At 40.3% G+C, this 72,089-nt stretch overlaps 1 protein-coding gene across 1 annotated transcript; it reads right to left on the reverse strand.

Annotated features, from left to right (window-relative positions):
• Window positions 1–384: 384 nt before the first annotated feature.
• Window positions 385–40,103, reverse strand: apcdd1 (APC down-regulated 1). Its single transcript, XM_008118189.3, has 5 exons — window positions 39,567–40,103; window positions 24,741–24,924; window positions 20,200–20,731; window positions 5,427–5,748; window positions 385–1,285 (listed from the first exon to the last, which is right to left on the reverse strand). The coding sequence occupies exons 1-5, from the start codon at window positions 39,619–39,621 to the stop codon at window positions 855–857; spliced, it is 1,524 nt and encodes a 507-aa protein (XP_008116396.1). The 5' UTR covers window positions 39,622–40,103; the 3' UTR covers window positions 385–854.
• Window positions 40,104–72,089: the final 31,986 nt, after the last annotated feature.

Below are 72,089 nucleotides of genomic sequence, written 5' to 3' on the forward strand. Positions count from 1 at the left end.
TAAGAGTCTCCCCCACCCATTGGGATCTTGTGTACCACTGGAGGTGGGGAGGGTGACAGGGCGCCCACCTGCCCTCTGTTCTCCCTCTCAGGGAGTTCCTATGTAGCTTGTGGGAAAGACTCCACAGCCTACCTGGCTGAAGTGGGAGGAACAAACCCAACCTGAAAACTCAACTGCAAACTTCACTACTGGGAGATGTTGAATTACAATGACTTCAGAAATAATATAAGAATGTTAGTCTAAATTGTTGATTACTCTTATGGTCAAAAAATCTACATAAAATGATTTAAATTATTCTTGAAATTTTGATTTTTCATTCATTCCTGACACTAAAAACATTTCATTTTATGTAAAATCTATAAAAGTATTTGAGATAATCCTTAGTTGAGTTTTCATGTATATATATATACACACACACCTATATACACTGTAGCTGAAGAACAATGTCATTTACCAGTATTGACACAATACAATAAATGCATAGTTATATCCAAAGCAGAAGCTGATTTTGTAGGTAAGAAAGACTGCAACAGCAACACTGACAAGTGAGGTGTATAAGATGGTTTAACCACGTAATTTTTAAAGAAAGAAATTGCAGTCTTAAAGTGCAATTACTGTTGTGCAGTCATGTCAGGCCATGGATAAGATTTGATGAAGTTCAAAGCAGAAACAAATGAATACTGTGTTCATGATTCAAAGAGGGGAATTGAGCAACAGTTCTCAGGCATTCAAGTGCATCAAGAAAATAAATGTCTTTTTTGTTTTGTCTCAAAATATGCCCTTCCCTCCGTCATTCCCCTGTATCAAAAAAATCCTGTACAGCCCTGATTGTAAAGTAATTTAACTTTACACTTCTAGCTCATGCTCATGTGTGGCAAAGTACAAACAGGTAATATAATGGTCAAAGCAAACACCCAGGAAATCCTTGCTCGTGCTCTGTTTTCCAATGATCCTTGTTTATTTTCTCCTAAAGCTCTTGGTGTACATTGAATTAAGGGCATTTGGTAGGAGGTGGCTCTTTTTTCTGGTCTGTCTGGACTGGATCCATCACTAGGCCTCTGCCCATTATACAGCAAGTATCTCTCCTTGGCATCTTGTTCCATTTTAAAGAGCTCATACTCTGTATGAGGGAGCCGGATCCCCAGAGCAATGCAGCCGTTGGTGTGAGTTACATCTTGCTGCACCCCTACTTGCCAGGATCCTTCTGCCCCGCACTCATTTCCATTAAACACATTCAGTAAGGAGGCAGTAGCTATGTCCATGGGAGTAACCTTCATATGATTGACTGTAAAAAAGAAGAAAAACAAAAAGCAAATTAATCATGCTCTGGCTCAGGCTTGTCTTTATGGTAGGCTGAACTATTTTGGTTAGGGCATCTTCAACAAATTAACATTTCTTTCAGCACAGTTTTAGTTATTTTCTATATTAATTGTTTAGCCAGCCTCCCAGATCAAGGATCCAAGGCTGCTTTATCAAAAGGTGAAAACATACAGAATGTTACGAGGATAAAATATAACATTAAAACACTAGTCAATTAAAAATTGTGAAATAACACCCCATGGAATCCAAATGATTAAGGGCCTTTCTTTCAACAGCCTGTCAATTGATGATGATATGTCAGAATAAACATGCCTATGCTTATTAGCAGATGGACAATAGAGAAGGGGCACATTTTGCCTCATTTGGAAGAGGAATGCCACATTTAGTAGCAGTCTGAAATGAAGCCCTCTTGTGCACATACATCAAAATGTCTGCAGAAGAAGAACTGAGAGAAGACCTCAAAGTTTTGGTGAGCTTGTATGGGAGCATATACTCTTAGATGCCTGAACCCAGGTCAATATAAATCAAAACATATACCTTGAAATGAATTTAGAAACAACCAATATCCAATGAAGAAACTGCAGCAGGGTTATCTCGCATGGCTATAGCTGGCTGCTATAAAAACATACACAAGTAGCAGTTTCCAATAACTTTTTTCAGTTACCTTCGAATACAGTCAATCACAGGAACCAGGATGCTATCCAACCAAGACATACCTTACAATGAAGACCAAAATGGTGCAGTGTTGAACTAGACTCTAGGAAGTGGTTCTCAACCTATGGGTCCCCAGATGTTTTGGCCTTCAACTCCCAGAAATCCTAACAGCTGTTAAACTGGCTGGGATTTCTGGGAGTTATAGGTCAAAACACATGGGGACCTACGGGTTGGGAAGCAATGCTCTAGGCGTCTGTTAATAACTGTCGTCAAGTTTTCTTCAACTTACAGCAACGCCATTAATGAGAGATTTCCAAGTCACCCTGTTATCAACAGACCTGCTCAGGTTTTGCAGACTCAGGGCTGTGGCTTCCTTGACTGAATCTATCCACCAGTAGGTAAAACAATGTTCCCCTACTAATGTCTTCTACCTTTTCAAACATTATTATTTCATCTAACAAGTCACGTCTTCTCATGATAAGCACAAAACACAATAGTCTCTGTTTGGTCATCTTGCATTACCCAGGACTCCAGGAGACCAGAGTTCAAAAACCTGCTGAGCCATGGAAACCCATAGGATAACTTTGGACAAGTCACACTCTCTCATCCTAAAATGAAGCCAATAATCTCTGCAACATAAATCTTTTCAAGAAACTCTAGGTCACTATAAAGCAAAGTAAATGAGGAGATGCAGAGTTCCGGTTATCTGTCTTCTACTTATCCAACACTCCATATTATCTGAGGCGTTGCCAGCGCTCATGGCTGCCTCTACCGCTTGCTACTACTTCGGCAAACATTTCTGACTACTGCTGAAACCAAGGCATGTAGATTTAAGCCTGAAGCCTACCATACACTAAAATTGCAAACCTAAATATTTCTAACAGACTCTATAATATATCCAGCATTGTCTGAGTCTTTATTCCCCGATTTATTTATTTTTACCTATTAGAAACATCACTGTATTAAGTTTCAATTTTTTAAATCTTTACTTAGTCTATTATCTCAGACATGGGTTTAAAATGAAAATAGCTGTGTTGAAGTTCAACAGAAAGGAAAAGCAGAACTGTGTCTTTTCAACATACTGGTGGCATTAGATCTTCAAAATCTAGGCCACCTCTCCCAGGTATTTCATGTGGAGGAAAAGTCAGAAATCTGAGCGATCCCATTGGACAACTGTGTCTCCCAGCACTACTTCCTGACTTCACTTGTGCAGGAATGACCAAAACCATCACAAAATGATGCTTCAATATCCCATTCCAGAGCGGCAGTCCAGAAAGATATTGTATGACTTTGTTTTCTGCAATTATGCTACAGTGTGAAAGAAAAGCTAGAAATTATTTCAAGTGTAATTATTGTGTATTAAATATGGGCATCTGTTCAACACCAACATTACATTTTGGGACTACTCTCCAAATTGCTCAGTCATTGATCATGCTGGCTGGGGGATTCTTAAAGGTTCAGTCAAAAATAGAAAAGCCTTGACTAGTCCACTGAACACTTATTGTCTGACCACGAACAACTATTTTGGAAAGCCAAAAGCATCCTCACCCCTCACCCTCACATTAGTCTTTGTGAACTTATAATTTTTGCATTTTGTTAAGAACATCAGAGGTGCACACATGGCTCTCTGCTACATGTGGTTTTCTAGCATGCATTTCAGGAGAGTTTGAATCAAACACATGAATGGGTTGGCTTTTATGAGGCAGAGAGCTCTGTGCAAAATTGAAAATCCTTCATCTGTAAGCAATCAGTGGAATGGAGGGATGAGCCTCATTTCTCATGCATATGGTTTAGGAAGTGGCATCAAAGGTGAGGCCATACTGCAATGTGCTTTAATTTAGGGACAAGCACCAGTGCCCTCAATACTGGTTTGCTTTCTCAAGCCACTCTACTATTTGCCCCAAATGAGAGCATTTAATGAAATAGAATTTCAAGGAGGAGGCAAGAATAGCCATGGGGGGCATAATTTTTCAGAAAGAAACTGGGCCAGATCAAATATATGGCTTTCTAACAAAGTGCCAAATCAAAGATATCCGCAACTACTGTTTCTTCAAAAAGAAAGTGATAGCATTAAGCAAGCTCTGTAAAAATTGTGATTAAGGTAATAAGCTATTTAGCTCTCATTGAGCAGATATAACTGCTGGAGCTATTGTTGCTCTACACATAGAACTCTGGCACTTATATATAGGAGAGAAACCCAGTGCAGCATTAGTTTTTGTGCAATTAGAGATGTATGTGTAGAAATCTAGAATGAGGCATTTGGGTCTAGGTGTTTGGCTTTTGTATCATTAAGGTAAATTGCCAGTTAACAACATTTCATTTTCCTTTTTTAAAACTTTCCGTTCTTTAAAAACCAAACTTGCATCTAACTGTCATCAAAATTTATTTTTTTTAAATTAGATATGTTTAAGAAATCTTATTGAGTATAAACTTCTTGGGACCAATGCTCTGGGAATGTTCAGCTTAATTGATTTACTATTCTTGGATCAGTAGCGCTTAGTCCTAGCACATATTTTGAAAGAATGTTAATTTGTGTTATGAATGTTCTCATCAAAAAGACAGTAATTCAGGTTTAATACAATTAGTTTTCAAGAAGGCACAGGAAAGAATATTCCATCAATACACAAAAAAAATGGATTACTAGATAGTAAAGTCAGAGACTAAATTTTTTTTTTCAACTTCCCAGTCTCAGGCAAGACTGCAAATAAAACCAAGTTGGTTTTCGTGATAATATTAAAATACATAGGATGCTATATTTCATTTTAAAATTGTCCTATATCCAGGATATAAAGCTATGTTTCTTAACATATACTTGCTCGCTAAGCGAATGAAATAACCAGTTCCAAATGGAAACCAAAACCCCCAGAAAATGTCAATTCCATTGCCATTGTATATTATAGTTACTTTTAAGGATCCATGTGTACAACATCTTGAACAACAAGTAATCTATAAACTTCAGGACTTGGATAAAACAATCCTGTTTTATATCAATCAAGTTCTGATTTTTAGAAGACTGATTAGATTTAATGTAAAAGTTGTTTAAATCATTTTAGCGTTGACTCTCATCTGAACCGGATAGGCCTCCACATAAGGTATTTCACAGAAACGAAGGGCTGGCTCTATTTTAGGTTTAGGTGGCATAACTTAATGAATTTGCATGAAAATGTTTAACAGACTCCAGCAAATAGACTCCCTAATAAGTCATGAGCAATATTTATTTGTTTATTCATTTCATTTTGTTTGCCACCTTTCTCTCAGAGTGGGACCCAACACAACTTTCAGAGGAAGTCCATTGATTCTTTTTAGGAATGTGTTTTGTTAGATTTTATTCTATTTCACAGTAGTAAACATAGTTTCATGATCTGTGATTGGAACTAAAGTGCCAGTCAACTGATCATGAAGGCAGGTAATGTTCGCCCTATTGAAATATGTCTACAGCATATAAACATTACCTTTAAAAACAAATTCTGTTCCTCCCATAACTCGCGATGAATGAACTCCTCTGCTGTAACGGCCTTTGGCATAGATAGTAAAAGTGGGGTGCTTGCAGATTGGGTCAGAGTAGTGATAATAGTGACCTTCCCAAGTGTTGTTGTTGTCATGGAAGATGAAGTGCCTGGTAAGAAACAGCACTTCGGGGCGCACTTCACAGCGTTGGCTCACCCATTCACCATGTAATCCAATAGTCAAATCGCCCTTTGGAGGTAAAATTGGAGGGTGGTGTTCATCTGACCGATAGATGATTCTGCATGCTATACATGAGCGGTCATGGTTCTGAAATACAACCAACAGAAATATTGTAGAATCCTGGTAAGATATACAATCTTTTCACAATACTAACAAATCATATTTCCTTATTATAGAGTCTACATTGAGATATGACAAGAATCCAAAGAACACAAATAGTTTTGCATATCTAATGGGTGGATAAACCTTTTCTGAACATAGCCCTTCAATATACTTTACACCCTGGCATGAAAATAAGAGAATGCTTTTTTTAATGCTCAAATATGTATATAGATTTTTTAAAAACTAATACAAGTGAAGTGACATTTGGGTTCCCAGAGCTCTTGAAAGTGACTGAAAGGGAACTATTTTCTCCTTATGGGTCAACAGCAAAGGAGTTGTCTTGTCTTGTTTCAACATAGCTATTGAATGTAAAAATGCCAAATTTTGATTGTCTTGCATGAGTTCTTCCAAGCCCTTCACAAAATAGCATAGCTGGCTTTTCTGCTTTTTCAGTGTTATGTAGGCCATTTCCTATTTCAATATTGCTTTAATTGCAAAGAGACTTATGGGGGCACTAAATTTTTTAGCAGGAAGTAATTGTCACATCCTAGCTACTAAATCCAAGAAATTAAATAATGTTGTGAAATGAGCAAACAAGAGACATTCAGTACAGTAAAAACCCTGGATCCATGGAAAAGCATACCATGCATGTATACCATAGAATTGTCTGGAGGATGTGTTGTCGAAGGCTTTCATGGCCGGGATCACAGGGTTGTTGTATGTCTTTCGGGCTGTGTGGCCATGTTCCAGAAGCATTCTCTCCTGACGTTTCGCCCACATCTATGGCAGGCATCCTCAGAGGTTGTGAGGTCCATACCTCACAACCTCTGAGGATGCCTGCCATAGATGTGGGCGAAACGTCAGGAGAGAATGCTTCTGGAACATGGCCACACAGCCCGAAAGACATACAACAACCCTGTCTGAAGGATGTAGCAAATTGCTAGAAAGACCACTCCCCTACCCCATGGGTAAACAAAACTATGGATAGGGATTCTGTAGTTACATGGGTCTTAAATATAATTTGTTGAGAATGGGTGCTTCTTGTTTCTGATGTGTTTTGTAAGATGTTCTCAAAAGAAAATTGTTTTAAAAAAGTGTAAATACAACTTTATACTCTGGTATTTTCTATGTATCTTCCTTTATTGGCATTTTTTATGTCTTGTTAGTAAAAGACTCTAGTAGCTGTGAATTTGAGTTATATGTTCAGCAAGCTGTAACATGCAAGTTGTGTTACATGTCTATTTTTAGAAAAATTAACAACTTTCTGAAATGCAGGATTTAAAGAATTATAATTGTTGGAGCGTGTCTACTCTGTATCTGGCACAAAACTTCAGGGATTCTATTTACATATTACTTCATGGGTTTCCTTAAGGTGGCTTTCAGTAGAAAGGGAAATTACTCATTCAACAATAAAAATAGCGCAAAATTGCCTGAAAAGCTTTGTACTTGGCTCAATTAAATGTCACTGTGTAGTTGAAACACAGCACTCAGTTTCTCCAGAAACTTCTATTGTGATATCTGGTTTGTCCTCTCACCTGAGTCAACTTTTGTGATTATTTTTTACAGGTATTTTGTGGCAATAATGGTCACATTGACCCTGGATTGCAAATTAACTGAGAAGTGTGCTAACAGTTGGGAAGTCTTCTCTTTCAAGCAGGAGCAGGCATGCCTGCTGACACTTTTGGCTACTCCTATTCTGTTCTATCAACTTGCTCCAGAATACAAGTTCTTCCAGACAAGACCTTTTTTTGCAGAGTGGGAGTGGTAAAAGTGTTCTGTTTCATGATTAGGTTTTCACAGGAGAATCAAGGCTTACATTAATAATTACAGACCAGTATCTAACCTCCCTTTTTGGGCAAGGTGCTTGAGAAGGCAGTTGCCCTCCTACTCCAGGCAGTCTCGTGCCCCTTCCACACAGCTATATAAAATCCCACATTATCTGCTTTGAACTGGATTATATGGCAGTGTGGACTCAGATAACCCAATTCAAAGCAGAAATTGTGGGTTATCTGCCTTAATAATCTGACTGTGTTGCAGTGGTTCCGGTTGTATCTCTCAGGCAGGTTCCAGATGATGGTGCTTGGGGATAGCTGCTCCTCCAAAAAAGAGCTGTTACGTGGCATTCCACAAAGGGCCATTCTATCCCCAATTTTCTAATATTTACATGAAGCCACTGGGAGAGATTATTCGTAGGCATGGGGCAGGGTGTTTTCAGTATGCTGACGACACCCAAATATATTTCTCCATGCCTTCAAAAACAGCTACAGCTAAGGATAGTGTGTCTCCTCTGAATGAATGCCTGGAGGAGGCAATGGGCTGGATGAGGAAAAACAAATGAAAACTGAATCCAGAGAAAACAAGTGCTTGCCATCAATGGGCCTAATCTGGGGATGAAGGTGAGTCAACCACTTCTGGATGGGGATACACTCCCCCTGAAAGACTGTGTTCGCAGCTTGGGAGTGCTCCTGGGAGTCTCTCCAAATGTCAGCCCAGGTAGATGTGACAGTCAGGAGTGATTACTATCAGCTTCAGCTGATCCACCAGCTGCGCCCCTTCCTAGATCTGGAGGACTTTAAGATGCTAGTGCATGTGCTGCACTACCTCAAGGTTGGACTTCTTCAATGCACTTTACATTGGGCTAAATTGTACCAAGTACTCCCGCTGGTTCAAAATACAGCAGCCAGATTGGTTACAGGAACATCCAAGAGTGAACATATTATACCTATCCTAAAGTCATTCCACTAGCTACCAATTAGTTTCAGGGCAAAGTACAAAGTGTTGGTTTTGACTTTTAAAGTCCTACATGGTTTGGGTCCAGGTTACCTACAGGATCACCTTCTCCCATACAATCCGCCCCGAATACTGAGGTCCTTTGGGGGGCAGTTACTCCAACCAGCCAGAACCCGACTGACAACTGTCACTCAAAAGACCGTTTCATTGGCTGACCCAGAACTGTGAAATGACCTGCCAGAGCCTTGACAGCTACATGAGCTGTCGCAATTTAAGACACAAGTGAAGACCTATCTCTTCTGGCAGGCTTACCCAGACAGTTTAAATGATGAATTTTAAACCTGCATATTATGTTTAATCTCTGTTTTGTGTATTTTAATGTATATCTTGTGGAAATATGTTTTAATATGTTTATTTTAAAGAATGTTTTTAGATGAATACATGTTTTACAATGTTGTAACCCACCTTGAGCCATGAGGAGAGATGGGCAAGAAATAATAATAATAATAATAATAATAATAATAATAATAATAATAATATTTGTAACTCCCATGTTTTCCCATTGCTTCCTCTGCTTTCTTTATCTTACCACAGAAAGATAGCAATGTTTCAATGTATTTTGATTGCTAGAAGCAACCCAGCCAGAGGCACTCTCTGTGGCTTGAGAATGGCTGCTGAGCTGACCACACACCACAACCAAAGCCTTTGCTGTGGGTGGAAATGTCAACAGACTTGCAGCAAAGACTCAAAAGTGATGCCTCAGTGTCTTTTGCAGTATTTTTTTTTCGTTTTCATGTACTACCTAGGAGCAACTAAAATGTGTGCCAATACCAAATGGTAGGCCATATACAGTATTAGTTCTTGCACACAGAATCTATATAAAGTATTCATGCACATGTCTTTTCTACAGTGTTTTTCATTTAGAAAAAGAAAGTGAAGCAGCTCTAATTATATGTCACCATGTATTACTGCATACCATATCCACACATGCAGAAAGAAAGGGATGTTTTATCCCTCTAAAGGAGCACTATATGACAAATTTAATTTAAAAATAATATTTGTAACCATCTTCTATGCTGTCATAAACGCACATTTTATGCAGTTCCTTTTTGAATGTAAAATTAATTCCCTTTCCTGAGTGGCACTACAATCAAAAACAGATTGAGATACAGTATTCAATTATCACTAATGAAAGAAAACTTAGATGGAAATGAAAACTATTTGCCTTCCAAATGGCTATAAAAACACTATCCTCTAATTTTCTACTCTGTGATTGAAATGAAAGGATAGGAGTTAGGAATCCATTTTTCATACTGAAGAATTTCCAAAATGTACAGAACTGGAGTTTATAACCTAGTCATTTCTATAAATTCATGTGGTTGTCATAAGTTGTCAGGCAATTTGAAGGCACTTACATACATACACACACACACACACACACACACACACAGCTTGTACCAGAAAGAGCTGATTACAACAGAATACCAAATAAAAAAGAAAATACTAAATGGAAAGGAAAAGAACTTCCATTTCTGTGTTATAGTATTAATAGTAACTGACTTCCTTTATGTAAATGGAAATGAAACACAGGGATGCATGGGACAATCTTGCATGCTTCAAAATACTATTCTCAAGTGTTATTGTTATTATTGTTATAATTTCATTAATTCATTTATATCTCCTTTTCTCCAGTACTAGGGCTAAATGCAACTTTTGTTCAATTTAATTTTTAAACAATACAGCTATATACATTTGCAAATGTCAATTCAATATGTTAAACATGTCTATTAAACTAGAGGATATATAATATAGTCTATTTCTAGGTTCTTCCAAATGTTGCAAGTGTTATTTGGTCTTCTATTTATTTCAAGTTCCCAGTTTATTTGATGCTTAGACCATAGGTCTTTCACATACAAAGCAAACAAACAAATACATGAAAACCAGATTATTAAATACAATATAAAATACACCATTAAAATCCTATATAAATCATTAAAATGCTACATATATCAATGGTGAGATATGCCCTTAGAATACTACAAAAGGTACTGCATGGACTAGCACCTTCATAATTAAAAACCAGGTAAAACCAAGTAAATACAGCATTATTAAAATGTAAGCAGGGAACACCCTGCATATAAACAGCCACTATTAGTTAAAAGCATCCCCAGCACAGTCAACTGCACTATCTTGCCCGGATTTTCTGTGCTGCCTGGGCAAAAAGAAGCACCTTGTGAGTAACTACAGGGTTAGTTCTTGGATTTTAGTTCTTGGCCCCGAATACAGAGGGCAGGAAAACAAATAGGCAAATCCTCAATTTCCAGGCCCCCACAAACACATAAACCAAGAGCCATAGGGGTGCCCGTGTATCTACCATCAATCACCGCTGTGGACATACTTTGAAAACAAAAGGATGTGAAAGCCTGACCATGAAAGGGCTATCTACCTGACTAGGCTCACATTTCTAAAACTTAGGCATGCCTTCACAGCCCAATATAATATATATATTCTTGGGTAAATATAAAATTTAACTTGATGCGTCTTGGAATACTCTGCTGTATTATCCTGGTATTATTATTGATCATCTTCGTGTTCCCTGAGACAGAAAGAAAAATCTATCTTTGGCCCAATTCAAATGGTTGATCTTCATTTCTTTCTACTTAATCAAGAGGTATGCTTAAAAAAAAAGAAACAATACATTCAACTTCAGAATCTCCTTTTGAAACCAGGAAGAAAGTATAAAATATAAATACAAAAATGCTCTGTATACAGTTTTCAGTGAATTAATATATAGCTGTAATAAACATAGGAATGTATCTTTCAACATAAAAATAGCAGTCTTTGAAAAAATGTTCCTCTCTGATGTCAACTTTATCTTAACCTACATGCTGTTTTGCCCTGATGATAAAATACTACAATCATGCTTTCTTATGTTGAGTTCTTCTTATCCAACTCTTTCATCTTTTAGAGATGTTAGAAAGAAACAAAAGTTCAAACCAAGCTCGGCAGACTGAATGACCACATATCCTGGAATATTGCTCTTGGGGCCTAGTAGTTTTGATTTTCACTTCAGAATCAGCACTTTGTAGGCAGATGGCGAGACACTTATTTTTCCATTTCTCTCCCTGAACTTAATTGTGATAGTGCTCTTTTCTTTGTACTACTGTCCTGATTAATGACAATAATTTCAGTTTTATTGAAACTGCTTGTTTTACCATTCTTTTGTTTTAAAGCACTTTATACATTTAAAAGCAAAAAAAAATTGCATTAATTTAATTTTGCCTGCCTGTGCTTTTGGTTGAAGCCTAGCATACTTTAGTCTAAAAATCCAGATTCTCATCTGGTATAAATCATCTTCAGTTCAATAACTTTAATTTGTTAGCTGTGCTGATTTATGCCAGGTGACGTTTTTAGACCAAGAACTGGAACTTGTTTTGATTAAAAGGCCGGGAGGTTGCAAAGACTTACGAAAAAGCATTTCTAGACTATTAGACAGAGTGACTGAGAGAACTGTTTCATTTTTAACTGACTTTGGTTAGCCTTAAAAGATGTACTTAGCACTGAACCCTTAAACCTATAAAACTGCTGAGTTACAGACACAGCCAACTAATGGTAGAGAAGGGCATGTCAGGTCAGGATTATTAAGAACAGAATCTTAAAAGCCCCATCAGATAGCTCTTGAATCTGTGTCCTGGCTTTTGAGGAAAGGTTCGCCATTATGAACCAAAAGGAAGTCTCTGAAGCATTTGGTTCAAATAGTATCTTAAAGCGAAATGGAAAATCCTGCATATCTTTATCTTGTGTTTCTGTAGATATGACACCATATAGAAAACAGCACAATGCATATTTAGTAGAATTTCCCAAAGCATTGACCTAATGCCCAGATAACTGAAGCCCAAAATATTATTTCTACAAAATCTCCTCCCTACCAAAGTGGCAACTAAAAGGTTTTCTATAATCTCACACATGACATTAGCATGGATAAAGCAAACTCACTGAAGCAGCAAGCCTTAAAATTGAAAATGTAACAAGTTTACAAATAGTGTACAGATTTTGCGCAAGATTTAAAAGTAATGAAACAAACGGAGATTGCATCTACACTGTAGAAATAATGCATTTCGTACCACTTTATCTGCTATGGCTCAATGCTATGAAACTCTGAAAGCTGTAGTTTTACAAGGTATTTAGCCTTCTTTGCCAATAGTGTGGATGCCTCTCCAAACTACACGTTCTATGATTCCATAGCATTGAGCCATGGCAGATATAGTGATGTCAAACTGCAGTCTACACTAAGAAACCATCTACACTACATCTGGAGTGTAGATGCAGTTTTAGGCCCCTTCCACACTGCCATATAAAATCCAGATTATCTGCTTTGAACTGGATATGGCAGTGTAGGACTCATATAATCCAGTTCAAAGCAGATAATCTGGATTTTATATGGCAGTGTAGAAGGGGCCACAGAGAATCAGATGTAGTGTAGATGGTTTCCTATAGTATTATGTACAGTGTTCTATTTCAGTTGTTTATTAGTAAAGGTAAAGGTTTTCCCCTGACATTAAGTTTAGTCGTGTCCGACTCTGGGGGTTGGTGCTCATCTCCATTTCTAAAGCGAAGAGCCGGCATTGTGCATAGACACCTCCAAGGTCATGTGGCCGGCATGACTGCATAGACCACTGTTACCTTCCCGTTAGAGCGGTAGCTATTGATCTATTCACATTTGGATGTTTTCAAACTGCTCGGTTGGCAGAAGCTGGGGCTAACAGCAGGAGCTCACCCTGTTCTCTGGATTCGAACTGCCAACCTTTCAGTTAGCAAGTTCAGCAGCTTAGTGATTTAACCCATTGTGCCATCAGAGGCAGTTGTTTATTACACAAGGGATATTCTCATACCCAACTGGAAACCACGATCATTCAGATTTGGCAAACAGTGTGCTACAAAGAAATAGGAAAAAGAAAATGACCTGATTCCCTTTTCTTTTGTAAAAACAATATAGGCTCTACTTATAATTATTTGCTCTCTCTACAAATGTCAGGATTCTGACAAACTAGTACTAAATTTTGATGAAGCATATACATGAGATAAAAAGACCCTTCCATTTTGTTCATGTAGTTACTACAGTATGTGTTGTGACTGCGCCTTCGGGGATTATGGTTGATGGTGATGGGATTAGAAGAGGAAGGAAAAACCCTCGCGATGAGGGCTCATTGGAGGAGTTGCGCAGGAAACGGATTAGAGAGCTCAATGGGGAATCTTCTGAGGAAGATTCAGATGGGGAGTTTGGGGAAGAAATGGATGCTAGTGAACAGGTGGTGGCTGGGGAAGTGGGCACTGAATGGGCACAGCCACTGGAGATGTCTGGGGAATTGGGGCCTATGGATACTACTGAACCTGGGGTATCTTCAGGAGCAGATCCCACTTGGGATGCTTGGAGAAGGGAGGATGGTCCTTTAAGTGTGCATGGGGTTGAGTATGGGCAGGATGATTGGGACTCCGACGAGCAATTAGGCACCCCTGATCCACGAGCCCTAGCTGTGTGGAGTTCTGATTCGGAGTAGATCTGGGACACCTGGTGTTTGGGTGTGAGTGTTTGGACACCCAAGAGGAAGGGGAATAAAATGGGAATGTTTGGTCACTTCACTTTGCGTGTGGCAAGGTGTTGCTGAAGCGCCATTGGGATTTCTGTGCATTCAAGAAGACTGGACTGGGACTTTGCTTCTGATGTAAGTTACCTGGGATTGCTCTGCAACGGAGGGCTGGAACTGTGTGGGTTTCCCTGGACTGCACTCTGATTACTATTTCTAGCTGCTGTTACCATCGTTGCTTGGCTCTTTGTGCCATTTCGTGGACCTGGTTTTGATGACTGCACCCTTTTCGGACCCTGGATTGGAATTTGACCTTGCTTCTGTCTTCACACTTTGATTGATGACTACTCTCGGCTTTTGACTACTGGCTTGCCCTCCGGACTCTGCTGCTGTCTCCTGACCTGACCTTGAATCCTCCTGATGACGCCTCTTCACCCTTCTCTTGGAGCTCTTGGCTTTATCTGCACAGTGGAAGCAGTTTACTGCATTTCTAGTTTGTTTGTCTTCAGACCATTTTGGTGATTCTTTTGGGAACTGTCCCTTTAAATCCACAGAGCCGGCTGGCTGCTACAGTAAGGGCTTGGACCCAAAAGTGCCTTTTGCACTAGCTCTAAGTTTGTTTTGCTTTGTTTTCCTGCTTGGAGTTCCGGATTTAAGCTACTCATTGCAGCTCTTGGAAGGTTTCAAGTTCTTGTTTGTTTTGCCTATTTATTAGAAGCCAACTCAATTTGTGTTCTAAGCTGAATTGAAGTGTCTTTTTAGTTTTATTTGAATGCCTGCGTGGATAAATAGGTTGGCTTGTTAAAACATACTTTTGAGATATATTTTTGTTTGGACTGCTTTTGAAACACTGATAGTTAAGTGTTTCAAGCTATCTTCTGTGTTTATGTTTACTTTTTGGCTTATCTCCTGAATAAACTCTGTTTTGTTCGTTAATTGGCGTCTGACTCTTGACAGTATGTACAGTAGAGTCTCACTTATCCAACATAAACGGGCTGGCAGAATGTTGGATACGTGAAAATGTTGGATAATAAGAAGGGATTAAGGAAAAGCCTATTAAACATCAAATTACATTATGATTTTACAAATTAAGCACCAAAACATCATGTTTTACAACAAATTGACAGAAAAAGCAGTTCAATACACGGTAACGTTATGTAGTAATTACTGTATTTACGAATTTAGCACCAAAACATCACAATGTATTGAAAACATTGACTACAAAAACCTTGGCTATTAACAAATTTACTACAAATAAAGATAGAATTGCACAAAATGAACTTATAACAACAATATTGTCGGAAATTAAATGCATAAAAATTCAGTCCTTGCTGCCTAGAGAAACAACTGTGGATCTGGGCAGGAGGCAGACTGTGTTGGATAATCCAGAGCATTGGATAAGCGAATGTTGGATAAGTGAGAATCTACTGTATGTCATTATTGTATTTATATTTTTCATTCATGAATGTTTATAAATATAAGGTTTTTATTTAAAAGTAACAAGGCTATGATATATGCATTTTATTTCTTAATTTGTTATAAAAAGAAGGAATCCTCATAATTTTGCAATGTTGTTTTGAAGAAATCATATTTTACCATAATGCATTGGGGGGGGGGAGCTTACATAACTCATTACTATGCAAAACCAATTACCTTATACAGAGAATTGCCAGTCTATACTGTGCTGCTGACACAGCTAGGATGAAATCCAATATAATTTCAGACTATAAACTATGCTGTGCTAGACTGGTATTTTTGGCAGCAGTACCATTTTTCTTCATAATATGCAGTTCTATTCTCTCTTCCTACTGTTTCTTGGAAGAAATTATTCTCTAAACAGTGCTTCTATCACTATTCATATTTTACTTGAAGCTCAGTCAGAAGTATAAGTGTATAGATATTAAGGAGCAACTGATTTGCTAACCCAGGTAAGCTATAATATCCTTGCTTCTTAAGCCCTACAAACCTCATGTGGATTGCCTTAAATTTTGGGGATTCCCAAACAGTACCCCACTGTCCACTGCTTGAGTGTGGTAATAACTTGTGCCCAAGTAATCCTTGAAATAGCAGTACAAGGCAGCCACTGCATGTGGAAACTACTACACAGTTATACCATAATAAGACATAGCCCCCCAAAAATTCTGCACTCAACATTTAATGCTTTAAATGACAGAGCCCCAAAAAGGCAGACTTTAATGTTCTCCCATTGCTTTGCACTGCAAAGCTAGAGTAACTCTACTAAAATGAGCTGCTTCAACTAGTGTACCTATATGCATGCTTAGAAACAGCTTTTAATGATCCCAGAGCAAGAATATATTACTTTTGTGAACCTTAGGAGCATATGTAATGGCGGCTTGAAAGCCACAAAGCTCTGTCTTTTCCCCCACCATGGACTAGAAAGAGTGGTAAAGAGCAATCTGGATAAAACAGAAGAATTGAGCAGGGGTTGGGGGTGGGGAGGGTTAGTTTAAGATATAAATTAATTAAAATATATAACTGTGGTTATAATATTATTGAATAACAATGAAACTTTGCTTACTTGAGCGTAAAGAAAACATTTTACCAGGGAAATTTCCTGTTTTCTTCTGTATGCTTGAAGAAATCTTGGGCCGTATAAAATCCATTCAGTTTAGCATTGAGACTTAAAACTGTATCATTTTCACTTTGTTTTTTGATTTATTATCTTGGAGCTAAACTGCTGTGAGAAATTTGGAACAAGCCCAATTCTATTTTGCTTTAGCATTCCTTGCATAGCTAGTAATCGTTTGCTTTTAATTATCGCTCAGTATGTCCCCATAAGTGGTATGAATGTGGCTGCTACACTCAATTTTTCAACTTTATCAACTTAGAAAGCTACAAGGTTTTCTCTTCTTCATAAAAGTCTAATATTATCATCGTGTTTTATATTTTAGAATAATACTAAAGAGGAAATGAAACAATCTTTCCGGGCAGATTTTGTGTGATACACCTGATTCACTTCAGAGGTGATTTCCTCACCCAGCTTACTGTGTGACGATAAAAGCTTAAAAAAACAAGCTGATGTAATGTTTCTGTTTATGCAAGGTATCCAGTTTCCAGAAGTGTCTCGGACTAGTGGTTTTAAACTCAATTAAGAAATTAAGCTCATTTTCAGCTGTGTGCCTAGGGACCAACAATTAAAAAAGGAAAGAATGTCAAAGGAGTAAGTTCATAACTATGTAGAAAACCCTTGTGTGGTCTCAAATCCATAATATGCTAGCACTGTATAACTTGTAATATGTTAATACAAAGGGTCAAACTAAACATAACGCTTGATTGTGTGAACGTTTTTTACATGCTGCTGTTGTTTGCTACAAAGTACTTTGGGGAGGTTTTGCCATGAAAGGTCACTGTAGAAAACAGCAGTACACACAGATACCTTTATTTTAACGGTCATTTATGGAAAAAAAAACTGTCTTGGGCTCTGTGGAACTGATGCCCAAAACAGAAAGCTTGGTCCTGTTACCACTTGGGCCTCCTATGCTTGTTTCTTACAATTACCTTACCTGTGGGACCATTTCTCCTTTCAATTATTATTTGGAGGAAAATACAAGTGCTGGTCAAAATTTGTCTTTGAAATAATCGTAAGAAGATTAGTACAATTCACTCAATGAAACTAATTCCTATTTTAGGTTCAATGTGATCCACTAAGACAGGTCTTCTATAGCCTGTTGGTCTAACAGCTTCAACTCAAAATCAGACAGTATAATTTCATCTCAGTTAACAAAGAATTGGGGTTTAGATAGGCTGAATAAAATTTATATATATCTTCTTTCATTCTGAACACTGAAGTTGACAAAATCCATTTTTGAAACTGACAGCTGCAGGGCCATTCCACTAGCAATTTAGAAAGGCCGCCTCCATCCCATATCCTTCTGCATTTCAAATTTCCAATCAAGCATGATAACTGTAATGCGCTCTACGTGGGGCTTCCCTTGAAGACGGCCCGGAAACTACAATTGGTCCAACGCTCGGCTGCCAGATTAATAACTGGAGCGAGTTACAGGGAGAGATCTACTCCCTTGTTTAAGGAGCTCTACTGGCTGCCGTTCATTTTCCGGTCCCAATTCAAGGTGCAGACCATCATTTATAAAGCCCTAAACGGTTTGGGACCCACCTACCTTCGTGACCGTATCTCCTACCATAAACCTGCCCGAGCCCTTCGATCATCTGGGGAGGCCCTCCTGTCGCCACTGCCTTTATCTCAGGCCCGCCTTGTGGGAACAAGGGAGAGGGCCTTTTCTGCTGTGGCCCCCCGTTTATGGAACTCACTGCCCATTGAGATCAGGCAAGCCCCCACTCTTTTAGCCTTTAGAAAAGATTTAAAAACATGGCTCTTCCGGTGTGCTTTCGGAGAGTAACTGTATATACCTCCTTTGTTACTCCTCCCAACATCTATCCTTTAGACCCCTGTTCCCCATGGTTTTATTCTTATCTCTTCTTACCCAGAGTTTTAACTTTGTGTCCATGCGGCCCGCCCTTGTTATGTTATGCTGCTTTTGCTTTGATTTTGTTCTGTACTGTGCAGTGTTATTCTTGTATTGTTTAATTGTATTTTGATATGTTGTTTTTATATTTTGTTTATTGTATTGTCTTGGGCATGGCCCCATGTAAGCCGCCCCGAGTCCCCGTTGGGGAGATGGTGGCGGGGTATAAATAAAGTTTTATTATTATTATATTATTATTATTTTGTAGCTTTAAGAACAGGTGTCTGAAGATACTTGCTCTCCCCCCTTTTCTCCATCTATTCTACCCTGTTTGTTGTGCATTATATAGTATTCACTTGAGGAAGGAACTATCCTGTTTGGTTTACACAACATCAATAACATTGTGGGAACTTGTAGCAGCTCTGAGATTATCTGAAAGAAAGAAGTTGGCAGCATAAGCTTTTGTAGACTTAACTCTGCTTCATCAAATGCATACAGTGAAGTGCCCACACTGTGGTTATGGCAACGTAATATATATAAAAATAGATTATTGAAATATCCCAAGTTTTTGAAAAGTGTTAAAAAGCAATGGATTAGACAGTTTTATTTGGTCTTCAACTTTGAAAGATTTTAATTAGCAACTGAATGTCACACAATTTCTTGACCTTAAAGTGTTCCTACCTGACCTGTAGATATACAACATTTGACTTCTAATGAAATGTTTAAAAAGAAAAAGAAATATAGCCTCTGAGGTGGCTGACTGGTCAACTAAACTAATTGAGGCATTCAAGAAAAATGGACCATACTTTCCTGTCACTACAAAAGATTTAAAATTGTAGACACCATTGGAGATTAGGCCAGACATGGGCAAATTGCAGCCTGCAGGACCTATGTTGTCACCACACCCATCTTACCGAACCAATTAATTTTCTTTTTATTTATCTACTTTATTGTTATCCTACCTTTCTTCCAATATAGGGATTCAAAATGTTTTTACTTTCTAAAATGACAAATTTCAAACCACAGGCACAACTTTCCCTGGAAATATAATTAGGCTGGGCAATTATGTTTTAGAGATCAAAATTGTATTCCTAAAATGGTGGAGGAATGGCAGGCTGTGAAGATTCTGCCATGGATCTCACCCCAGCAGAAAGAGGGGAAATAAATTCAGAAAATAAAGAAATAAGATTGGATCCTCAGAAGCTGTCCATCTGTATTCTGTGTAACAAGCAACTCACTATTGAAAAAAGGTTTGATGTAGTTACGTCTAATTCAGCTACTAACAAGAACATTTAGTCTGTCCCTACAAGCTTGGAGAAATGTGTAGGCCAATATGCCAAAAGGGAAGAGTCAGAAGGGAAGCAAAATCTATGAAGATCTATGTGCTGGTAAGATTGTGAGGAGAGACCAATAGGAACTATAAAGTAAAATATGGAAGAAGAGATAGTGGAAATAGAAGTGAATAGAAGAAATACAGAAGCAACAAGAATAAGGTATGTGATATGTGGATGTTAAATAAAAGCTGCAAGGGATTTAGAAAAAATCTATTTTTAAGCGTTTTGGTTTTGGCCATGTTGTTTGCCTGACCCTCCTTGGCTCACATACATCAAACATTTCCTGTAAGAAAAGTTTGTTCTCTTTACCTGTCTTGAAAGCCAAACAAAATATTCACATACCTTGGCATTTTGCAGAGGCGGTTGGTAACTAGACGGCCGATAATACATCCTTTGAGCGGGATCAGTGTGGATGTCGCCAAGAAATAGCTCCTCTACTAAGTGATCTAAATTATGGTGAAGGTATTGTTTTTCCACACGGATGAGCTGAAGTTCATGCATAGCGAAATTCAGTGCTCTGGTGCATTCATAACCATTCTCTTCTCTCCAAAGATCATAGCTCACATTCTGCTCCCAGGGTTTGCCTTCTGATACAAATCCAGGGCATGTACGATTCACCAGCTCACTTAATCTTTCAGCTACCGACTCACTGTGGCAAATTATTTGTATATTATGTAGCTGGTAATCAGCTTCAGTCCCTCCTCGAATGATCCAGGATGCTTGGCGGAGGCGGACTTTACCACGGAGAACTAAGGTATAGGTTGGGTTTGTGCAGTGATTACCTCCATAGTAAAATTGATAGGCCTTGAATGTATTATTATGGTAGAATCTGTAGGATCTTGTGATGAATTCTGGGCCTGACCTAACTTCACAACTGTAACAAAATTGAAAATAAAAAACAGAAACTTAGTAAAATGGGTAATTATAACATTCAGAGCCATTCAGTTATCACCACACATTATGAGTATCTTAATTTTTCAGAATTTGGAGAAGTTACTTTTATAATTCCCAGAATCCTCAAAGATAGGTGATGCTGATTAGGGGAAATTGGAGAAAAATAAGCTTTTCCAAACACGTTTTTTTGCAGTATTCTCAAATGGTGTAGCAATTTCTTTTTATTCTCAAGAAAAAGAGGTGCAACTTGGAAATATAATATAATCTGATAAAACCTAACTTGAAATCTTAGGCATTGATTGGGTAGACTTCAACATCACACCAGTCTTTCTTCTTCTTCTTCTGTCTGATCCCAAACTATTCTATGGTATCTGTTCTTTGTAACATCTTGCCTAATAAAAAGGTCTGGAAAGCTTGAAAGCTTTCCAATTTCTTGTGGATTCTGAATTGACCTAATGAAGATATTGTTAAAATGGGTTTTGGATTTATTATTTTGGCCAAGGCTACTACTTCTACTACTTTTATGTAATCAGAGCATTTGCACTTTCATATTCTCCTTGTATTTAACAATATGTTCTAGATGTATATTTTGAAAATGGAGCTCCTCACATTGCCTTTTATTTACCTTCTCTTTAATTGCATGTTGTACTTTGTTTTTTGGATTTATTATTATTTTATTCAAATAAATGATTAGTGAAATAAGAAAGAAAGACAAGGATACTTTTCCTGCATGGCAGGGGGTTGGACTAGATAGCCCTTGTAGTATCTTCCAACTCTATTATTCTCTGATTCTATGATCCTATGATATTATGGATAAACCAGAGAAAAAGGACACTTTGATGACTTCCTCTTTTCTATTCAACATATATTTAGCACCTATTTTATTCTAAGTATTTAAAAGGCAGACAGATATTTAATTAAACCTTTTTCAGTTTGTTTTTTAATCTTTCCTGTGGGCAGCCTGACAAATCGCTGATTTCTTTTCAAAGATAACATACATTTATTGAAATAATACTTTTAGACTATATTTCCAAAGACCAGTTCCCTGTATCTCAAAATCATATAGTCATAATTTCCTATAATCTCAATAGGCTTTATATAATCATAATCATCATCATCTTTTTTTTTTTTGTATCCTGCCTCCATCTCCCTGAAGGGACTGGGGGCAGCTTACATGGGGACAAGCCTGATCAACAGAGTTAAAATATAACATAATAAAATTTATAAAACAACATCATAATAGAACAACATAAAACAACACACAACATATATTAATTGTTCCTTAATTTGATTTCTGTCAAATACAACTTCTTAAACTAACCAATTGACACACATTTGCACAATGATAAAATGTCTGAACATACATGTTTCTCTTCTGGCAAGCAGAACAATAAGTATGCACGTGCTCCCCCCCCCCCCCCCCAACCAAGCCCCCATCATTTTTTACGGCCAAAATACACCAATATCCCTAGGTGATATGAGTCACAATTTTGCCAGGTTTTGCAGATTCCATACCATTTTAGAACTTCTAGTCACTTTCTATTGAAAAAACATGTCATATTTATTTATTTTGTATCAAAAGCATTGTATAAATAAACAAGTATAAAACTGATAAAATAGAGGGAACACAAGTGGCTAAGTAATTTTAGACCAAGAACGGGCAACAGAGACCGAATTGTCTGTAGCATTAAATAGTTCTTCCTCTGTGCATGAGGCAGGTCATTGTGGGCAAGCATACAGATGCCATTTAAACAGATTGTCTTTTGATCCCCCAACACCACTTCTGAGTCTGTTCAGGGATTTCCAAATTGCCCATTTTTGGTTTGCCCCTGGAGGCAGACTCTTGTGGAGGGCCATCCATTTGGGATTTCCTGGTTTAGCTGCCCAGAAGGATATACTTGCTGTTGCTGGGGGAACATTAAGAGGAGTAGTGGTTCTCATGAAACTTTCCCTTGAGTTGAGTCTACTGGGAGGAGGCTGATAGTCATGCAGTAGATGGCTTTCACAGTGTTCAACCATAGTTGGAAGAAACTTCCCATTGCACATCAAGGGGATGTGCCAGCTAGCTTATAGTGTCTTATCAACAGGTATAGGTTTGAGACATCCTGTGATCAGGGCCGGCCGGAGATATTTTTTGATGTGAAGCGGGGGTGCTGAAAAGCGCCCCCGCCACCGGCGCCATGGCCCCGCCCAGCGTGCCCTGGCCCCGCCTCCCACGCTGCGTGGGAGGCGGGGCCAGGGCGAATAGTGAGGGGGGCGGGGCCAGAGTTGGCCCCGCCCCCGCCCAGCGTGCCCTGGCCCCGCCTCCCACGCAGCGTGGGAGGCGGGGCCAGGGCACGCTGGGCGGGGGGGGGCAGAGTTGGCCCCGCCTCCCACGCTACCCCCGCCTCCCACGCTACCCCCGCTCGCCCGTCTGGCCTTTTGTAGCAGGCCAGACTTCAGCGGAGGTTCCTCCAGGCCGCAATCGCGGCCTGGAGAAACCTCCGCTGAAGTCTGGCCTGCTAGAAATGGCCAGACGGGCGAGCGGGGGTAGCATGGGAGGCGGGGCCAGCTCTGACACCGCTCCCCCCCCGCCCAGCGTGCCTTGGCCCTGCCTCCCACGCAACGTGGGAGGCGGGGCCAGGGCACGCTGGGCGGGGGGCGGGGCCAGAGCTGGCCCCGCCTCCCACGCTACCCCCGCTCGCCCGTCTGGCCTTTTGTAGCAGGCCAGACTTCAGCGGAGGTTCCTCCAGGCCGCAATCGCGGCCTGGAGAAACCTCCGCTGAAGTCTGGCCTGCTAGAAATGGCCAGACGGGCGAGCGGGGGTAGCGTGGGAGGCGGGGCCAGCTCTGACGCCGCTCCCCCCCCCGCCCAGCGTGCCTTGGCCCTGCCTCCCACGCAACGTGGGAGGCGGGGCCAGGGCACGCTGGGCGGGGGGCGGGGCCAGAGCTGGCCCCGCCTCCCACGCTACCCCCGCTCGCCCGTCTGGCCTTTTGTAGCAGGCCAGACTTCAGCGGAGGTTCCTCCAGGCCGCGATTGCGGCCTGGAGGAACCTCCGCTGAAGTCTGGCCTGCTACAAAAGGCCAGACGGGCGAGCGGGGGGTAGCGTGGGAGGCGGGGCCAGCTCTGAGGCCGCTCCCCCCCCCTGCCCAGCGTGCCTTGGCCCCGCCTCCCACGCTGCGTGGGAGGCAGGGCCAAGGCACGCTGGGCGGGGGGGGAGCGGCGTCAGAGCTGGCCCCGCCTCCCACGCTACTCCCGCTCGCCCGTCTGGCCTTTTGTAGCAGGCCAGACTGCAGCGGAGGTCCCTGCAGGCCGCGATTGCGGCCTGCAGGGACCTCCGCTGCAGTCTGGCCAGCTAGGAAAGGCCAGACGGGCCAGGGCGCACTGGGCGGGAGGCGGGGCACCGTCAGGGCGGTGCCCCGCCTCCCGCCCAGCCTGACGGCGCCCCCCCGGGCCTGCGCCCGAGGCGGCGGCGTCAGGGGCCTCAATAGTGGGGCCGGCCCTGCCTGTGATTATTCTACATGTTTTGTTCAGTACTATATTCACCTGCTTTGTATGAGTAGACTTGTGCCAAACAGGGTAGGCATTCTCAGTGGTTGAGTAAGACAAGGCCAGGGCTGATGTTCTTATTGTTGGGTCTGCACCTCATGCACTACCAGTAAATTTCCACAAGATGTTATTGCATGTAGCTACTTTGTGCTTGGTGTTCATTCCAACTCAAAAAACATTGCTTTACAACATATATGTCATATAATATAGCATAAAGCCAAGGATGTATTTATTCACTAGTTTTTCTAAGTGGGTATATAAATTGTAACACATTATGGTTATTGAAAAGAGAAAAGTGCTTGAAGGGTGTTAAAACAGTTGTCAATTGGATTATAGCCTACAGGAAAAAATTATATAAGAAAGCCTCTTTACAGTATGCTCCTTTCTTTATTTGACTCTTGAATTTTAATGTTAACTGAATTATTTTAGCTTTTTAGAATCTTACTCATCAACATTCTTACCCAGTGGAAACCCAATGTCCTTCTATCATAGGAGGCATTTGTACTGTGATTCGTGCTCCATTGTGAAGATGTTTTAACATGTGATGACACTGTGATTCCTTGAAAGTCCGCCATGCATTCTTCTCTAGTGATCGAGGGTGAGACCTGCTCTCTGGATGAAGAAGTGCAGAGCCTTCTCCCAGCCCTGGGATGTCAAAGACAAAATATGAATGTCCTGGTGAGTTTGGACAATTAAGCACACGTATAAAAGACCAGTTTCATGAAACTCTTCTGTATTGGTTTTACATGCCTGATATATTTTGTATTAGCAGTATTTTACCATATAAAAGTTTGCATGAAGCTGGAAAGTCTGTATGGATGCTCACACACTACAAATATGAATGCATTCTCACATATGTATGCAACAACATATACTTTTACTCAGGCTAAAAAAATTGAAATACCACATACACTTCAGTGTCAACTGATTCTATAAGGAAATACAGCATTAGTACAGCTACAGTATAATCCTAAGAATTTTTACTGAAATATAAGGCCCCAGAGAATCCAATGTTCTTACTTCCTGTCATGTATTCCCAGGATTGTAACCTTAACGATTTCAGAATGATTCACTACAAATATTTGTTATTATTTTTAAGCTCTCTAGTGAGTCTGAACTCATTCTAAGCTTTATGTTTTCTCAATTTCCTCCTTCAAGTACTGGCTACTCAATAGTATTCTTTTAGTATTTCCCCCTTTTTCTTTTTTATATAAATCCCTTTAAAATCTCAGTTCATGTGAATATTCATTGAACATCTACCCTGTTTTCTTTAGACACCTCCCATATTTCTTCCTCATTGGAATTCTCTATACAATGTTCCCTCACTACTTCGCGGTTCACTTTTCGCGGATTCGCTGTTTCGCGGTTTTTCAATAAACTCTAAAGGACTATTATAAATCATAAAAAATACAATTTACAGGCTAAGGAAGGGAGGAAGGAGAAGCCAAAGGGAGAGAAAAGGAGCCCAAGCAGCAAGAGGAGGAGGAGAAGGTGATTTATCAACACACAATTGGTTGCTATATACCAAAATAATGTATAAATATTAAAATAAATATAGTGTCCGTACTTTGCGGGTGGTCCTGGAACCTAACTCCAGCAATAAGTGAGGGAACACTGTATGTGTCTTTCATTTCTCACCTTTAAGAAACTCCCATGCATAATGAATTCCATTCCCTTTGGGCAATTCTGACCATGAAATTTCACCCATTATTTTCTTAAATGTGCTCAAATCAGCTTTTTCAAGATCACGAATTTATTTATTCTTGAAACTTGCCCTAGACTGCATGTATACATATACAGTAGAGTCTCTCTTATCCAACACTCGCTTATCCAACGTTCTGGATTAGCCAACGCCTTTTGTAGTCAATGTTTTCAATACATCGTGATATTTTGGTGCCAAGTTCGTAAATACAGTAATTTCTACATAGCATTACTGTGTATTGAACTACTTTTTCTGTCAAATTTGTGGTATAACATGATGTTTTGGTGCTTAATTTGTAAAAGCATAACCTAATTTGATGTTTAATAGGCTTTTCCTTAATCCCTCCTTATTATCGAACATATTCGCTTATCCAACGTTCTGCCAGCCCGTTCATGTTGGATAAGTGAGACTCTGCTGTAGTTGTCTATTATACAGAATTACACATTTCCCCATCTCAAACACTTAATTGCTCAAATTAAGCATTTGTATAGTTCAGTTTATAAAGATTTAGACTGAGATCTAAATTCAGATTGCCCAATCCAGCCATCAACACTTTGTTAGACATTACCAAATTGTTATACTTTACCCTGTGTTTTCCTTGTAAAAAACTAGAACGGCTGCTATTTGTGACAGTAGAAAAACCTGAAGTGTATCCATCTTTTGCAGTTCTGTGCTCTTAAAAACACATTGCACTTCCTTTTGAGAGCCTTGCCAACAGAAGTGCCCCTAGTGTCCGATTTTGAAGTAGGTCAGATTTTGTTTTCTTTCTGTTGTCATCAACTACCATCCCTTTGTGCTTTCCCCTAAAACTCAAAAGCATCCTTTGAAAATCTAGGTTTTAACTGTTTCTACATAGCTATACGCCTTCATTTGCAGCCAACATTTCTGTTTCTTGCTAGACTATGAGATTCATCTTAGAAATAGATCATAGGAATCTATCTAGGTTATCTCTGTGTTCACTTTCTGAGCAGTACCATCTAAATTATTATTATATGGACAAGTTAAAACCTTTTGTGTTAACTGTAGATATTGATACGCTTCAATGCTTTTCTGCATATTAACAAATACCAGCATCTATTAAAATATTGTCTTCCTCCTCCTAACTTAGTATTTTAATAACATGCTGGGAAAATCCAGAATGAATTTTAATGTAGGTAGTATATAACAGGAATAAAATATCTCAATTCAAACCTGAGGTACAGAATTGCCACTTAACAATTCCCACATTGTTGGAAATCCAATTTGTCCTAAACACACTAGACAGAAAAATCTAATATAACTTACAATTATCTAAAAATACATAGGACCACACTGTAAACCTCTCAATAAATCAAGGCTGGATTTACACTGCTAAATAATGTAGTCTGAACTACACTGATGATATAATGCAGATTCAAATTACATTACATGGCACTGTAGATCCAGCTTAAATCTTGTTCAGTTTGGATCTATGGTTTGGTAACCTGAATTTATATAGAAATGAGGTTTGGTTTATGAAAATAAAGTCTGTTATAAAACATTAATGTGATGATTTTCCTTTCTAATAAACTTTTAAACTAGAAACTTGTCTAAACTTTAAATAGTTACTGATAGATAAGACATAATTTACTTAAAGAAAATGGCTTTATTTATTTAGTCAGTAGACCTAAATAATTAGAAAACTATACACTAGTCTTATCTTTAGATGTGGTAAATTATTAAATAACCTTTCCACAAACTATCCTAATCACAATGTGAAAGGTATACAATTACAATGAAGAATACTACGTCTCACTGCAAAGCAGATGTTTCTGTTTTTAGCTCTAGTTTGGTCACTCTGGACTTCAAAAGCAGTAAAATCTTCCAGCACTGGTCTGTAAATTGGACAGGAAGAGATGGAAGACAGCAGAATATTGAAGGCATCGTAAAAGGTAACAAGCTTCTTTAGGTTTAAGTGTTATTGCCTATTGCTAAAACTGGAGGTTGCAAATCAGAGCTCTGGAATGCATTGGAAAAACCTGTGGGATAAGAAAAAATTATTAAAATGTGGTAATCCTAGTTGGACACATAGGTCTCTGGCACATGAATCAGTAGGCATTTGGGCCCTCTCCTATTGCCCCTTCTTTTCATTTTCCTATTGGAGCAGGAATGTAAAGTGGATTTCCAAATTTTCTAACCCTATATAAGAATCGTGATCTCAACATGTCCACATCTTGTCACAAAAATCAATTGCAGTGAAGTTTTTGCCCCACAGTAACAGTGAAAAGACAATTTTTTGTAGCATCAACAGAAGCCATAGCCAAAGAAGTTTTTTGCACAAATAAATATGAATGTTGCATAAAAAGATCCCTAGGCAAGAAAAGTCACCTACATTTGCAAAACTTAATTAATTCAGTGGAAAAACTCTCAAATACAAAAAATGAAATAAGAGGAAAGGCTCTTCTTCCAAATCTACCACCTTTGTCAGTATGAGTGGTAGAGATATAAGGCAAAACCTTGTTTATGGCTGCACCAGATTCTGGAACTTTCTTCCTATAGAAGTTGGAATGACCATTACTATCTTCCTGTTGCTGACAGAGTTTTTAGAAATGAAGAGTATTTTTTAAACAAAAGAGTATTTAAGAAGGTAGTGTGTTTTTTCATTGTAGAGGTTAAAACTGCTTTTAATAATTTTTAACTGAATGTTTTCAATTGGTTTTGGTGTCACACATGGTTTAATCCCATTTTCATGTTAGTTTTTGTATGCTTTAATTATGGTATATTGCACTCTTTTCAATTTGTCAACCATCTTGAGTCACACAGGTGATATATATATACAGTAGAGTCTCACTTATCCAAGCCTCGCTTATCCAAGCCTCTGGATAATCCAAGCCATTTTTGTAGTCAATGTTTTCAATATATCGTGATATTTTGTTGCTAAATTCGTAAATACAGTAATTACAACATAACATTACTGCGCATTGAACTACTTTTTCTGTCAAATTTGTTGTATAACATGATGTTTTGGTGCTTAATTTGTCAAATCATAACCTATTTTGATGTTGAATAGGCTTTTCCTTAATCCCTCCTTATTATCCAAGATATTCGCTTATCCAAGCTTCTGCCGGCCCGTTTAGCTTGGATAAGTGAGACTCTACTGTATATATATAAATTCACTTTCATTAGTGCTGTTTCTGGGTAAAGGTTAAGGCACTTCCTCTTCTTTTCCAAGTGAATTAGAGGTGAGAAGTTCTATAAGTCCCTCTATTTCGGGTGGAATTATTTTTACATCTGTCTTGCTATTGATATAGAGACGTAAACCCTGTGCTTGTCTTTAGGCTTGGATTGTTGTTATTAGTCCCACTCAGAACTATCTTATTTGTTTGCTTGTTTGCTTTATTTATACTCTGTTTTTCTCTCAATATGGGACGCATCAATACAGTTATTCATATCTGAATCACATATGTATATCAATAAGAGGTGATTAAAGTAAGCAACTGACTTTCAAAAGTTAAATGAAGAATTCCTCTCCTACCAAAATCTAAACAAATTGCACAAGGAAATACTTTAATTTTGTTTTTTTTAAAAAATATTAAATTATAACACTTATATATTTTAACACCTGGACCCTGATATAATGTCTTATATTATGTGAGAAATAATTTAATTTAATTTAATGAAAAGACAAATGTACCATTATCAACTATCATACTTCCAGGTTTCACCGGATAACATACCAGATAAATGTAAGAATATGGATAGTTACTTTGAAAATCAAAAGGAATAAGGTTTTAGGGCCTTTACAGATTCCTTTTCGCTCAATGTGATTTTCATATCTAAAATGAATAAATCCTAGAAACAATAATTACAACCCAAATACTGCTTCATTTTTAACATTCTTCTGAGGGAAAGAAATATACTGCCTATTAAATTGCCCAAAGAACCTTTGTTCAGGGCTGTGGATAAATGCAGTATGGCAATAAATGAATGATCATCATCATAAAACAACTTAAGCATAACTCACTGACATTCCAGACTGCAAAGATAGTAGGAGTTATATGAGAAAAAAGCAATTACCTAACCTCAAATATTTCATGAACCTGAAATACTCAGTAATGCTGCAGCAAGCTAAATTTTAAGGAATGAAACCAACAATAAGGCATGTGCATTTATTTCACACACACAAAAACTGGAAAAATTATATGGAAAGGTTGTATGTCTGGTTTGTTTTACAATCTCTGAATATTAGATACATTATCTAAATGATTTTGAATTTATGGAGTCCTATCTTGGGTGAAAAATGGGATACACATTAATTAAAAAATCGTATTAAAAGTTTCAGGAGGTGAATGATTTAGTACATGACATCTCAAACTTTTGTGGAATCTGATTTAAGTGGAGAAAACCAGGACAATGGTTATGTTCCAGCTGCAAGCATCCTTTGACATTAAACAAGTTTTATTCTGACCTATGACTCCAAGAAGTTTTCTATGCTGGAGATATATATTTAAATACAGTATAAAAATTAATGTGTGTCTTGGCTGAATAGATTTTCCTCCCTTTTTAAATATCCAGCAGGTAAGCAAACTAAACCACTTCAAAAAGGTATGCTAGAGTTTTAATTTGTATTTATGCAAATATTTATAATATATTCCTAGATTGGAAAATATTGCCCAGCTGGCTGAAACACAGCTATATGACCTAAATATCTCAAAGTTCTTCCTTTTAATTATTATTTGGCTAGCTGTTGATGAATGTTTGTAGGTGGTTAAGGGATTAGAGTGGTAACTGTGAAATCAGTTCTCAATAGTGCGGTCCAAAAGGCAAATTTCATTTCAGTTTGCCTTCACAGAAGCAATATATAATCAAACACTGAGAAGTTACACTGGCTCTCCTACAGAATTGCTAGAGAACTTTATGCCCATTTCTGAGTGTTCCTTTTTACAGATGCCCCAGATGTTTGTAAAACAAAAGAAAAATGTGAAAGAAGTGTAGAGGACACATTAGGGAAGGAAGGGAAAAGTTGCTTTATGTTTGGAACTAAGAAAACTGCAAGGATGTAAAAAAAAACCTTCCAGATTAGACTCAGAGTCCACTAAGGCAATGATCTTCTCTCTGGCATAGTGTATGCTGGATGGGTCCCAGGATGGATCAGAGGCAGGAGGGAGTGCCATTGGCTTTTTCCTATTTATGCTGTTCAAAACTATTTGTTTTGATTGATCATACTATGCATGTAAAGTTTAGAGAGATTAAGAGCATATGTATACGATTGTTAATTTACACAAAGGGGCAGCTTTACACTCAACAAATACTTAGGTTAGATTTCTCCCCTAGTGAATATCATAGGTTCTTTAATGTCTTTTTATGTTAAGGTTCATAATATACAATACAACCTTCTCCTGTCTTTATCATGCACAATAATGTTACTTGGAAGACTACCTTGGAGAGTGGTTTACTCTATTTCATTAAGGATTTATAAGCAGACATTGCATGGTCAGCACTCAGGACTACTATATCATCATCATCATCATCATCATCATCATCATATATTATAATATTTATTTATACCTCGCTTTAGCTCTCCCCAAAAGGACTCAAAGCGGCAATTGATTCTTGCACAGGCAGTGAGCTGGACTAATTTATCTTTGGGAGCCATTCTAACTCTGTGATTCTGTAACTCAGATTGAGCTATTGATAGTCCAATGTACTAAAGTATTAAGAAAAACTAACTAAAGAAGAGAAATTGTCCAAAGCCCTTAAGTACTACAGATCACAAAAATTCAATAAAAAATTAAAACAACCATGACTGATGATACTCACTCAAATATAGCTTTCACTCACAATACTGTTGTAGACCTGTCTTTTTCAGCTTTCCCCCCCAGTGCAAACATAAAAAATGGCTGCTGCAAGCTTCCCTGCTCCATTTACTTATTTCAGAAGGTAAATCCACACTTGACTCACCTGAACAACTAAAGACTATGTAGATGTTCCCAGGGATCACTAACCACAGGCCTGTTTATAGCCTTCTGTGGTTTGAATTTCCACTTGGGCTGCCACAATAACTATCACAATGCCTAATGGTACTGTCAAATGGAATGAGCAGATTACATTGCCCATCCCATTATCATTTAATCATTCTTAAATATTAAGACTTTTAAAGTGTCCTAACTTGGTCCTTCCTAGTGTATTCTGGGAAGGTATTTGTTCCCCTCTAATTTTCCTAATCTCAGGTCAATGAAGATAAAGGTCCCATAATAATACTTCTAATATCCATCATTTGTGGGTTTGTCTTATTACTTTTGAAAGCCCTCTAAGACAGTGGTTCTCAACGTGTGTCCAGGTATTTTGGCCTACAACTACCAGCTGTTAGAATTTCTGGGAGTTGAAGGCCAAAACATCTGGGGACCCACTGGTTGAGAACCACTACTCTAAGAAGATGGACACCATCAAATCCTGTCTTTTGCAAAAAAGATCATTGGGTAATTCTGACTTCTAAAATTACTAAGGAAAATTAAGAAAGTCACAGCAATGTTGATTTCAATGCTATCTCACTGCAACAACAGGGAGCCTTCTAAACAGGACAAATGTGTAAAGAGGTTGCAATGTGGCATTTATTAATATCTGAGATTATATATATATATATATATATATATATATATATATATATATATATAAACAATGCTTCTGTTTCTGTGTATTTTGTTGTGGCAATAATACTTACATTAAAGATGGGCCAAATGCCTTTTTCTGAAAGAAATCTTATGATACTTTCTTTAAGAAAGAAGGCTTAGACCAAAGTGTCACCTTTTGGGTAGCACATCTTACAGAGTACTGAAAAGGGCACATAATCCTAGACCTGAACATTGCAAAAGGTTTTTGGTTTCATATCTTTTTCTTAAATCCTTTTTATTGATGCAATTTCTAATACACTACAATTAAAATTCTAAAGGGAAGGTTTTGGGACGGGCAGGTGGGTGTAGGAAAAGTGTAAGGGATAGAAGGGGTGGGAAAGGAAAATGGGATCAGGAGTAGGGTTTTGGGGGGAGGGGTAACTTTTAGGAGTGTGTGTGTGGGGGGGGGGGGGGACGACTGGCCCTGGGGCCAGAGGAAAGCAAACTAAGTTTTTGGTTTCATATCAAAAGGAACACTTCCCAAAGACACATAGAGAATTTTACAACTTAATCTGAAGCATGTACTTGCAAAAGCAAAGGCTATCAAGTTCTTCTTAGTAAACAGGCTTGAGATAGGATTGCAGTCTTAGGGTACAGAGGCAAGAATACAGAGAAATAAAGTACAAAAAGAGTTTCATGCATAAGAGTAAAGCTATCAGATAACAAGAGTTTACTTCTGGTCTTTAAAAATGTATTGATATCAAGTGTCACTGATATAAACATAATGTCTTCATTCAACATGTTTAAGAACAACCCATGGGGTGAACACTTATCTACAAAAAAAATCTTCATATTTTTGCTAAGTGACTATGACCTCAACAAATTGATTCTCTCCTATTCCATTTCATGTTTTCCCCAAATGTTCCCATCCAATGACAATGTAGTCCACATGTGCGTATACAGGGGAGTGAGGGAGACAAAGCTCCCCATTATTTCAACTTCTCTCAGCAGTGGCTGGTTTGATCTGATTATTGCCCCTGATTTGTTTCACATTTCAGCCAAAGTTTAAAACAGCCCTGTAATCCCAAGCAGATGATCCTGTGAGTCTAACCCTATAATTATACCTTCTCTCCTTACTTAGCCTCTAACTTCAACCTTTCCGTTTTGACTTCTAGACACCCAGATGAGAGAATTTTAAAGTATAGTACACCTTGGCATCCAGGCAGGTCTTTCTCAACTAGATGTATTTACAGAGTCTGTATATGCTGTAGTGAGTAAGATGGAAGGGGGAGTCTTTTGATGAACAAGTTCTTTGCCTATAAAAAAAGGCAGGATATACAGAAAAGTTGTAAACATTGCTCTTTGTGGTATCTGGGTACTTTCAGTGTCCAAGCCAAGAGGGAAAGTAATTTCTAAAACTATTTCAAATAAGTGTGCAGATGAGTTTCTGAATCTTTAGATATCAACAGTGCATAAAATTAGGCATGTAACTGAGTAAAGTTATCTGAATAATGCAGTTAAGTTTTCAGAGATATTGACTCTCCACAGCTGTCACTAGGAAAAAATGGAACCGTGATGCTTAGCCTCTCCAAAAATTCAGTGATGCATTTAGATGGTAAATTCATAATCAGCTTGATACCAATTCATTTTATATTGGACAGCAATTCTGCAACAATGTTAAGTCTCTCAGTAAACATTTCCAACATACGTTATTTAAAGGCCACTTAGCAAGAAGAGGCATACCTCGTGGCCATCCATATGTAGCTGGTCTATAACTTCCACTATTCCCTAACCACAATTCATGCTGAATGAGGTTGAGAAGACTTAGGTAGCACTGGAGTAGCATTTCAAAGATAGAAAAATCATGCTGGTAAACTAGCAAAGATTGCTGGAAACACTAAACAAAGCTCCTACAAAAGATGCCCTACCTTACAAACCTTTCTGAATTCTTTGATAGCATCAGACTTGCAGATTTTATAATATGTTATATATTATATATATTCTGAAAAGAAAATAATCAAAATTGCTCAGCAAAAGGTTTATGTGGTTTGTGAGTAGTAATGAAGTAAGTGGGTAAGCTAGTGCTCTTAACAGAGCAGTAACTGATTAAAAAAGAAGAGGTATAAAACTCATGGACACTGTAAGAGAGAATTCTTGTATCTCTTTTGAGATTCCTCAACATGCTGCGAGGAGACAGCTCATAATAAATGGCAAGCTAAAGTAGATTTTAATATAAAACTAATTTATTCCAAATGTAGAGTTTTATGCTCTTCACATTGAATGTGTTGGCAACAAGATACCAAACAAAATTCAATATAAGGAAACATAAACTACTGCACATTTAGGATATAAAACTCCTAGTCACATATACATGGTGAAATTTTAAAAGGTTGTGACTACAATGAGTTTTTTCAAACTTTGAGTGGATAACTCTATTAAAAGATCAAAGAAGTCTGTTGGAATAGTTAAAAAAGACAAATTTAATATTAAGGATTGTTAGATAAAGTACTGAAAAGAAGAATCCCACTATCAATAACGCACTTACACAAATGTAAACTGTTGTCACATTTGTAATTCTGCATTCATCTTCTATCTCATGGCCACCTTCCATGAGAAAAGAATAAAGCTTTAATTTTAGAAAGCAATTAAAGGATAGTGTGACAGAGCTTTATAAAAACATGAGTAGTGTGGAAGACATGGATAGATTCCCACCCAGTAGGGTAGCCAGGATTTTGATTCGGGGGGGGGGGGGGGGAGCTGAGTCTGGGTGAGACAGGATCTACCCTAGCAAACCTTTTGTATTGTTATCCCAATACCCCCATGCATATGGGATATATTGAGCATGGTGATTAGATCATGATATGAATAAACATAACAGTTTAAATAATAAATGTAAGGCCTTCTCGCAGACCGCCCTGAGAATTTCAGGGGGGGGGGGTGAAGCCCCTCAAGCCCCCCCCCCCCCCCCCCCCCCCCGCTACATGCCTGTATTATCTCTCATAAGAGTGTATGCTTTCTCCTCAAATAAATCAACTGGCAGGAGATCCAGGACAGACTGAATTAACCACATCAAATCACCAACACATCATTTACAGAGCTGGCTTTCACAACATGTGGCAATGACCATTGATTCTAGAAGGCTTTAAAAATATTTGACAAAATGTGTTTACCAGTGGCTAAGGAGATCTCCTCCTTAAGAGATAGTGTACTTAGGAATACAGGTTTCTAAGTAGTAAGACTTTCCTCTTGGGAGCCAGAGTTGTTTAGTAGTTTGAATTTTGAGCTACAACTCTGGAAAATAGGGTTTGAATCCCTGCTCAGCCATGGAAACACACCAAGACACTTTGGGCAAGCCATAAACTCTCAGCTTCAGATGAAGGCAAGGGCAACAATTCTTGCCAAGAAAACCCCTGATAGGACATTGGAAGCAAATTGAAAGCACACAACCACAATTTCCATCATGGCTTCCTTATAGACTTTTCAGCTAGTCATGATAACATCATCTCTAACACATCAATTTTTGATCTGATTCACCTGAGTTATTCACATGAGCATGCTTTTTTTTTTTTGCACAGAACTAAATGTTTGCAGTGGTTTCATTTTTTAATTACAATGATTAAGAAACTTAGTTATAGTCCAGACTGTTTGTTCCAAACCAGTGCCACTGAAGTCAATGAAAAAGTGTGAGCCTGTGAACTGAGGTGCTTTCCAGGTGCTCATGCATATCGAATTCAACATATGCTCTACATTTGGGTCACAGACTTCTGAATGCAGACAGTTGAGAAAACGTAAGCAGTGTATGCTATAAAATGTACAAAAAACCCACATTTTTGGTCATGGGTAGACATGTGTATTTTCCCTAAATGTAATTTGTACCTTTTAACAACAGCCCCACACACCCGGAATCACGCAACAGACAACTGATCACACAATAGCCTTGTACTAGTTTAAGCAACTCAGTCTATGGAATGAAACACAAAAGTTTGCCTATTCTGACTGGTCAGAAGTAGTTTATCAGTTTTTCCATAGAACAGAGAGATCTTGCCACTTGCAAACATGTGAATAACGCTAACCCTCTGCTGTTTGTTGCAACTGACAAAGGGTAGTAATAAAATAGTTAAAATACAGCTTTCTGTTGTGGATAGCTGTGAATCTAAAATGAAATGACAGAAGGAAATACACATGTTATTATTTGATACACAGCAAGATTAGTACACAGCAAACAAGATCACTATGCAGGCTGTTGTACTGGATCACACATCTGACACTTTCCAAGTGTCTGGGACTATGTGATATATTGGTGGATAAAGTGTACATATTATTATTATTATTATTATTATTATTATTATTATTATTATTATTATTAAATATAGTATGAGTACTGTGTATGACAATTTACAGAAATAAAGTAAAAAAAAAACCCTTCTGTAAATTGTGTATGAAAATTTAAAGAAATAAAGCCAAAAACCCCTTTGAAAAATGACCCAGGTCCCGCTACACTGTATCCTGCTTGTTGATATTAATGATTGTTTTTATTGATGTTGATGTTTTTTACTGGGATAATTGTTTTATTGCTTTGTTACTGTTATTTGTTTGTTTTATCGGGCCTGGCCCCATGTAAGCCGCCCCGAGTCCCTTCGGGGAGATGGGGCGGGGTATAAAAATAAAGTTGTTGTTATTATTATTATTATTATTATTATTATTATTATTATTATTATTATTATTATTATTATATAATCCAGATTATCAAAGCAGATACTCCACATTATCTGCTTTGAACTGGATTATATGAGTCTACACTGCCATATAATCCAGTTGAAAGCAGATAATCTGGATGGCAGTCCCTAAAACTGTCAAGGGAGAAACAACAATGCCCTGCTCTTATTATTTATTACAAAGAAAATCCATTGCAGTTTGAGTGTCCCTTATCTGGAATTCCAATGAAGCCGAGGTGCCGCAATGGGTTAAACTCTTGTGCTGGCTGAACTGCTGACCTGAAAGTTGCTGGTTTGAATAGCTGAGATGGGGTGAGCTCCCATCTGTCAGCTCTAGCTTGTGAGGACATGAGAGAAGCCTTCTATCTAAAACATCAGGGCGTCTCCTGGGCAACGTCTCTATAGACAGCCAATTCTCTCATATTAGAAGCGACTTGCGATATGTTCTCAAGTTGCTTCTGACACGTATAAAAAAAACAAATCTGGAATTCCAAAATCAGAAATACTCAAAAAATCAAAATTATCCACATGGGTTAAACTTAAGGCAGTGACCCTTCCAGACAAGCCCTATATCCCAGTATCTGATCCCAAGTTTTCTGTTTATCCCAGATTATATGGCAGTGCGGACTCATATAATCCAGTTTAAAGCAGAAAACTTGATATCAGATCCTGGGATATGGGGCCCATCTGGAAGGGATCCTCTTTGCTTTCTAATAACTCAGGGCCCTTCCACACAGCCATATAACCCAGAATATCAAGGCAGAAAATCCCACAATATCTGTTTTGAACTGGGTGGTCTGAGTCCACACTGCCATATATCCCAGTTCGAAGCAGATAATGTGGGATTTTATTCAGCTGTGTGGAAGGGGATTCAGTGTACACCAACTTTTGTTCCATGCACACAATCATGAAAAATACTGTGAATTGAATAACCTCCAGCCTGCATGTGAAAGGTGTGTATGAAACATAAAGGCATCTCATATTTCGACTTGGGTCCCATCTCTAAGGGCCCTTCCACACAGCCATATAACCCAGAATATCAGGCAGGAAATCCCACAATGTGTTTTGAACTGGAATATCTGAGTCCACACTGCCATATATCCCAGTTCAAAGCAATGTGGGATTTTATTCAGCTGTGTGGAAGGGGCCTTAGCACACAATCAAGAAAAATACTTTGAGTATAATAATAATAATAATAATGTTAAAAGGTTTTCCCCTGACGTTAAGTCCTGTCATGTCTGATTCTGGGGGTTGGTGCTCATCTCCATTTCTAAGCCGAAGAGCTGGCGTTGTCCGTAGACACCTCCAAGGTCATGTGGCCGGCATGACTGCATGGAGCGCCGTTACCTTCCTGCTGGAGCGGTACCTATTGATCTACTCATATTTGCATGTTTTTGAACTGCTAGGTTGGCAGGAGCTGGGGCTAACAGTGGCTGCTCATTCCGCTCCCGGGATTTGAACCTGGCACCTTTTGGTCCGCAAGTTCAGCAGCTCAGCGCTTTAACGCACTGTGCCACCAGGGCCCCTAATAATAATAATAATAAGAAGTAATAATAAGTAATAATAATAATAATAAATCTTTATTTATATCCCACTTTTCGCCCTCATGGGACCCAAAGCGGTTTACAACATTAAAATCACATAAACAACAAAGTATATCACAATAATATAAACATAATAGGATAAACAGATTAAGAAAAACTCCAGAATAACCTCCAGCCTGCACATGGAAGATGTCTATGATACATAAAGGTACCTCATGTTTGGACTTAGGTCCCATCTCTAAGGGCTCTTTCATAGAATATCAAGGCAGAAATATCCCACAATATCTGCTTTGAACTGGGTGGTCTGAGTCCACACTGCCATGTATTCCAGTTCAAAGCAGATAATGTGGGATTTTATTCAGCTGTGTGGAAGGGGCCTCAGCGTACACCAACTTTTGTTCCATGCACACAATCATGAAAATTACTGCGAATAGAATAACCTCCAGCCTGCACGTGAAAGGTGTGTATGAAACATAAAGGCACCTCATATTTCGACTTGGGTCCCATCTCTAAGGCTCCTTCCACACAGCCATATAACCCAGAATATCCAGGCAGGAAATCCCACAATATCTGTTTTGCACTGGGTGGTCTGAGTCCACACTGCCATATATCCCAGTTAAAAGTAGAAAATGTGGGGTTTTATTCAGCTGTGTGGAAGGGGGCTTAGATTGTGAACCTGTATACAAACAACACAAATTTTGGGTGAGGGACACTCAATGAGCCCCAATGTCTTCTGCAGCAGGAGGAGAAGGCTCACCTTGCAAGAGGAGGGCGAGGGACAGGTATCTCACTAGGAGGCACGGGCAGGACATGTCTCCGGTGGCAGCTTCTTTTCTTTCCCCCTTCCTCCTTTGATTCTCCACACTTTCCTGCTTTTTTCCTTTTCTCCTCCTTCTTCTCTCGAAGCTTTGAACGCCTCCCGAAGTCAAAGTACAGTAATAATAATCCACACGCAGCAGCAGCCAAACCAAAACAACTCTCCACACAAATCCTGAGGGAAGACGGGACTCCCCGCCTCTGTTGGGGTCGAGGAAAAAAGAGGGCTCCCTTCCTTCCACTCTCCTCAGGCGATGAAGGCAGGGCTCCCCATCCCGGCGCCCCAAAATAGTGCCTCCTCCTTGTTCGTCTTCTTTTTCTCCTCAGCCCACTTTCCCCTCAGATGCCGCCTTCTCCTCCAGCCCTGGCTGCTGCGGCTTCTCTTCTGAAGAGGAGAGCGGCGGCGGAGGCAACTCCCCTTCATATTTCCCCTTCGAGGCAGTGGAAGCGGAGGCGGGGCCGGCGAAACCGGACACCCTTTGACTTGAAAGGCGACTGACTACAAAGGAAGGCCTCCCGCCCAAAGCGGCGCGGGGTGCCTCAGCCGTCCTCTCAGCCTCCCTCAGAGAAGGAAGCCCTTCTCACCAGGCCTCATTGGCAAGCCTGTAGCCAAGGGGGCGGTTTAGGGGTTCAAACCACCCCACAGATTTTTCAGGTCAAACAAAAAAAATATCCTGGTTTACTCCTGAACTTTAACTGGTTAACCCAGGGATACCCAAAACTTTTTAAGCAGAGGGCCAGTCCACAGTCCCTCAGAGTGTTGGGGGACCAGACTATAGTTTGGAAAAAAATTACAAATTCCTACGCACATGAAACATGAAAGAACAATACAATATTTTAAAATATGAACAATTTCCAACCAACATAAACCAATCAATGGGGCCGGGCTGTGGCGCAGGCTGTTGATAACTACAATAAATCACTCTGACCATGAGGTCATGAGTTCGAGGCCAGCCCGTGGCAGGGTGAGCACCCGTCAATTAAAAATAAAAAATAACCCCTGCTCGTTGCTGACCTAGCAACCTGAAAGACAGTTGCATCTATCAAGTAGGAAATAAGGTACCACTTATAAAGTGGGGAGGCAAGTTTAACTAATTTACGACCTGGAATGAGGAAGTGCTGTCAGAGTGGATGATGAAGCAGCTGCTCCCCCCTGTGGCCAGAATCGAACATCCCCTCAGAAGAAGGTTAAATTGCCTTTGCGTCTGTCTGTCTCGGTCTCTGTTTGATGTGTTTATGGGCATTGAATGTTTGCCCTATGTATGTATAATGTGATCCGCCCTGAGTCCCCTTCGGGGTGAGAAGGGCGGAATATAAATACTGTAAATAGATAAATAATAAATAAATCAGGATTTCAATGGGAAGCGTGGGCCTGCTTCTGGCCAACGAGATAATCAAGTTAATTAGGATTGTTGTGTGTATTCAAATCATTTCAGACTTAGGACGAGCCTAAGTCTAAAACTGAGGGTGGGGGCCAGATAAATGACTTCGGAGGCCGCATCCGGCACCCGGGCCTTAGTTTGGGGACCCCTGGGTAAACTAATTCCCCCTGCCAAGTCTATGAGAAGTCAACATTAAAGTCCCTCCAGAACTGCAAGCACTATCTCAACCCAATTTGGATTATTCACACTGTCATTACCTACCTTTCTACCAATTACCATTGCAACAGCAGCAGTAGGCGATCCCTCGGACTATGTAATCCGAGGACGATTGTCTTCCATTTCTGTTGTCTTGGGGGTGTGTCCGTAGGTGGCTGAAGAGATCTTGATCTGCATCTATTCTTGATCTTGATCTATTTTTGATCTGCATGTTCTACCACAGTGAGGACATCAGTTTCCAGGTGGAAGGCGGTCCCGGTCAGGGGTGGCTTGACAGGCTTTCTTCTTGGCATGTTTCTCCCTTAAGCCCTCCATTCGTGCCTCTTCGAACTCCGCAGCACTGCTGGTCACAGCTGACCTCCAATTAGAGCGCTCAAGGGCCAGGGCTTCCCAGTTCTCAGTGTCTATGCCACCGTTTTTAAGGTTGGCTTTAAGCCCAACTTTAAATCTCTTTTCATGCCCACCAATATTACATTTCCCGTTCTTGAGTTCGGAGTAGAGTACCTGCTTTGGGAGACGGTGATCGGGCATTCGGACAACGTGGCCAGTCCAGCAGAGTTGATGGCGTAGGAGCATCTCTTCAATGCTGGTGGTCTTTGCTTCCTCAAGCACGCTGACATTTGTCCACCTGTCTTCCCAAGAGATTTGCAGGATTTTTCTGAGGCAATGCTGATGGAAACGCTCTAGGAGTTGAGTGTGACGTCGTTAGACCGTCCACTTTTCGCAGGCGTAGAGCAGGGTTGGGAGGACAATGGCTTTATAAACAAGCACCTTGGTATCTCTATGGATGTCCCGATCATACAGCAGCAGTATGGTTAGGTGGATCTGTAATTGGTTAAATGAATGAGCCCAGAAGGTGCTCACCAATGCTTACTCTTCAGTGGACACCAAAAACAAAGTACCATCAGAACAACTTGTGTTTGCCTGAAAACTTCTTGCTAATTCACAGTGGGAAACATCTTGTTGTAACCCCTTGAAGGGGCAAAGACGCACCGGCACCTCTACAATCCCACTGAAGGCAGGACCCCCTTGGTGTTAAGGGCAAGGTTAGGAAAGACTGCAAAAGCCGAATCTTTAAACTGCAGAAGCTGTTTATTGCGAGCTTAGCAATAACGACCAAAATGCATACAAGAATGCAATCAGAGGTTTTGTCGCAACCCAAATTGGTTGCAATGGCTTTTTATCACTATTACAGATAGTAGAAAGCACATTCTTATTGGTGTACAAAGATCATTTACCCCATCAAATATTGATCACAAGCGTCTTAACTAACCTACAATTTCATTTGTTTCTCTATTCTATTGAGCAAAAAGCAACATATGATTCTTTAGACAATAGCCATTTCATGTTTATGACCCTGAGCACTGTACCTGTGGGCTAAGCTTATCTACTTCTGTTGCAAGCATAACTCCAACATGGCTGGGAAACTTTAGGGAGTACTAGGTGTTCTGAGTAACTTCCTCTCTCCAGCCACTCTTTTTTCCAAACATCATCATTTTCTCTCAAACATGGACCTCACAAGGGCCTTTTGCAAATTAGGTCAAATAGCAGTAAATCAGGACACATGGGACTTAGAGTCATTGGAAGTATCCCTGAAAAATTCCCTTTTTAAAACCATGTCTCCCTCACCATTGTCATGAGAATGGAAACAAGAAGAAAGCAGAAGAAAACAGAAAGAACCGTCTGCCAATTGTGGAAACAATTGTCCTTTGTGGCCAACAAAAACTGGCTTTAAGAGGGAGCAATTATTCAGGACCTATTACCTATGAAGAACCTTTGCACAATGGTGGTAATTTCGGGGCCTTGTTGAGATCTTGTGCCAGATCAGGAGACACTGACCTCAAAATTCATCTCGGGGGGGGGGGGGGAGTTTTAACCCCCTCCCTATTTGTTTCTGGCTACGGGCCTGCTCCTTAGGCACAAGCCTACATCCCGGCCTCCAGGGTTGGACTTTGACAAGGCCTCCAACCTTCTCTAGGATTTTCTTAACATTGAGCCCTGGCAGTTAAAAGTGGTGCCAAACTGCATTCACGCTACAGTGTAGATAGATAGAAGCACCTCAAGTTCCATCTGGGCTCATTCAGTTCTGAGGAAAAGAAGGGAGCCAAGGAAGAGAATACAGCAGCTGCCTCGCAGGCATGGGCAAACGTTGGCCCTCCAGGTGTTTTGGACTCCAACTCCCGCAATTCCTAACAGCCTTCTACAGTTCCCAGACTTCAGGGAGAAGGAACTGTGCGGCTTTCCAGACCAAACTGAGTTGAGATTAAAGCAGGTGAGTGTGATGGTTATGCTGCGCATGGGAGTTTATGTGGATTCAGTCATATAGGATATTCTATTTTTCTTACTTCCTCTTCTCTCCGCTGCTAAAGAGAAAATGAATTGGCAACAGCCCCACTTTTGCATTTTCTGTATGGCCCTACAATGCCCAAATCTCCCAGCTACAACACCAGAGCTTTCTAATCATTTCATGCAACACAGTATTTCAGTTTTACTAGCAAACAGGAGGTTAAACTGACTCCTTATAAGAGACACAGGCATGTACATAAATACTGATAACAACATGTATGGGGACACAAACATCTCATGAAAACCTTTCATTTATATATTTTTAAATATATGATTTGTAAGATAATGACCTACATTTCCATGATTGTGGTAATGTCTGGTTACATTCGCGTGACACACCTATCCACTGCAGGCAACATACAGTTTGGAAAGCTCTGAGTTAAACAGGGTGCACTAACAATAGGGTACTGCAGAAAAATGATAAACGAGGCAGAGGTAGAAAAATATTTAGCCAAACCCCTTTGAAGCAATTGTAGAGATTGGCAGCTTCAGGATGTTTGGAGATATAGACACCAGTTTCCCTCATCCTCTCACCATAGGCTCTGCTGATGGGAGTTGCATTCCAGCAATATCTGGAGAACTACATATTCCTCAGTGTTGATGTAAAGATAGAGACTGTTCCTATTGTCTCTAGCTTACCTTGTCCTTCAGGTTGGCACAACAGGAATGAAGGTCCACAAGGCAGATTTCCCATCATTATAACACTCGGAAGTGAATAATGAAGCAAGAAAGTGAACTGACTCTTGGTTCAGTGGCCATTCACCTTCTCAAACCACATTGCCTAGAAAGGGGGCAATTTCCTTTCTTTGCAATTTATACCTTTCTTTTAAAAATAAAGCACTATTTTTCAAAGGCTTATATCACCTGAGGGGAAGAAAAATGTCAGAACTCAAAAAAACATTTCAAACTTTTTTAAACCAGATTGAGTCAACAATGATTGCCAGAATAATTAAAAGAGTGACCCCTGATTATTTACCTTTAACAGACTAAGCTTGGAGATGGGGTAATAAGAAAGACTTTGCCTTTAGTCTAATTCTCAACCCATACTCCTCAATGCACAGTTTTAGAGATTTCCAGAGACTGAACTTCACTGGTTCACAGAACCTTGGGATTCCAGATGTCCTGTGTTTTATGGAGCATTCCTTATTTTAAAGGGAACCCTGTAGGGCCTCTTTGCCTATTATATTGGGAAAAATCTCCCTCCTCTCATCATGGTACATATTGCACCACAAGTAGCCACAAGCACTTGGGGATTTCTTTGCAACATGTATTGCATTACACAAGCACATAAGCAGCTTTTATTCCAGTACAGCAAACGTGTGTTGTTTCTGAAGTTTTAACTTGTAGCTTGTACAAAGTGGCACAACCCTGCCTGAGAGTTATCTCCTTACAGATCACCTGAAAAAGTGCCAAAGGAAACAGTTCAGCCCACAACATAAAACTTTATCTGTAGCCAAAAAGTGAAATGCATATAGCTATGAAATATCTAACCCCTCCTAGTTTCGTTATTAATTATTTAGAACACAGCTGTACAGGACCTGTATTACTTAAGACCCCAGCAAAACATTAACATGGCAGTTTGATAAAAAATAATCCTTTAAAAAGTTCAAAATAATAGACCTACATAAGTTACCAAAATTAACTCCACATGCACAATACACTTCTATATTACTCAATTGAACTGAATTCCATAGATATCTAGTGTCATTGTAGTATAGAACCATAGCTGTAGTATATTTGTATTAGGTTCTTTGAAGTAAAGATTTGCTAGTACTTTTTAAAAAATTCTATTAAAATATGACCATCAATATTAATTTCTTCCCTCAGTATGTCTCCTTCCATAAGCATAGCTCTCTTGGTGCTGTCCTTCTGCCTAACCCATATGCCCAATGTGCCCTGCCTGTGATCTGCAGCACCAACTGTGTGCCTACTATGCTCTGCCGTTTCACAACATTAGTACCTCTGTTCTTAAACATACTTCTTTTGTGCTTTTCTTTCTGTAGAATTGACTTCAAAAGTGATGGTCAAAGCAATTCCTACATTTTACTGGTGGACACTATCAGCCAGAAACCTAAATCAAAGGAATCAAATATTGCACTTTTCAGTCCCGTCCCATCCCGTCTCCAGTTGTCTCATTGTTATACAAAGAGCAAATTTCACATCTTTAAGATATGGTTCTGCTGTTGGATGCCTTTCTTTTCAGGCAGGCTTTTAAATATTTTTTTTTAAAAGATCAAGCCAAGGGGTGCTGCGTTTTGTATAGTTTTATGGGTTTTTTATTGTTTTGTTGGTTTTAACTATGTATTTTAATAAGTCTTGTGTTTCATTCTATTTTTAATATTTGTATGCTCTGGGTTTAAATATAGATATATGATTTTTATTGTTAGCTGTTTTGAATCTCCTTTGGGAGAGAGGAAGGATATAAATACTACTACTACTACTACTACTACTAATAATAATAATAATAATAATAATAACAATGTATATATTTTAATAATAACAATAATACTGCACTTCCCACCATTTGTGTATAACACCTGCATTGCCAACAGTTGTACTGTAATTATAAAACTCCATCAACATTATTACATTTAAAGGCATCCCCTCAACTGCCTTTGCTATCTGGCAATGTCCTGACCAATGTGATGATGTCAGCAATGCTGTCCCAGTCACAAGGGGCTTTGAAAACAGACTGCTGGAGAAACTTCTCAGGGTCTGTCACAACTGCTTGGTCCCATGCAACCAAGAGACCAATGCAGATATCATTTCCAAACCCCCAGTGCCTTAGAAGTGCTCTACTTTGAGAATGTGAAGCTACAAAGCTACTTGTAGGATCATAGCAATTGGGAATCCTCAGGGGTTATGATATTAAAAGTTCAGTTTATGACTGTGTAACTGGATTCTAGCCTATATTTTGTGTATCCATTACAAACTGTCAAAACAAGTCAGATAGCTTGATTCTGGCCCTTCAAAAAGAAAAGCTGTGTAAAAACAGGAGTGAACAACAATCTTTCCAAAAGACGTAAAGACACAGATAAATACATGGAAGGAGGCATTCTCTTAGGAATGCAAGCCACAAGGCTTTTCTCATCACAAGGTAACTTACTGCATGTTCTGCTGGTGGCATATTCCAAAGCATCTGCAATGGTGGCTCCTATAACATTATTGCAATAATGTAATCTCAAAATCGAATTAAAAGCATTTGGTACCAAGAGAGATATGAACAACAACAACTTTATTTATATCCAATTTCTCCCATATTACCAAGACCCAAGACAGCTTACAAATTAAAATGAATACTATCAAATCATGAAGCTAAAACACAAAGGCAATACCATTTAGTTGTCAATAACAATAAAACAATAACATGAAAACATAGAATTTGAAATAATAAAAAGCAGTGCAGGAAAGCAAGCTTTGGCAAACTGTATTTTAGTTCTGAGATAGTTTATGACCAAATGACGGGCAGGGATTACCATTGCTACTGTAGTCAATCAGCTCCTGGCCAAGCCTATGTTTGGTTGCCAGAGAAATAGGATTCTCTGGCAGCCAAAATGTTGGACCCAAGCTCGTTATACAGTAACTCAGCAATGCCTGACTTTGCCAAAGTATTGCTGTCAGCAGTGGATAGCCCAGTATAGTACAGCAGGTTTTATTTATTTGTTTGTTTATTTATTATTTAATATAACACCTTCTTCCCCAAACAATTTTCAATATAAGAACATAATGCAGTTGGCCGTCTACGTTTATGGGTGTTAGGGGTGCAGCACCCCTTGTGCACATGAGAACTACTAATATCCTAAGTCCCTGCAACCATGCAGAAGCAGGCGCCTGGTTGGGTTGGCTGCTGTTTCCACTACTGCCCTGTGGCCAGCAGTGGAATAAGGACAAATCAGAGGTTGGAAAACTTTTTTTGGTTGGATTATAATAACCATGTGTTCTTAAAAGCAGTGTTTGTGAAAGCAGGGCTAGAAAAACGGTTTTTTTCCCCTCTGTAGGGCTTGAAAATTTAATTTCCAACAACATTTTTTTAATTTGGTAAGTCCTATTGTTTTTTATTTGAATTGTGGTTGATGCTTAATGTGTCATACTTAATGACATCACTAGGAGCTGTTCTTGTTGTAGCAACCAAATTTTTCATTTCACTATTACAAGAAGAACTGAAAACTACAGTGGCCAAATAGCTGGAAATGATAATAAGATAGCTTTGAAGCTTGCATAGTACAGATTTTTTAACTTAATCATCTTGAAGATAAGATGTAAGAGTGCATTAAAACAAGTTTCTTTAAAAGTGTATTGCTGAATTCTCTGCTTGATGACTAGAATTTAAGTGTTGAGGTTATTTATTCATTTATGCTAGATGTGAATTAACTCTGAATCATTTTCTTGAGATTTTAAAAATAGTTCTCCCTTTTCTTGACATATTTCTGACTTCCAAGTGCTCAAAGTCCAAATGTCAGCAGAAATGACCGGGTAGAGTAAGAGAGGTGTAGATGGATAGCTAGCTAGCTAAATCTTTGATTTGTGGTCACCAGATGAACACTGATTTGTATTGGAATTAGACAAAAGTATTTCTTCTCAAACCACATTTTTACCTTTTGGAATTCAAAGCCATAAGCTCCATTAATGGCTTGTTGTTTGGATTCTCCTTCCTTTTTACTTCAAGGACTAGGGAAATATGTGACAGAGTTAGTGACCATGGATCTTGTTTGATAAATATATCTTGAATGTTCAGAGACCCCTAGACAATACATCAAGAAGATTTGAACCCCTTGAGAAACAATCTTTCTCTATCCAAAGAACCAACCTACTCCAAGTGCACAAGTGATACCTGGGGGGATCCAGGGTAAAGAAGAAGAATGGTGCGGGATTCCTGGACATAGTCTGGTCCTTTCTTCAAGAAAGGAACAGAACCGGAGAAGATGGCTTAGAACTCTAAGACACAGGAGTCTTCAATTAGGCCCTAGATATTTTTAGAGCAAGCTTCTTACTAGCTAATTACTGTAGCGGAACCTTTGTGCTACGGTCCTTGTTGAGCGCAGTGGAGGGATTGGAGACGGACAACTGGAGTAATTCCAAGAAAGCAGTTTTATTTGGCAAGTGGCCACTAGGGTTCCCCCTCGCACAAAATAAGTGCTTTCTCAGGGAGAACCCCCAGCGGCGGGCTGAGTAAATATTTATACACACTACAGGGTTCGGGTTATGCCCGCCCACAAGCAAATTCATTGGCTTAGAGTTGTGACGCTGCTTGACTTGCACCCAATCAGCACTGACCAGCGGCCCAGCCGCACTCTTTCTGTGCCGTGTTCACAATCATTCAGAGCGCCTGCGTGCGCACGCGCTGTTTGTTTATCTTTAGCTTTCATTTCTTCAGAAACACATGATTTCCCAGAAATCACATGTTTCTGTGAGTTTTTGCACCCGGGTCGCTAGCCGTCGCCATCTCTGCCCATATATGGTATTTCCTGGGGTTCTTTAACCTCCCGCCTCATTACAAAAGGGAAACATTGGACAACAGGAAAAGATTAAGGAAAAAGGCAAGAAAAAAGATGTTTTAAAATGGGAATCTCTGTGAAGTTAAAAAAACAAAAACATCTCCCTAAGTGGGCAACAGTGTGTTTGTGTGTGGTGATAGGAGACCTTTCAGTTAGTGTTATGATGATAGATAACATTCAGTTATCTATGTATTATAAATGGATTTTGAATTCTTATACTATGTGACATAAATGTTCATATTTTAGAACTGTAGCCGCACTGCACAATTTTGGCAATTTGACATGACATTAACTGCTATGCTATGGAATTCTGGGATGTGTAGTTTGTGAAATGTCTTCTCTTTTCTGTCGGAGAACTCAGGTGCTACAACAACCAAGAAATCCCAGGATGCAACTATGACAGTTAAGCTTGTATCTGCTATATTTCTGCATTGTGGATGAGGGGCTAGTTGTATCTCATGTCAATTATGTCTGTTTACTGGTTATGTTGAAATGTTATAGGCCATTTATACATAGAAGCTGCTATCACAGTAGTTCTCAACGTGTGGGTCTTCAACTTTTTGGCCTTCAACTTCCAGAAATCCTAATAGCTGGTAAACTGGCTGGGATTTCTGGGAGTTATAGGCCAAAACACATGGGGACCCACAGGTTGAGAACCACTGTGCTATCCCATGGTATTCCTGTGATGCCTGCTAGTGTTTACCTACCAGCGTGACAGGCAACATCTCACATCCACTGCTGTCATGTGATTGTGAAATCTTAGCACTGTGAGCCACATTTCTGCCCCCCCTAAAAAATATAAACACTGTGCAATTGCAAAGTGCCTGCTGTTTATGTGAGTGTGTGTATAGTATATACACACATACATATATAATATTTTTTCCGCAGGGGAGAGGAAAGGATGCTGCCACAGAAGTGCCCAGACCTCATAACATTTTTTATTGTTCATCTACTTCAAAACTGGCACTAGATGTTAGTTTTTCTGTCCATCAACAGCCCCTATGGCTTCATCTCAGGGAGATGCAAGACCAGCAACAGGCATCACTCATCACCCTGTTACTGGATGGTTTCCCCTTTATTGCAATAAAGTCCACAGGCCAACATTTTAATTAAATGATGTGTATAGGGCTGCAGACTAAATCTAACATTTTGAATTGGTGGACCAGAAAAGACAAATAAAAAAGAAGTACTTCATTTTGATACAAAAAAGGATAGTTGCTGAAATATGTTACCAATTAAAATTTTTTCCAGGATTTATGCTAATAAGCAACACTGTAGATGTTTTTGTAGAAAAATATTTGTCTGCTGATGTGTGACAGATGGTAAATTGTTTCAGCTGGAAGAAAACATTAACAAACTGGATAAAATTTACTGTACCATCTAAATTATATTTTATTTTGTATGTTTTAGAAGAAGAGACAAAATATTCCCTTTCTGTGTTTCTTTCCCTCCCTCACCCCATATATCTAAAAGTCAAACTCTTATGTATAAATCATAGATTGTGTCACAAGATTAGACAGCAGGGTTTTCATGAAACTAAAACAAGCCATCTGCTTTGAAAGGTCCTTTCAGAAACTTTTCTGGATGTAGTGAACATTAGATAGCCTTTTAGTATTATTTCAATTCAGAATATTGTCTTATAAGAATTAGTAAAATGGAATTTTAAAGAAATACATATGGAATGGCTGTGGGGAGTACTTAATGAACCAAAATGGAGGCCATGAAACACTGTTGTATAAAATCCATGTTCAGCCTGTACGTCCTCTGAAGGTCCTTCTACACTGCCCTATATCCCAGGATCTGATCCCAGATTATCCCTGTTTATCCCATATTATAAGGCAATGGAGACATACAATCAAGTTCAAATCTGGGATCAAATCCTGGCATATAGGGCAGTGTAGATCCAGCCAGTGGCTCAGTGTGCTAAAGTGCTGAGCTGCTGAACTTGCAGACCGAAAGGTCCCGGGTTCAAATCTGGGGAGCGGAGTGAGTGCCCGCTGTTAGCTCCAGCTTCTGCTAACCTAGCAGTTCGAAAACATGCAAATGTGAGTCGATCAATAGGTACCGCTCCGGCAGTCATGCCAGCCACATGACCGTGGACGTGTCTACGGACAATGCCGGCTCTTTTGCTTAGAAATGGAGATGAGCACCAACCCCCAGAGTCGGACACAATTGGACTTAACGCCAGGGGAAACCTTTACCTACTTTAGATCCAGCCTGAGATTGGAGACAAAAAATCCCTGCCTCTGTGTGTGTGTGTGTATGCATGCTTTCAGGTTGCTTGTTGCAGTGGTTCCCACATCTTGAAGTGAATTTTTGGTGGGGAGCCTTACCTACTGCTAATTTAGAGTGATAATACCTACTACTAATTTAGGGCCCTTCCAGACAGACCTCAAAATAAGGACCTGTCCTGCTTTTACCTGATGCGTCAAAACGAGGCCAGGTAAACGCTGCTTTGATACTCCATTAGACCTGGGCCTTCCCAAAAGGCCCAGGTCTAATGGAGTATAGAGCTAGTGGGGACTGACCCATGGGACTGCTTCCACAGCCCGAAGAACTGAGGAGGGCACGCCCCTCCCCCCCCAAAGTCTTAAAATGAAATAAAAAGTAACCAGAGCGTAAAAATGATGTGCCAGGAGGCGGGGGGAGCAATTGGTGGAAGCTGTGGGGACTTGAACCTGCTTTGGAGCGGGTTTCTTTAAAAGTCTAGTCTGGAAGCGCCCTTAGAGTAATAAGTGTACCTAATAAATTTCTTTTCAGTACCATGTTTCTACATATGTTACATAGGCACACACACATTTTTTGTCTTCTGTTCACCTCACTTAGCTGGCCAACAAACTACATCCCCCCCCCCCCCACCCATGTTGTTGATTTATCACAACCCCATTAATTTTATAGGATTTTCTTATGTAAGAAATACTGAGAGATGAATGCCAGCTACAGCAGCTGGCATTCACTGGCAGTCTCCCATCCAAGTACCAACTCTGCTTAGTTTTCAGGATCAGATAGGATTTGGTGCTTTGAAGATATTTAGGCAAACATCTGAAAACAAATGATCAATGCTGTAATGCACTGTATGTATCCTCCCCAATGTTTTGTTGTAACCAAAGAGCTAACACCTTCAGGCAAGAGATGGCCTTGTGTGTTGTCAATGGCTTTTTAGCTTTTACTTGTTCCCAAATCAACGCGAATCCTTAGATTTATGGAGGACATACTTCCATCATTACTACTGAACTATCAACCAAGTTGGTTTCTGTATATGTAATGGGGACAGAATGCCATTCTTGGTCTTTGCCTTAAGCAAAAAATGTCTCGGACAAGCCCTGTGCTCACCCTGCAGGTAGCTCATTCTGTTTCCTTTGTGTTTCTACAGAAAAGGATATGTGGATATAACCGATCCAGAACCCTTTTGACTACATAATTATAGCACTTTGCTATCACTGTCATGGCTCCATCCTTTGACATTTTGGTATTTATATTATGGAAAAGATTTCTGTAGATAGTATTGCTGCCTCCCTGACTATAAATCCCAGATTCCACAGGATGAATCAGTGACAGTTCAAGAGATATCAAATGCAAAACAGTAATTGTGTAGTATGAAAGGAACCCAGCTCCCTATATGCACTAGGTTGTGGGGAGGAATTCTGTGCTCTCTCTTTCCATGAAATACATCCTGAATAGTACCAGGAAATTATTTTTCTCATCAGCAAGAATTACAATTAGTGTTATCATTCTTCATTTGGTAATTAACTCCTGCTTGCCCAACTTAGTTACTGAATTATTGCAATAATTTTATTGAAGTGCTTTCTTTAAGAATATATTTCTCCTCCTAAAATAACACCAGGGTTATTCCCTTAGCACCTGTGGTATTTGCACATACATAAGCCAGGAATATATATATATTTAAAAATCAAATGCTAAGTACAAAAACCCAACAGCCTTATCATAAAATAAATCTTTGTGCCCTTTCTGCAAACAGCCCTATAACTGTTGGCTTACAGCTGAAAATGTATAAATATCCTTAAGTGTGAAGCAGTGGTCTTGCTCACACCAGAATAACTGCATATGGCTCAGTAGAGTTATTCACATTTTAAAATAAATACTAGGCTTTTAAGTAGTAGATTTAGCACCATGTTTCTGGCACTTCTGGGAAATCAGTTGACATTTATACATGTATGGCTGTTTAAAACATGTGCATGATATGGAGTATGTGTATACACATTTATGTACTTGCATGTGCACACATAAACTGCCTCATCTCTTTCCAATAAAAGCAGATTTTATGATCCCAATGAATTGAGTCTAGTCTAACCCCAACATTCTAGTTCCATTGAAGACAACAGTTAAGTGAGCTCCCATTGATTTTAATATTACAGCTTTTTTACAAGTGCTTTTAAAATTTATTAATGATTTTGTGAACCCTTTGTGTTGATAAGGAATTGTGTATTTCATTTTGTGCAGTATATTTAGAAAATTTCAATCTTTAAAGATAGTTAAGAATTGCAAGCATGAAATAATAAAATAACTAATTTAATTCAGATACAACCTATATCTAAACCAAGTTCATATTTCTAACTAGATGAGTCACTACATCAATTGAAATTTGATAAACTGGCATTTATAATAACCTTTCATTGAGATTATTATTATTATTATTATTATTATTATTATTATTATTATTATTATTATTACTTCATTTATATACTACTTTTCTTACCCCAAGGGCAGGCCCGTAGCCAGGATTTTGGTTCGGGAGGGACTGGGATTTTGGTTCCGGGGGGGGGGGGGGGGGAGGCTGAGTCTGGGTGAGAGAGGATCTACCCTAGCAAACCTTTTGTATCATTATCCCAATACCCCCATGAATGTGGGATATATTGAGCATGGTGATCAGATCATGATATGAATAAACATAACAGTTTAAATAATAAATGTAAGTCCTTCTCGCGGACCACCCTGAGAATTTCGGGGGGGTGGGCTGAAGCCCCTCAAGCCCCCCCCCCGCTACATGCCTGCCCAAGGGGGACTCAAAGCAGTTCACAACATAGTAAATGGCAAAGATTCAATGCCTCACATCCAGATAAAAGAACATTACAAGTCTAAAAGCAATCAAATATAACCATAAATTAAATCATTAAAAGCTATACAAACCATCAACATCTGTTGTGAGTCTTAGGCTAGCAAGTTGATTTGGACCCTAGTATTTCCTGGATGCTGGAATGACAATGACAATGTTCCGTATTACCAGAGACTCCTCATCCTGTGTATATGTGCCTTCTAGTCAACTGTTGACTTATTGTGAGCCTATTAAAGAATACGCAGAGGTGATTTTGCCAGTTCATTCCTCTAAAATATAGTCTACATCATCTGATATTTGTTGGTGGTCTGCTATCCAGTATTTACCAGGACTGACCAAGATCAGATGGTGTTGTGAAGCCAAGACTCAGCTTCCAATCCAAACAGCAAATGGTCTAAGTCCAAACCAAAGAAGCCAACCAAAGAGACACATACTAAAGGTAATAACATGAGGTGAGCTAATAGTTTATTCCAAAATCCAAAAGCTGTTTTCAGCAGATACTACAATCCAAGGTCAATCCAAAATCCAAGGTTCATGAATCCCAAAATCATCCACAGTCCGAGATCACAGCTCCAAACTCTGATGTTGCTGCCAGCAACAAGGTGCAACTCCTGATCACCCTTTAAGCTAGTTTCTCAGGTGCTGTCTATTGATAGCTCATTTTGTTCCTGCTAATCAAGTGCACTTGCGAACCTGAGCCTTTTACCTTTGCAAAGAGCCGGAATACTTAACCCTTCCTCTTGCTGATGAACTTGCTTGTACTTGCTCTGCAGACTGAGAAGTGGTAGCTTCTTCCAAAGGCTCTTTTTCCAAGCTCAGCTGAGGACACTGCTGAGTTCCAGCTCAAATACTACCCCAACAGCTCCTCCTCACACTTGGCATCAGAGTTAGCTACGACAGATGGGATCTTCATCCCCGTTCTCAGTTATTCTTTATTGCAGCAGTTTTGGACATCCCTCCTTCCTCTGTTATAATTCAGAGGGGGAAATATGGAAAGAAGGAAGAATTCTACAGTCAGAGCTGGATTATTAGTGCTTCAGTTGGTGTAACTACTCCAGGCCCTTTCCTAGCTAGGAGTCTAGGATTTAAGAAAAAAGTATAGTTTGATTCTTCTTTCCTAATCATTGTCTGAGTTTCTCAATTCCAATATTACTGCTGGGGGATTATTGATTATGCCCAATGGTTAAACAAACTTGGAATGTTTATCTAGCTCAACAGCTTCAAAAAGTAGAAGGTTTAGGGTTGTCATATCATTTGGATACTTGGGTTTTACCTGGCATCACCTGGGGCCTGTTATAACCATACTTTAATCTGGATTTCGAGTTTTAATTTAATAAACATCAAGTCTCCATTCTTTGGGATGGGTGGCAAAACTTGAAGGTACTCTGCTATAAATTTTGTTTCTATTGGCACTGTAAAAGAAGGGGGGCACTGCCTAAGAATGTAATAAATCAAAGGAAGAAGTAGGAGAACTAAAGAGTGAGTAGCGTAATCAGTAGAGTACAGAAGTTAGGAAGCAATCTTGCACTGTGAGTGCAAGGTGAGGCAAGGAAGTAGGAAAGGTGAGAAAGAGAGAGCAATGCTATCAGCAGTGTGCATGAAGCAATTGAGGGGTGCACTGTAGGGCTTGAGAGATGGGAGAGTGAGTGAACTGAGTAGCAAAGTGCAAGAAGCAAGTTAGAGGCATACCATGAGGGTTCAAGGTGAGACAAAGAGACAGAAGGAGAGACAAGTGATTATTTGCAGGAAGAAGAGGATTCACTGCTGTGATTAGTGTCAGGATTGCTACGGGAAATAAAGTTCAGAAGGTTCTCTATTCCATCACCTAAATATCCTTATATAGAACACTATTGAAAAGGAGAATGTGGCGAGTCTCTCACCCATTCCCTTAAAAAGCCAATCAGATGGGTTTAGGGGCAAATTACAAAACTACTGAAGGCAGGGACAAATCTATAAATGCTTTGCCTTACTATGATATCTTATTCATCCCTTTTGTGATAATTACAAATCCTAAAACAACATTTAGATGGAGGAGACGAATACTGAAAATAGGATATAGTTTTACATTCCATTCCTCTCTGCCAGCTTTTACTAAAAAAAATTCTTCCCTTTAAATGAGAAATCTAGTTGTCAAAAATTGTTGCCAGAAATATTCTCCTGAAATGAATGAAACTTGTTTGGGCAAAGAACTTTGAGGACTGGAATCCATATCATCAAAGTGAACGCAAGCTAGGCTTATTTTTCATATGCTTTTTATTGTGGTTAAAGTACTGTTTTAAGTTTTTAGATGCAGCTTGTTAGTGTCCATGTGGATATAATTTGAATGTCTTTTTTCTTCACTCATATTTGCATTTTGACTTTTTAAAAGACAGTGATAAAGCATGAAAATAAACAATAGAAGGATGAAGCCATCAAACAAAGTCCAATTGTTTTCAGAAAAGCCAGATGGACCATAATGAGTTGCTGTGTGACACTGCAGTATATTTATTTCTTAAAAGTGCAGTATAAAGAAACAAAGGCCAAATTAATAATGAATAATTATTAAGAGCAATACAGGGATTAAATTACAAGAATTAAAACTTCACCCAGCAATCACTGCAGCAGAGGCTGCCTTCATAATAAGAATGTTCTCCACTGCATTATATGAACAAGCAATAGGAATAATATGAGTGAAAACTCAAATATCATTTTTAAAAATTCAAATACACAGCTGTGAGTCTGGAATATTATTATACAAAGGGATCTTGTAGCATTTTAGAAACTGACAGAAAGAATTAATTTGGTGACATAAAATGTTTATATTAAGAAAGTAGAGTTAGGACTTATCTATATGGTATAGTTTAGCCTGGTGTAAATGTTCCTTGAAGTCTCCCTGGATCCAGCATGTTCATGCCAAATCTAGGTCTGTTGTTTACATGGCCAGGGGGTTCAGCCACTCTGGAGTGGTGCACACTGTACCTCCTTCATGTTGCAATCATGGTGGTCACTTCTCCAGAGCTCCTGGTTGTTATAGGTGTCTCCGCTGAAATCAGAACGGGGTGCCTGTTTGATCAGGAAGAAGAAAGTAGGCAACCCCTCCTTTCTGGAGGGGGGGGGGAGACAGTCCTGATGATGCCAGGGGCTCTTATGGAGCTTCATGGGAGTGATGGCAACACAGCCATGATCCAGCCTCTTTGCACAGTAAAAGGGAGATGGCACTGAAGTCATATCTGAGCAGTAGATCCAGCTGTTCAGATTGTCCCAAAGCCCTGGAATACTCCAGAGTTTCCAGCAAACGCGAGTATCCCCTGACTTTGCCTGAAATGGGGAAAGCCAATTTAAAGCTAAAATCTTTGACATACCAGAAATTACTGTGCAACCAACCTTCCATTCATGGTAAGCTAGATTTTGGTTTGTGTTGAAAAACCCTTAGTCTATGAAAATTTATGCTACCAAATTTGTTTTTTCGTTTAGTCTCTAAGGAGCTCTTCACACGTCCCTAGTCCTTAGTCCCTGTGCTGTTTTGCTGGCAGTCACTGTGGCGCCCCATGTAGTAGCTCCCATGCACCCTCCCTCCTTCCCCCATCAGACAGGGACAACGGGACAAGGTGCATTGGTACCCTGTTCCTGTCCCCATCAGATGGGGGAAAGAGCGGCAATATGCGTTGCTTTCCCCTCCATCACATAAGGAGAAAGGGCTCAAAAATGCAGTAGCTCTGTTGGAACTACCCGAAAAACATTTGCCTCTCACTAGTTGCCAAGGATGTGTCTTGCAACGCTCGCTCAACACTTGGTAGGTAAATGGGGAGGGACCTGCTGAGTGTCATGTGATGGCGCTTGGCAGGCTCCATCCCCAAAGTGCTGCAAAGGGTCTATTTGCCCCAGTGTGATGAGGTCCTAAGATTTCATAAGATCTTCTCTCATACTATCATTTTCAGATTCCATTTGCCCTAATGTTTCTGTGAATGTGGATTAAAGTTAATTTTATGTCTTTTCTTTTATTATTAATAGTGTGTGGTGTTCTGGATGTACTTTACAATCAAAAAGATGGTTGTATAGTGGAAACACTGTGTGGCTCTAATAAATTTCTTTTTCGGTTTTCCATGAATGTACTCCATGAATTTGGTCAAAGATTGCTCAGCCGAAGAAGAAATACATTGATGGGACTGAGTACAAAGGCTCAATCCAATAACCAGAGAAAAGCATTTCTGTTATGTATTCAGCTTGGGAAAGGGTAGGTTATAAATATAATATATAAATAATTAGGATCTTTAATTTTATTGGACATAAGTATGCCTGGCAATGATTCCTGTGATATAAATAAGCCTGCATGAACCATGAACTTACCATGTATCTTCATGTATAAGTCAACCTCATGTAAGTCGATGGGACAAAATTATGGATTTTGGTATGACCCATGGATATGTTCTGAGGGATAATACTTAGAGAGGGGAAAGACCCAGCACCACCTTAGTTGGACACCTATGCTGGCCACTGCCACTGTCATTTTCCTGCCCGAACATTCAAAAAGGCCAGAAGTAGCAGAGAGGGTAAAAATGGTTTGTGCTTCTTTCAGGTTCTTGTAGGATAAACTAAGCAATTGCCTTTCACTACATGGTTCCTTTTTGATAAGACCCAAGCTTTTGGGTGAAATTTTTGACTGAAAATTCTAAACTCTGGATAATTTAACTATGATTTGAGGAAGTTTATGGTTTGAAGTTTTTTTTTCTGTTAAGTAAAATTCAAAACATACTTTTAAAAAGAATGAACATGAATATACTGACATTTGAAGCTTTTCAAAGCTGAGCAGTGATACAATGATCATCTGGGATCCTAGGGTGTTATTATAATTGGTCCCACAGAGATTTTAGAAGACAGGCCATGATTTTTGCAAAAATTGGGGTTTTTTTGGCGTTCTGGGAAAAGGCTAACGACACCAGATATAGCTATGTGGCAGAAATCTAAAGCTCAGTAAATAGATACCTCAATTCTGGGTAGTGAATCATTTAGGAAGACATAAACAATACACATTCATTTGGCCTGAATAGAATGGAAAATTTGTCAACAAAGATGCATCTGTTCTGCTTGAACAAACCAGTGGGTGGAATCCATTTCACATTAGTTTTATTTATGACCACTGAATGCATGCATGGGACTTATTTTACTGATGACTAATTGTTGACAATTATTTCAATGGGATCCAAGTGAGTCTGCCTTTGCTTTGCACACAATCTACAATGTTTGCAAGTTCTGGGTTGAATTCATCCATTCTTTTATCAAAGTTTTCCTTAGTGGCTCCCCATAGGAGTTCAGCCATGATCTTTCATAGCCATTTTCATAAGGAAGTTAAAAAAAAACCCTTCTTCTTAAGAGTAACTTTCCAAAGTCTGCTTCAAACCATAGTTTATGGACAATTTAGGATTGAAATGAAATATTAAGATGGGATTAATTCGAAACAGAAATGGAAGCATCTGAACTTTCCCTGTGACATAACTCAAGAGAAAAGGGAAGAAAGGCTATGATTAATCTAAAAACCCTTCAGTTCTTCGCAGCCACACCAAAGGAGCGAATCGGGAAATCTACATTTTTTTTACATCAAAAGAATGGTTGCTCTATTGGTCATTCAACTCTGAGCAGATACAAAACACTTTGACTCAGTAGAATTTACGTTGGTACATGAACATGTGTCAATATTACTTGGTTGTTAACTATTATCATCAGACTTCAGATCTGTTGTGTCACAAATGTTAGTGAAAAAGTAAAGTTTTTAAAAATGCTATGACATAGGCTCATCTAACATAAGCCCATTTAAGACAAGAACTAGCTGTTCCCGGCCACGCTTTGCTGTGGCTTAATCTATTCGCCTCCTTGATTAGCATTTAATGGCCTTGTAGCCTAAAAGTCTGGCTGATTCCTCCCTGGGGGAATCTTTTGTTGGGAGGTGTTAGCTGGGCTGATTCTTTCCTGTCTGGAATTCCCCTGTTTTCAGATTGTTGTTCTTTATTTACTGTCATTGTTTTAGAGTTTTTTTATGCTGGGAGCCAGGTTATGTTCATTTTCTTTGGATTTCTCTAGGTAAGAAACAGGCAGCCAAGTGTGGTTGATATAAGTGTGGTTGTTTTTGACAGTATTGCTTGATATTTTTCCATTTTGTTAAGCTGACAATTCTATAATCCCTCCACATTCTCTGGCTTAGAGGGGCAGGATTTGGAGAGAAGAAGGTTGGAGATCTGAGCAGGGTGGGAGGGGCAAAGAGAGGGGTTTGTAGGAGCTATGTCGCCATGACGGCCTAAATGGGCCTGCTTGTTAGAAGTCATGGCGGCAGGTTTTGGGAGCTTCAGATGGGCAAAGCCTTCCCCCTTGTTTTACTCTGCCTCTGCCTCCGGGCCCCTCCCCCTTCTCGCCCCCGTCACGCACCTTCCTTCCCTTCCTTTGGGTGGCGAGCTCTGATTTCCGTCCTTCACTCCGGCGCGAAACCAAGCGGGTGGTTACGGCAGCGGCCATGTGGCCTTTTCAAATCTCCCTCATTCCGGCCCCGCCCACCCCCCCTTGCATGGGAGCTCCGTCACTGCCGTTAGGTACCCCATGCACTTGCGCTGCTTTTCCCCACCTGCCATGCCATGTGAGTTTTGGTTTAGTTGTCTAAACACAGCCGGGAGGACCCAGTGTTGTGTTGCTAAGTTTCGTGGTTCTGGGTTTTTTTAGTTTCGTTGTTTATATTAAGGTAAAAATTGTCAGAATCTTTTAATATATATATAGACTAGCTGTGCCCGGCCACGCGTTGCTGTGGCGAAGTATGGTGGTATGGGAAATAAAGTATTGAGGAATTGGTGGTAGTTAAGGTCAAGGGTAAAGGTTTTCCCCAGACATTAAGTCCAGTCGTGTCTTACTCTGGAGGTTGGTGCTCATCTCCATTTCTAAGCCGAAGAGCCGGCGTTGTCCGTAGACTCCTCCAAGGTCATGGAGCGGCGTTACCTTCCCGCCGGAGCAGTACCTATTGATCTACTCACATTGGCATGTTTTCGAACTTCTGGGTTGGCAGAAGCTGGAGCTAACAGTGGGGGCTCTCTCCGCTCCCCCAATTCAAACCTTTCGGTCCAGAAGTTCAGCAGCTCAGCGCTTTAACACGCTGCGCCATCAGGGGATATTATTTACTAAAGGTTGTGAATATACAATATTTCTGATTGGTTCTTTTTGTTTGTTGGAGGCAAGTATGAATGCTGCAATTAGGAAAAATGATTAGGATGTAATGGCCTTGCAGCTTTAAAGCCTGGCTGTTTCCTCCCTGAGTGAATTTTTTGTTGGGAGGTGTTAGCTGGCCCTGATTGTTTCCTGTCTGGAATTCCCTTGTTTTCAGAGTGGTGTTGTTTGCGATATTTTATGTGCTTCTACTGTCTGTGGCCCTGAGAAAACAGAAGATTTTCCAGACTTTGATGATGGGAATACTTTGTTGGGAGGTGTTAGCTGGCCCTGATTGTTTCCTGTCTGGAATTCCCTTGTTTTCAGAGTGGTGTTGTTTGCGATATTTTATGTGCTTCTACTGTCTGTGGCCCTGAGAAAACAGGATTTGCCAGACTTTGATGATGGGAATACTTTGTTGGGAGGTGTTAGCTGGCCCTGATTGTTTCCTGTGTGGAATTCCCGTTTATTTACTGTCCTGGTTTTAGAGATTATATTGTTCTGCATTATTCTATCCCAGTAATTATTTCATATTAAAGAAGAATCTCACTTATCCAACATTCGCTTATACAATGTTCTGGATTATCCAACGCAGTCTGCCTTTTCATAATCAATGTTTTTGTAGTCAGTGTTTTAAATTCATTGTGATATTTTAGTGGTAAATTTGTAAATACAGTACAGTAGAGTCTCACTTATCCAACATAAACGGGCCGGCAGAACGTTGGATAAGCGAATATGTTGGATAATGAGGAATTAAGGATAACCCTATTAAACATCAAATTAAGTTATGATTTTACAAATTAAGCACCAAAACATCATGTTAGACAACAAATTTGTCAGAAAAAGTAGTTCAGTACACAGTAATGCTATATAGTAATTACTGTATTTATGAATTTAGCACCAAAATATCACAATATATTGAAAGCATTGACTAAAAAAATTGCATTGGATAATCCAGAACGTTGGATAAGCGAGTGTTGGATAAGTGAGACTCTACTGTAAATACTACATAGCATTACTGCGCATGGAACTACTTTTTCTGTCAAATTTGTTGTATAATATGATGTTTTGGTGCTTAATTTGTATAACGATTACCTAATTTGATGTTTAATTGGCTTTTCCTGAATCCCTTCTTATTATCCAACATATTCACTTATCCTGCCGGCCTGTTTACGTTGGATAAGTGAGACTCTACTGTATATTTCTAATCTTATATTATCTGCTCAGAACTGGATTATATGAGGCTCCTTCTTCACAGCTGTATAAAATGCCCACTGAAGTGGATTATATGGTAGTGCGGAGTCAAGATAATCCAGTGCAAAGCAGATAATATAAGATTATAAATGGGTTATATAGCTGTGTGGAAGTGCCTTGAGTCTACACTGCCATATAATCCAGTGCAAATTAGATAATCTGTGGAAGAAGTCTAAGTGAGGCCTAAATCGGCCTGTCCCCTAACTGAAACCTGGCTGTCCCTTGGTTGCTAGGCAACCAAGTGGGCAGAGATTAGCCCTCTAAACTGGCAGCAATTGGATAAAAAAATTATTGCTCTCCCTCTAATTAGGACTTTATTTTTCTTTTCTTTTTGTTGTATCAACCTTGAGGCGTGGATGATGGGTTGTGTTGTCAAATTTTGAGGTTGGGGGGCCTGTAGTTTTGTTGTTTTGTGAATCACCGTGATGCCATCACTCTTTTATATATATAGATTGGGCTCACAGAAATTTATTCTCACCTACTAGACATGTAGGTTTTAGTATCATCAGTGTGATGCCTCATGGGCCTTGTAGTCCTGTTCCTAGTGCTATCGTGGCAGATGAAGATGAAAACATGGGGTTTTCGCCGGTTCAACAAGCTGCCAGGGGTCTGACTATCAGTTAGATGTGAACATTTCTAGAACTTTGTAGTTTCAAGCTGTTGGCTCTTTATATCCATGGACTCCACTATCCATAGTTTGAACATTATCCTAAAAAATACAAAAAGCAATCCTTGATTTTGCTTTTTTTTAAATAAAAGACACCATTTTACTATTCCTTTTATATGAGATTTGAGTATCCATGAATTGGTATCCAAGTAGGAGGAGTCCTGGAATCAAACCCCAGCATACATCAAGGGCCCACTGTACTTACTTTTGTTAATCTTTTGTTTATTTTTTAAAAAAGAATATGACAAAATGTCAGCTCACCATAGCCGCTCCTGAATGAACACACGAGACTCTCTGTGGTATCACCAGGAACTTTTACTGTAGGAAACATGAACATCAGAAAAGCCAAGAATGGGAGGCTCCGGCCAACCCTCCTTTATATACCCTCCCCCTCATTTGAACAGTCTCTTCCCGCTCAGTAAAACCCCGCGCAAATTCCCCGCCAAGTCCATCAGCCGTTTCTCCTCCGAGTCCTGGGACGCAGGTGTCTTATCAATGTCAGTGACCCTGAAACTCAGAGCCACATCCAGGCTCTAGTAGCAGGGTTCTGACATGGCGTCCTCCTCCCCTTCGTCCTGGAAGGAAAAGATTAAACACAACTATTGTTCTCCGCTGTCCAGAGTTCCTTTATACTTTTTTAACAGGCTGCAATGGAATACCGGGTGTACCTTTCCTAGGTCCTTTGGTAGCCTCAGCTCATAGGTCACTTCGTTTATTCTTTTTGCTACCCTGAATGGCCCTATATAGCGTGGAGCCAATTTCTTGGATGGGAACCCCAATTTCAGGTTTTTTGTGCTCAGCCAAACCAGATCTCCTTCGCCCAATTTGTCCCCCTCTCGGCGCCTACGATCCGCAAAGAGCTTGTACTTCTTTTGTGTTTCCCGCAATGCCTCTACCACGGTTTGCCACCCTTGCTTGATTTTGGTCGGCCATTCCTCGTCGGTCTGGCCCTCCCCTTCCTTCCACTCGGGTAGCCTGGGGAAAGGTGCCACCTCCTGTCCGTATACTATTTCGAATGGGGCACGACCTGTGGCCGAATGTACGGCCCCGTTAAAAGCCATCTCAGCAAACGGAAGAAGGTCCGCCCAATCATCCTGTCTATAATTGGTGTACATCCTTAAGAATTGGCACAGTGTCTGTTGGGTACGTTCGACCCCCCCGTTGGTCGCGGGATGAAAGGCCGAGCTCAGGTTCCTTTCTGCTCCTAACAGCTGTAAGAATTTTCCCCAAAATTTTGCAGTAAATTGGACTCCCCGGTCACTAATTATCTTGTCGGGACACCCATGTAGGCGATATACATGCTTCACATACAAATCAGCAAGTTTTTCAGCTGAAGGGAGTTTTGGCAGAGCCACAAAGTGTGCCTGTTTTGAGAATAGGTCCAATATTGTCCAAATGTATCTGTGGCCTCTGCTGGGGGGTAGTTCGCCTACAAAATCCATGGCTACGCATTCCCATGGCCTCATGGGCTCCACCACCTTCTGCAATAGCCCCTGGGGCTTCCCCGGTGGTGTTTTTCCCTCTGCACATAATTCACACTGCGTGACGTATCCCCTGGCGTCTTTCCTCATTCCGGGCCACCAGCATTGTTTGGCCAACAGTTTAATAGTCCTGGTGGGGCCTAGATGACCCGCACCCTTGTTATCATGGTACTTCCTTAACATTTCTCGTCTTAAACATTCAGGAATATACAATTTCTTATTTACAAACACCAAATCCCCACACAATTCTCCCTTTTCTTTGTTTGTTTGTAACCATTTGTCCATTCCATACGCTCGCTTCAACTCTTCCTCCCATATTTCTCCTCCCCCCGTGGAAATGGCAGTACGTTTGTTTTCTTTGGCCGCTTGTGCTCGAGTTAGTACTGCCAGGCCCCATTGCTTATCAAGAAAAATACTCCCTTCAGATTCCTGAATTCCTCCCCCGTGCTGAGGCATCCGAGAGAGAGCGTCAGCGAGTATATTATGTTTCCCCTGGAAGAATCTGAGTCTGAAATCAAAACGGCTGAAATATTGGGCCCATCTAATTTGCTTCGCTGATAGTTTACGAGGGGATCTTAGATACTGTAAATTTCTATGGTCAGTCCACACCTCAAACGGTGTTCCACTTCCTTCCAGAAAGTGTCTCCAGCACTCTAGTGCTTTTAGAATCGCTAAGGCTTCTCTCTCCCAAATCGGCCAGTTTTTTTCTGTATCGCTAAACTTTTTTGACAGATAGCCACATGGCTTCAGGTTCCCCCCCTCGTCTTTCTGTAGCAGAACTGCCCCATATGCCCGGTCTGACGCATCGCAATGTAATACAAAGGCTTTAGACATATCAGGGTGCTGTAGGACAGGCTCCTCAGTAAAACGCTTTTTAAGGGCTTCGAAAGCTTCCTGGCATTCTATTGTCCAGGTCAGTTTGGCCCCTGGGGCCTTCACTTTGGCTGTTTCTCCCCTACCTTTAGTCTTTAACAAATCCGTTAATGGCAAAGTGAGGCGCGCAAAGTCCTTGATAAATGTTCTATAGAAGTTTGCGAACCCTAGGAAGGATTGCAGCTGCTTCCGTGTTTTGGGGGCTTCCCACCCCCTCACGTCTTCTACCTTCGCAGGGTCCATCGCCACTCCCTGGGAGGAAATCCTATACCCCAGAAAGTCTATCTGGTCTTTATTGAACTCGCACTTGGCAAGCTTCGCATACAGTTTTGCTTCTCTCAACTTTTGCAGGACTTCCCTGACTAGTTCTATGTGTTGCTCCTTAGTCCGAGATACTAACAATATGTCATCTAAAAAAACAAAGACTCCCTTGTACAACAATGGATGCAACACTTCGTTGATTAATTGCATGAACGCGGCGCCTCCGCCGCACAAACCGAAAGGGAGCACACGATAATTGAATAATCCGAATGCACAGGAGAAGGCCGTCTTCCACCTGTCCTCTGGTTTAATCTGCAATTTATGGTACGCTTCAATTAAGTCCAATTTAGTGAATATCTGTCCCTCCGATAACTGGGCGATCAAGTCCTTCACTAAAGGTAGGGGGTATTTATTTCCAGAACTGATTGCATTCAGGCCCCTGTAGTCAATGCAGAGCCTCAGCGTTTGGTCCTTTTTGCGCCTGAACAACACAGGCGCCCCTAGAGGGGAATTTGAAGGCTCTATGAAACCCCTCGCTAGGTTTTTATCAATGTATTTTCTCAGTTCCTCCTTTTCCCTAGCCGACATTGGGTATATTTTTGCCTTAGGAAGCTCTGCTCCTGGGACTAGCTCTATCTTCACTTCAACTCTCCGCTTCGGTGGGAAACTGTCTGCTTCCTTCTCATCAAATACGTCCACAAAATCCCGATACTCTGGGGGTAATTTATCTGCCAGTTCTGCTATCCTGATAGAGTCTTCCTCCCCCCTTTTCCCCGGCTCCCTTTCCACTTCCTGGCTCCCTCCTTCCAACTTCATCCTGAAGATCATGCTCTTATCCTCCCAGTTGATTTGCGGGTTGGCCTGCCCCAGCCATGGCATGCCTAGTATAACATTATAGCTGGCTATTTGTGATATCACAAATGACACCTTTCCTTCCCAACTCCCTATCTTACACTTTACATCTTCGGCACTGTACTTAGCTAATGATCCCGATGCTGTGGATCCGTCCAACTGCGAAAAAGCTATTGGGGATTCTAGGTTCGTTCTTTCGCATCCCAATCCCTCGGCTAATTCAGGGGAGATGATGTTCCTGGAACATCCACAATCCACAAATGCTTTGCAGGTTGCTTGTTTGCTGCCACTTTCCAGCTGAATGGGGACCACTATCATGGCTTTGTCCTGACTTACCAACCCCCCCGAGTGGTGCCTCATCGGTGGTTCTTCCTCGGCGCGTTTCCCTGCCACGGCTCTTGGTTTGGGCGGGCCTCCGCCTTCCCCTTTTCTCTGCCAGCACTCGGCAGCCCTGTGGCCCAAACGGCCGCACACGAAGCAGCCCCTCCTGCTGGTGCTCACGTTCCCTGTCGGCTCCGTTCTCCTCCCGGCTGGGGTTGATCCCTCCTTCCGGCTCCCCTCTTTCATCTGCGGCCGCTGCTGTAGCCCTCCTCGGTGCCTCCTCGCCTGGGCCAGCGATGTCTCGATGCGCCCCGCCAGCTGAATCCATCCGCGCAGTGTGTCAGGCTCATCACGATGCACCGCCCAGGAGAGGATCTCCCGCCTGAGCCCCTCTTTGAAGAGTTCTATCTTTGTCACTGCAGACCATTCCGGCACCTTTTCAGCGAGGCATTGGAACTCCTCCGCATACTCCGATACCGACCTCTGCCCCTGGGAGACGGTCTTCAACTCCTCCCTCGCCCGGATCTGCTCCAGTGGATCTCGGAAACGGGTCTCCAGGGCCCCCATAAAGCGTCGGAGTGACCCCAGACATGGGTCGCGCCGCGCGTGTAGTTGAACGTACCAGCTGGCCGCTCCCCTCTTCAACACTGCACCAATGGCCCGTACCCGGCTGGATTCCGTTCTAAAAGTGTGGGCATTGTCCTCCATATAGCCCCTCACCGTGGTCAGGAAAAAATCCAGTTCAGAGGACTCTCCCCCAAACTCGATCCTTAGTTCCTCTCGTCTCGGTAGGGGTCCCTGTGGTGGCAATCCCCAATTCTCCGCCCGTCGCAAGCCCCCTTGCGGGCCAGTGGGCCCCGCTGCTGCTTCCCTTTGTCCTGTGCCACGCCCGGCATTCGCCAGGGGCACCAGGGTCTCAGTTGGGAGCGTAGCCGGGATTCTCGGAGGCTTTTCCCCTTCGTCGTCACTCTCCTCCACCCGCGTCAGGCTCGTTTGGATCTTGGGCCGGGCACCGGGCTCCTTTCGCATTTCCCTTCCCTTCGGTGCTGGGAGGTCTGCAAAGCCCTGGCTGCTTCCCATGCTCACGTCCCACATTGAGCTAGCCCGGAGTTCCCTTCCTCGCTCCGGCTCCGCCAAAACCGCCAGGCGCTCCATCGCCCTCGACATCACTGCCAGGGTGGTCTCCATCGCCGACATCCTCTCCTCCAGAAACACCATCTTTTGCGGGCCTGGGGAAGGTGAACCTTCCTCTCCTCCGGTGCTATCTCCCCGCACCACTCCGCGCCTCTGGGTTACCCCATTTGGCTGGGCATAAGCGGTGGATGACGCCAGGGCCGCCAGCTGGTGGAACTCAGCGTCCGTCTCGGGAGTGGCCCTTTCCGACCTTCCTCCTCCGGCGCCCAAGAGCTCTTCATCCTCCACTTGCATGTTACACCTCACCGCTACAGCGGGATGGTGTCCGTATTCTTGGCTTAGTGTCAGCTCACCATAGCCGCTCCTGAATGAACACACGAGACTCTCTGTGGTATCACCAGGAACTTTTACTGTAGGAAACATGAACATCAGAAAAGCCAAGAATGGGAGGCTCCGGCCAACCCTCCTTTATATACCCTCCCCCTCATTTGAACAGTCTCTTCCCGCTCAGTAAAACCCCGCGCAAATTCCCCGCCAAGTCCATCAGCCGTTTCTCCTCCGAGTCCTGGGACGCAGGTGTCTTATCAATGTCAGTGACCCTGAAACTCAGAGCCACATCCAGGCTCTAGTAGCAGGGTTCTGAAAATATGGCTGTATTCACTGTGGCTGCTTTTAGGAATATTGCTTTAGAACTTTTTAGATGGCTTTCAGCAGGCTTAAAATATTTTATTTTTGATTGATTCTATGTTTTAGATTTTTGCATTTGAAGTTTGAAGATTGAAGCTAAAATGTTTTGAGCCATTCTACATTATAGTGCTATGATTCCACTTTAGCTGGTATGGCTGGATCCCATAAAATCTTGGGTTTAGTAGTTTGGTGAGCCAGTAAAGCTCCCCGACTGAAAATTCTAAGCCCTCCCCATGGAACCAGGAGAGTTAAAAGTGGAATCATAATACTGTAATAGCAGTGTTAAGGGGGTCTTGGTTTTGTTTTCTGTTTACTGTGGTTTCTTTACATTTGAGGAATATTTCTTTTCATTATGAAAGCTATTGTTTTAAATGCTCAATGAGAAAGATACAGACACTAAATTGATTGACTGATTAAACTGGAACCGGAGTGGAGACAGCTGCTATAATAGGATGTAATAAACATAACAGGATACACTTATCCAAAATAAGCTCCTTCTCATGTACTAAACATAGAAATTCTTTACTGTTGAAGAGAACATTTAAAGAACTGTTTTGTAAGTGCCAATCTTAGAGGTATATATACCATAATATAAGAACAGCTCCCAAAGTTACTGGTGCTGCTTTTTTGCATGCTAATAAATTATTCTTAAAACTGAAGGAGGTGATATGTTACTATTTTATTGAGGCTTTGTAAATAGTATGGATTTTATGCAAAGCTTAGAAAACTATGGCTGCCAGAATTCCCTAGTCAGCATGCTGGCTGGATATCTTGAAAGATATTGTCAAAAACGTAATTTTTCAGATTGTGAACACTAATGAATATTTATTATAGGATTATATAATATATGGATTCATCTGATGATTTACTATTCTTTAGGGTTGTCTTGGGAGGAGAGCAATGACCAATCTCAAGAACATAGTGAAGAGTAGAGACATCACACTGGCAACGAATGTCCGCATAGTTAAAGCAATGGTATTCCCTGTAATACCCTATGGATGCGAGAGCTGGACCATAAGGAAGGCTGAGCGAAGGAAGATAGATGCTTTTGAACTGTGGTTCAAAGGCAGGCAGGCAGGCAGGCAGGCAGGCAGGGAGGGAGGGAGGGGGGAGGAAGGAAGGAAGGAAGGAAGGAAGGAAGGAAGGAAGGAAGGAAGGAAGGAAGGAAGGAAGGAAGGAAGGAAGGAAGGAAGGAAGGAAAAGTTTGGAAGAAAACACTGAGAGTGCCTTGGATCGCAAGAAAATTAAACCAGTCCATAATCCAGGAAATAATGCCCGACTGCTCACTAGAGGGAATAATATTAGAGGCAAAGATGAAATACTTCAGAAATGACATGTAGGCATAGAACAAGTTGCTTTGGTGGAGTACTATCTCTCTACACCTTCGCTAGTTAGTAATTGGCTACTTCCAACCAGGGAAGAACTGACAGAATAATGTACTTATTTTCTTACTCTGACATTTGTACCGTATGGAAAATGCAAGAAATCAATCTGTAAATTAAAACCAGCTTTATTAGCAAACTTCATTAGCTCTTCCATATCTTAAAAGCACAGCACAGCACAACTTTTAAAAGGCCAGTATAAATACTTTTAATACTGTGAACTGTAGCTTGCCTTTGTCTTTTGACATGCTTTTCCTCTACTGTCTCTCATTTTACTGTTGCTCCGCTTTGTGCTGGGTCGTTGTAACTTGTCACAGATGTAGACTTCAGCTTGCATGCTTGGAAAGTGAATCAGTGGCAACATCTGTTTCCCCCAGAGGCATGGGTGCATCAGTCGCAAACCACCCACATAGTTTTTCCTACCTATGAACATTGGTATTTCCTGATCAGAGAAGCATATTCATTAATATATGAAGATAATAAAGTTGCTAGCTTTCTGACAGATTGGATTTGATATTACTGTTTCACGTACCAGAGTTTAACAAATTAAATAACATTAGAACTGTCTTGCACACATGATTATTCTGACGTGTGTAGAACTGATGTCTGTGGTGATGTCATTTTTGGAACCCAGAATACTGCTTCCAAATGGAGGCAATGAGGACAAATGACTCAAATGCTGGAGTTTGCAAATGGAGTTCTGAATTCCTTTTCTGATTAAAGAAAGAAGACCTGCCCTTCCCACTGTCTCTCACACACACCAGTTTGGATGAGAGTTGCCACATGGGAGGAGGTCTAACCTTTTGCCTACATGCAGATTCCTATATTTAAATAATCCCCAAAGCTGCTGTAGCTTGAGTGGAAGTGTAGAGGCCAAAAACAGATATGGCAAAGCACATGGGCTTAAATTCCTGAAATGCCCCCTGGAGACTTGCGGTCCAAACAGGAAGGGATTTTATCCTGCCATTTTGTTGTAAGGGTCCTCTACTCTGCACATGAATGTGCAAGGTTTCCAATAGCTTTAGGCAGAATAGATGTTCATCTTTGACAGGCAATTGGAGGCTAAGGAAAACTGCATAGTGATACTTGAAAGGTTGACTTTTCCAGTAGATTGTGCTCTATGAGCAGATTGGATGTGCCTATTTGCTATGTTATGCTATTCTTGTGATGAAAAAGATAAAAACAGTGGAATAATATATTTCATTTTGTTTTCTATATATGTGACAAATTTATCTCAGAAACATTTTTGAGCATTCTTTTTACCATTTTTTCCAGGACATGAGGAAAGGCAAGTGCAAAGCAGGATATCCTTAGCACAGCACATGTTCTAACGGATATGGAAAGAGCTGTTGTTTATAATGTTTAAAAGCACAGTTTTAAAAATATGAACAGAAGAAACATAAAATATCAGAGAAAGCTATTGGTGTGAAGCATTATTTTTATTATCAGAATAAGGCACTGGGTGCTTCTCCTTAGCATTCTGAACATGGAAGACAGAAAGAGCATGTGTATACTGCACAAAATATACGGCCTTTGTGACATTGGCCCACTTCAGGCATTAATAGCAAACCACAGGGTTCACATATTACTTACTTCCTTTTGCTCCTCTTCCACATGTTTGACAAGAAAATGGAAGGTTTCTGGTTTTGACTTTAAAACTCATGATCGTTATCTATCATATTTGGGTCTTAAGACAGAAAAGCAAATTATTCTTCATGCTATAGAAGAATCTCGCTTATCCAACCTTCGCTTATCCAACGTTCTGTATTATCCAACACAGTTTGCCTTTTAGTAGTCAATGTTTTTGTAGTCAATTTTTCAATACATTATGAAGTTTTAGTGCTAAATTCATAAATACAGTAATTATTGCATAACGTTATA

The sequence above is a fragment of the Anolis carolinensis genome, chromosome 4 (genome assembly GCF_035594765.1).
Source record: "Anolis carolinensis isolate JA03-04 chromosome 4, rAnoCar3.1.pri, whole genome shotgun sequence".
NCBI classification, from domain to species: Eukaryota; Metazoa; Chordata; class Lepidosauria; order Squamata; family Dactyloidae; genus Anolis; species Anolis carolinensis.

What these genes read in the sequence shown, in the direction of transcription:
- apcdd1 (XM_008118189.3), bottom strand. Translation starts at nt 39,621, where the DNA reads ATGTCCTGCCCGTGCCTCCTAGTGAGATACCTGTCCCTCGCCCTCCTC. An exon ending in CCTCGCCCTCCTCTTGCAAG is followed by an intron (nt 24,925 to 39,566) that starts GTGAGCCTTCTC and finishes TTGACATCCCAG; the next exon opens with GGCTGGGAGAAGGCTCTGCA. An exon ending in AACAGAATTTGTTTTTAAAG is followed by an intron (nt 1,286 to 5,426) that starts GTAATGTTTATA and finishes TCTTTTTTACAG; the next exon opens with TCAATCATATGAAGGTTACT.